The 71,172-nt window shown below is 36.1% G+C and overlaps 6 protein-coding genes across 10 annotated transcripts in view; 3 read left to right on the top strand and 3 right to left on the bottom strand.

The window, feature by feature from the left end:
- The window catches only part of LOC132143402 (arginine and glutamate-rich protein 1-B), a 5,428-nt gene extending 65 nt beyond the window's left edge, over window positions 1-5,363 (top strand). The window contains exons 1-4 of the mRNA XM_059553582.1: window positions 1-532; window positions 2,372-2,597; window positions 3,524-3,607; window positions 4,466-5,363. The exon at window positions 1-532 is cut by the window's left edge and continues 65 nt beyond it. Coding sequence (XP_059409565.1) covers window positions 204-532; window positions 2,372-2,597; window positions 3,524-3,607; window positions 4,466-4,630 — 804 coding nt within the window. The 5' untranslated portion in view covers window positions 1-203 and the 3' untranslated portion in view covers window positions 4,631-5,363. The remainder of the gene's footprint in view (window positions 533-2,371; window positions 2,598-3,523; window positions 3,608-4,465) is intronic.
- A 1,185-nt stretch (window positions 5,364-6,548) lies between these two features.
- LOC132143401 (ephrin-B2a-like) lies at window positions 6,549-16,184 on the top strand. Of its 2 annotated transcripts, none has more exons than XM_059553580.1 (5): window positions 6,549-7,102; window positions 10,111-10,400; window positions 14,416-14,508; window positions 14,879-14,992; window positions 15,736-16,184. In XM_059553580.1, the coding sequence occupies exons 1-5, from the start codon at window positions 6,990-6,992 to the stop codon at window positions 16,131-16,133; spliced, it is 1,008 nt and encodes a 335-aa protein (XP_059409563.1). In that variant the 5' UTR covers window positions 6,549-6,989; the 3' UTR covers window positions 16,134-16,184. The 2 variants fall into 2 exon arrangements, with proteins under 2 accessions (XP_059409563.1, XP_059409564.1); XM_059553581.1 differs by lacking the exon at window positions 6,549-7,102 and adding an exon at window positions 8,141-8,599.
- A 33,815-nt stretch (window positions 16,185-49,999) lies between these two features.
- Window positions 50,000-56,133, top strand: mxa (myxovirus (influenza) resistance A). The gene is made up of 12 exons (XM_059553579.1): window positions 50,000-50,325; window positions 50,826-50,963; window positions 51,042-51,196; window positions 51,300-51,438; window positions 52,339-52,537; window positions 52,673-52,751; window positions 52,841-52,963; window positions 53,056-53,197; window positions 53,454-53,612; window positions 53,965-54,041; window positions 54,465-54,728; window positions 54,818-56,133. The coding sequence occupies exons 1-12, from the start codon at window positions 50,136-50,138 to the stop codon at window positions 55,040-55,042; spliced, it is 1,890 nt and encodes a 629-aa protein (XP_059409562.1). The 5' UTR covers window positions 50,000-50,135; the 3' UTR covers window positions 55,043-56,133.
- Window positions 56,134-57,426: 1,293 nt separating this feature from the next.
- LOC132143399 (PEST proteolytic signal-containing nuclear protein-like) lies at window positions 57,427-60,277 on the bottom strand. 4 transcript variants are annotated; one of them, XM_059553574.1, is made up of 6 exons: window positions 60,149-60,253; window positions 59,345-59,371; window positions 59,068-59,276; window positions 58,769-58,843; window positions 58,008-58,063; window positions 57,427-57,902 (listed from the first exon to the last, which is right to left on the bottom strand). In XM_059553574.1, the coding sequence occupies exons 1-6, from the start codon at window positions 60,192-60,194 to the stop codon at window positions 57,794-57,796; spliced, it is 522 nt and encodes a 173-aa protein (XP_059409557.1). In that variant the 5' UTR covers window positions 60,195-60,253; the 3' UTR covers window positions 57,427-57,793. The 4 variants fall into 4 exon arrangements, with proteins under 4 accessions (XP_059409557.1, XP_059409559.1, XP_059409560.1 ...); XM_059553576.1 differs by having other exon boundaries at window positions 59,068-59,273; window positions 60,149-60,225; XM_059553577.1 differs by lacking the exon at window positions 59,345-59,371 and having other exon boundaries at window positions 60,149-60,277.
- Window positions 60,278-61,180: 903 nt separating this feature from the next.
- LOC132143398 (myosin light chain 3, skeletal muscle isoform-like) lies at window positions 61,181-65,202 on the bottom strand. The gene is made up of 6 exons (XM_059553573.1): window positions 65,078-65,202; window positions 64,671-64,701; window positions 63,135-63,278; window positions 62,863-63,033; window positions 61,879-61,956; window positions 61,181-61,667 (listed from the first exon to the last, which is right to left on the bottom strand). The coding sequence occupies exons 1-6, from the start codon at window positions 65,078-65,080 to the stop codon at window positions 61,639-61,641; spliced, it is 456 nt and encodes a 151-aa protein (XP_059409556.1). The 5' UTR covers window positions 65,081-65,202; the 3' UTR covers window positions 61,181-61,638.
- Window positions 65,203-69,777: 4,575 nt separating this feature from the next.
- Window positions 69,778-71,172, bottom strand: part of lancl1 (LanC antibiotic synthetase component C-like 1 (bacterial)) — a 5,433-nt gene continuing 4,038 nt past the window's right edge. The window contains 5 exon segments of the mRNA XM_059555123.1: window positions 69,778-70,122; window positions 70,214-70,292; window positions 70,664-70,736; window positions 71,124-71,151; window positions 71,153-71,172. The exon segment at window positions 71,153-71,172 is cut by the window's right edge and continues 228 nt beyond it. Of these exon segments, the coding sequence (XP_059411106.1) occupies window positions 70,216-70,292; window positions 70,664-70,736; window positions 71,124-71,151; window positions 71,153-71,172 (198 nt within the window). The 3' untranslated portion in view covers window positions 69,778-70,122; window positions 70,214-70,215.

Raw genomic sequence — 71,172 nt, 5'->3', positions numbered from 1 at the left:
AAATGAACAAGTTGTTATTAAACAATTTATTTGTAAACTACAGTTTCGCCTTCAGGGTTACTGTCATGCAGTCTGGGCTGATTCCTTAAGTGTGCGTTTCGGGGCTTGTTTGACAGACGTTCAGGTGCTTGCACTCTTCTATCCGATGCTCTAGAGGTGTCCAGTCTCCCGGTTTCTGTTCCTGAACTCTACCGGTGTGTGAAATGGGTCGTTCGCGGAGCCGCAGCTCTTCCCGCACCAAGCACTCCAAAAGCAGCAAGCACAGTAAAAAGCGAAGCCGCTCTCGGTCCCGGGACAAAGAAAAGAAGAGGCGCTCGAAGTCCCGAGAGTCCAAACGGAATCGGAAGAGAAATTCTCGCTCTCGGTCCAGATCTAACACGGCCGCGTCTCGCCGGGACCGGGACAGAGCCGTCACTCCGCCGGAGAGAATCGATATATTCGGCAGGGCGTTAAGTAAGAGGAGTGCTGTAGACGAAAAGCAGAAAAAGGAGGAAGAAGAGAAGAAAGCCGAGATGGAAAGACAGAGGAGAATGTGAGTACCTGCACTTTCCACAAGCAAACGTGTCACAGATGTAAACACCACCTGAACAGTGTGAGCCACATGAGGACCCTTACTCTATCGTATTCTGGGTAGTATGTCGAAATGCCATGTATATGCATGCATTTCAGTGCAAAAGTACGTCTTTAATGTGACCCTGCTTGCACCACAAAACCTGTCAAAATGGGTAAATGTTTTGAAATTCTGAATCTGAAAGCTGAATAAATCAGCTAGGACATAGAGATACAACTATTTTCAATTCTGGAATCTGAGGTTGTAAAAAAATCTAAATGTTGGGAAAATTGCCTTTAAAGCTGACCAAATGAAGTGCTTGGCAATGCATATTACTAAGCAAAATTTAGGCTTTGATATATTTACGGTAGGAACACAACATATCTTCACGGGACATGGGCAGATTCTTTGCATAAAAGAAAAATCAATAACTTTGACCAATAGTGGTGGGCAAAATAGTTTGAACACATGGCATATTTAAGAGGTTTCAGTAGTTTTGGTTGAATTGGCCATTACAATACCCATAAAATGAACTATTGCCGGTGTCCTGATATTTTATCCTACCCGTCAGATTTTCCTACACAAGTTTACTGCGCATGCACACATCAATATTGCAGCCTTTTTCTCATGCTGAACAACGATATTTAATGTATCTGCATTACTGTAACTACCTGCAACAGAAGGAATCTGCTGGAACATTGAAAATGATGGATTGACCCCCTCAAAGGCCAGACCTCAACAAATATGGGGCAAGTTGTAAAATCAACTGGACAGATCTACTGTACATTCAAAAGAAAGCCTTTGGCTTGAGTTGCAGAAGGCATGGGATAACATTAGTGTTGATCTTCCCAGGAAATATTGACATTATGATAGAGAGATGTGCTGCTGTAAACATTAAAGTTAAAAGTGGATACAAACAGTATGACTCTCTTCATCTAATATTAGTTGTGCTCAGAGCAACCGTCTGCATGTTTCATCAACATTTTAAAATTAAAACATATTTTAGAGGCCAAAAAAGTTCAATATCTTCAGATCTGTCAGGCGATCTAACAGTTCTGGCCACCACTATGTGTGTGTGTGTGTGTGTATATATATATATAAAAAGTGAAGTGAGTGAGTGAAGTGACATTCAGCCAAGTATGTTGACCCATACTCAGAATTTGTGCTCTGCATTTAACCCATCCGAAATGCACACACACACACACACACTGTGAGCACACACCCGGAGCAGTGGGCAGCCATTTATGCTGCGGCGCCCGGGGAGCAGGATGCCTTGCTCAAGGGCACCTAAGTCGTGGTATTGAGGGTGGAGAGAGAACTGTACATGCACTCCCCCCACCCACAATTCCTGCCGGCCCGGGACTCGAACTCACAACCTTTCGATTGGGAGTCCGACTCTCTAACCATTAGGCCACGACTTCCCGTATATATAATTACTTCATCTGACTTTGGCAAATAAATAAATTATGTGTACATTTATATTGTTTTGTGTCATTTAGGGAAGTATGCAGTAACAAATAATAACTTTGAATTATCACCATCATAAAACATGCAGAAAAGTAAAACAAGAAAGTGATTTTCAATAATTCAATTAATATTCAAAATTGATGTCAGAATCAATGTTGGACTTTAAAAAAAACCTATACAAGTGAACCACTTCTGATAAAGTGATGCTTTGTAGTTGAGTGATTTTCTGTGCACAGTGACAGATAGCATGTGCGTTGTATTTAAAGTTGTTCATTTGTGTCATTTCATAATTGCCATTAAATGTGTTTTTATTGTTTCATACTAAATGAAACCGCTGACTTTTGTCTTCCTTAGTCGACAGCAGGAGATAGAGGAGCGTCTGATTGAGGAGGAGACTGCGCGGCGCGTAGAAGAACTTGTTGCCAAACGTGTGGAGGAGGAACTGGAAAAACGAAAGGATGAGATTGAAAGAGAAGTGTTGCGGAGGGTGGAGGAGGCCAAACGCATCATGGAGAAGCAGTTGCTAGAGGAGCTGGAAAAACAGAGACAAGCGGAGCTGACCGCTCAGAAAGCTCGAGAGGTAACTTGGATGTGAACAGGCAAAACAAAATAGAAGTTCTTATTAATGCTGATTCAGTGGGTAGGATTTCCTGTAGTTCTGTTGGAAGCAGGCCTGTTTCACACCACATACACATATATTTTGCATCCCATATTTCCAGTATAATAGAAGCAAATGAAATATTCAATAAAGAAACCCAGAAATTAAATTTTTCTCAGTTTGGAGCTGCTGCATTATTTGCTGGAACGTTACCGACATGAAAGCATAACGCAAGCCTTAGAAAAAGTATGTGGTGTTAAACAGGCTTTAGCCTATTTCCTCTCAAAATTAAAAGCAAAATAGGTTTTCTTTTTTCAAATTTTAACTCTTTTTAATTCATCATAGAATCTTTGTGTATGACATAGTGCTACCATTCTGTTATCCTGAAATTTCATATTTCACCCTTGACAGTTTTCTTAACAAAACAGCTCATGCCGTCAATTCCATGAGCCTTTGTTGCGATTCGCCTGAACTTCACTATCTCTCAGTTCCTTACGGTTAGAAGTGATGAAAGTTGTTCACACTTCTGTTCCTCCTAAACACCATTTGAGCTGACTGCTCCTCAGACGACACTTCACTGTGTGGCTTTTTTCTCAGAGTGAGATGTAAGTAGAGAAGTACCGAGAACACAGGTCAGTGGTTTGAAAGAACCTCCCTTGCTGGTTGGTGGTACATTGTGCAATTAAAAAAAAAAAAAGAACACATTCCAAATTTGACCCTGACTCCTTTAGGAACGGTTTATTCGTGAGTGAAGGACAAGTTTACTGTAGGTTTATCCATGTCTGGTGAGCTGAATGTATCTTCATTATCTACTCATGCGTGTTGTTTGTTAAACTTGTGCCACTCATTTTTGGGAATAATTATGATTTGTGTCACTATGATTCCACTGAGGCACTTTACCTTTACAGGAGGAGGAGAAATCAAAGCGTGAAGAACTGGAGAAGATTCTGGTGGAGAACAATCGCAAGATAGCCGACGCTCAAGCTAAACTGGTATGTGTCGTTTCAAAATGGTTAATTAGGTGTGCTAGTAATGTGTAATTGAGAAAAAGCTAACTGATTATTGAAATTCATTCCCATTGGTGAACATAAGAGACTTCTTTAAAAAAAGAAGTTCTTAGCAATGCATATTACTAATCAAAAATTAAGTTTTGATATATTTACAGTAAGGAATTTACAAAATATCTCCATGGAACATGATCTTTACTTAATATCCTAATGATTTTTGGCATAAAAGAAAAATGTATAATTTTGACCAGTACATTTTTTTTTTTTTTTTTTTGCTAAAAATATACCCCAGCGACTTAAGACTGGTTTTGTTTGGGTGGGGGGGTGTTTTAGGGGGGGGGGTTTAGAAGACACACTTAAAGCGCTGCTTGCTGGAATGGCTTCTCTAATCCTATTTTAATATTTTTTGACAGAAATGGTTAAAAATGTATAAATAAAAAGAAAGTAAACACCGTAAACAACAGTGTACTTGGTGATCTTGTAAGCATTGAAATGGAACGGAGAATGGGGACTCAGGAACTGGCATTCTAAGTGTTGTCAAAATAAAAGTCTGAAACATCAGCCAAACAGAAAAACTTATCAGCCAATGTTAATAAAATGTTTTTATTTTTTTTAAATCTCAAATTGACTGATATATCAGTCAACTACTAATGAATAATCTTAAATTGTATGTACTTTATATTTATATAATTTATTTGTTTGGCTACAAACAATTTATTGCATGCATCATAACCCAAAAGATGACCATTCCAAGATTGCGATGCTGTGGACGCATCGGGATCACAGTTCTGTTCACATGTTGATATTTAGCTCCTACTTAATTAAATTTTTTCTGTCCTACAGGCAGAGGAACAACTACGAATAGTTGAAGAGCAGAGGAAAATACACGAGGAGCGTATGAAGCTGGAGCAAGAGCGACAGAAACAGCAGAAAGAAGAACAGAAGATCATTTTGGGGAAAGGGAAGTCGAGGCCTAAACTTTCTTTCTCTTTAAAGGCCGCTGAGTGATGAAAACAATGTGGCCAGGATTTGTCCAGACTTTCTCCAGACCACCTCTTCGTGTGAGACATTGTGCTGCAGCACAAGGTCCTCTTCGTAGGTTTCATGTGGTGTGTTTCAAATTCTCAGAACAACAGGAACAATCAGATTTGTCAGATACCCTTCATATTTTTCCTGTTTTACCTGTTTTGTATAACTGACTCTTGTATAGATAACCTCCACTTGTCCTCCATGTAATCTCTGCAAACACATTCGGTGCATTGTACGTGTAGGGACCTTGCTCGTTCATCCAAATGGTTTCCGGTTTCACAAATTCAAGGCCTCGGCAGATTTTCCTGGCTGATTTGATTGAATTGTTTTTATTTTTTTAATAGTTTATTCATAGTATAAAATAATTAGAAGGAAAGATTGACAGGGAAATAGCTTGAACTGGAATTACATCACTCTATTTTGAATAGCACAGATCATTATCAGTTAACCAGTCCAACCAAGAAGCATTATAAAACGAGAATGACCTCCTTTTATCATTTTTACTTGCAGCTAAATAATTGGCCATTCAAGAGGTAAAGTGATGCTGTTATAAATGGTACCTGGTCGTTGCATGTCAGTGAACTGCGTGTATGTTAGCGATGAGATGCTTTTAGATGTGATGGAGTGAAAGGTTGCTGATTGGCCAGAATTTGTGTTTGTGGTTGAATATTTGACCCACTTGTCAAGAATCTCCAATAAATCCATGAATGTGTCTTGTTTCTGACATTTGCTTTCATATTTGTATTAACTTGTGTAGTTATTAGGATTACATTAAACACAATTATACATAAAAAAAATCAAGTATTTTAAAATTAAATAGGAATAATGTGCATTTGAGATGTTTTGTCTGTGACAAAAGCTAGTTGTAAGAAAGCATGGGGCAAACAATTCAAAGTGTGTTAAAGTTTTGAGGTCAGGATGTCATCATCACCAAATGCTTTAAATCCGCAGCATAATTAATAGTTCACTTGACACCTCTGTTAGGTCGACACAAGCCAGAGCGCAAATACACAAAGGACTCGGGGCAGACCAAACGTTTGAAGTGCACACACATCACACCTTAACACCGATCGACATTCAATTATCTCTTACCTGTTAGTTTACCCTTTTGATTATTGTCCAAACACGCCAAGGACAATACACAAAAGTTGCCTGGGCCACCGAGCAAATGTTTCAATGGCTTATTTTCTAAATGTTTATCTATATGTATTCTGTAAGGTAATAGCTATAATTCTGAGAAAGCAGTTTTTGTCAAAGTCATTAAACGTTTGAGACACAACCCACACCCGCGGGAGCAAAACTGACCTTTAGGACTTTTTGATCTTTAACGTTACGTGAGTAAGCGGATTAATCTCGTGGAGAATGCCTTTACTACAATGAAAGATTAGTTATTTAATTTCAAACGCATGTAAGTTACCGATTATCTGGCCTGTATATAGGCTACATAGCGATATTTAGGCTAAGTACAAAATGTATTCAGAAATGAAAATATCGCCGTGGCTACCAGTAGTTTTCAGTCTTTGTCTCAATCTTTTTTTAGATTTAAACTCTCTCTCTCTCTCTCTCTCTCTCTCTCTCTCTCTCTATATATATATATATATATATATATATGTATGTATGTATGTATGTATGTATGTATATGTATATATATAAGTGTTTTTTTTTTTTTACATAACGTAATAAGTTCACTAAGGCGCTCTAGTTGGTTGCGGCCTCCCGGTTGAAAACGCCGCTTTGCGCCTCAGGTAAACTCAGGTGGTTGTTTAGTCTCCTTCCATTCGACTAGGTGTCACTCATCCAGCGTCATCCAATCGAGAGTAATGTGGGCGGGGTTTAACGGCAACGCTGGGTTGTCCTCTTTGGTTGTCCTCAGAAGTCTCTCTGAGCACGTCTTGAGGGCTCTCCGAGGCTGGCAGAGTTGAATGCAAAGACGAAGAACAGGAGAAGCTCTGATACTGCCTTCAGATTAGACCTCAGCAACATCCGAATTTCACAGCTATGCTGCCGTTCCGCGGAACCCGCACTAATTAACTGGTTTATCTGCGTTCGAAAGAATGTTCATAGCCACTGTTTCCCAAAGGATGCGCACTTAAAAAAATTATGTCTAAAGAACCTGATGGATTATCAAACACCGTTTTGTTTAATTTGTCATTGAGAGTGCCAGTTGAGAAAAGCTCTTTTTAGGAGGTCTTGGCAAATAGATGTTTTTTTTTTCGTTTCGAAATCAAACGCGTTTTCAGCAGAGAACGACCCGCAACATCGGATCTGCTCGTATTAGTGCCTGTGGATCTCTCACTGTCATAATTACATTTGCACTGGTGAACTGTTTTGCATCGCAATGGATACAACTATGTGGAGTTATATATTAGGTCTTTTCATGGTTGCTTGTCGAGTAAAACTAGCTCGATCAACAGTTTTAGAATCAATATACTGGAATACTTCGAACACCAAGTAAGTAGGACTTAACCAAAAATCTATCTATCTCTTAACCTATCTATCTATCTATCTATCTATCTATCTATCTATCTATCTATCTATCTATCTATCTATCTATTTTTTAACTATTGGTTCTTTTTAATTATTAGTAAGTAGTCTAACAGTGACTAGTTTCTACCTCAATACATTGAATATTTATTCCAAAAATGACTGATTTATAAATCAATCACTTGTAATTCTTCAATAGCCTGCTTTATTCGCCTTTACAGTCCCAGTAGTGACACGGAACTGTTCCATTGTAACTTATAACAAATTGCAAAATGTTTTCCCATTGAATTACGTGGAGATCTATGGTTCATTGTAACTGTATTAGTTATTGTTCCAGTTGTACTTTACTAATACCCTTTTCTGACACTAGTGTATTCCAGTTAGTCCACTAGTTTCCAGTAGTGTTTTTTCTTGTCATATGAAATGACTAGTTGGAATGGCTTAATTATTGTTCATGCTAGAGAGATTTAAATGTTAGTAGTAGCCTACAAGTTGGAATATGCATTATTGTTTAATAAACAAGCGCTAGTATAACTATAATAAAACTGAGAAATAATTTATTGTGTACAAAATAGTCGTAAGTTGATATCTAAACCAGAGATCCAAGTCAAAAAATATGCACTAGGACTTTAAGCAAACCAATATGCTGATAGGTAGGAATAACCCTATAATGTAACTTGATTTTTCTAATCTTTAAAGTACCATACAGACACCTTAAAAACCAAAAACAGTCTACTCGAGTGTTATGAAGTTCCCGGAAGAATTGATTTAAATGTATCTGTAATTTCACTTTCTTTTACAGTTTTAATTTACTGATTTCTCTATTGGTTTTATTACCGTCATAGTCATTTAAACAAAAGACAGACCACAAAACATTTGTAATCCATGGCACTTGGAGGACCACCCACCTTTCCAGACTGCAGGGTATTAGTTACAATGATGCTTTATTGGCAGCAACATTGAGATGCAAGTACTTTCATTTGAACAATGAAGCTGAATGGCGACCACTGTATAAACCTTCCCCAAAATGAACTTCCACCTCATAGCCATTTCCACTATTTGTTAATGTTAATTTACATAATTTAAGCAATTACCCTGTGTGTGCCCTGTCAGAAACTGTGGGTAAATGCGATGTTTTGTAGAAATTATATGGTGAGGTTGACATGTCTTGGTATTTACTGAGGAAAAGCTGCAGAATGAATCTGCACTTAGAGCAATCAAACTTGTGGAGACCTTACATCATGGTTAATATCGTGTAAGAGTGCTGAGCCACAACCTAAATGTAGGACTGATTATAAGCTGAGAAATGTTAAATTGAAGAGTGGATCACAGCCTCTCGCTGATTGCCATAGAGAAATCAGTTGCCTGAGCTCCTGTTTTCCACTGTGAAGTATGTCTCCGAGGTCTGTACATCTTTTCCCCACCACACCTTTCTGTGTCGGGACAAATAGTTACTAAACTAGGGTAAGTGCCTCTTTTTGAGATCGAAACACCCAGCCTGGTGTTTTTTCAGCTGCCAAAGTAGCACGCACTCTCTTCTTGCCTTAGTGTGGTCTTGCCATTTGGTCAACATACCTGAATTTTTTTTAATTAATATTTATATTCACCAAAAAAAATTCACTTTAATTTCCATTTTTTTAAAATGATATATGTTTTCCCCTACAATGTGGCCACTCAATAGAAACTGGTTGATTTGTTGGCTTCACAGCGGTGAACCTGTATTTTAATAGATCAGATTTGTTTAGATTCAGGATAACGTTTCTTTAAGATGCTAAACTGTAGTGTAGTGGGGCTTTGCCTCAGGTTTTTATCGGTTTTCATGAGTTCCAGTAGCTTTCTTTGTCCCAGAGCTTTGGAGACAAAAGGTGCGCCGGGATGAAGGCACAGTTCAACCCCCATCCCGGTTTGAGCCACACAGAAGTTGGTACTGCAGGGGGCGGAGGAGGGGCACTAAAGCTTCCTGTCTTAGGACCCTCAGCAGAAGCTTGAGGGTCCCTTTCTTTCTAGCTCTTAATGACTTTATGAGGATGGAAGCTAGTCTTAGAAAGTGACTCTTATTCTGACTTATGGTGTTTAGGGAAGCATAGGAGAGAATGAGACCATGTCAAACTTTGTCATGGCAGATTTAGAAAATAAAGGACAAATCCAGTGCACACAAAGGCCTGCTTACAATGGGATTTGTGTGTTTAATGAGAAATCCGATTAATCTGAGAATCTGCAAATAACTGAAAGGTCAATATCAGAACACTTTTACAAGAAGAGAACATTGTAATAGGTGATATAGTGAGGTTGTAATAAACATCAAGGGCAGGAAAGGACTGCCAGCAAGCGGTCAGTAGTGAGCGATTGTTAATTGTGCAAATGCATTACAGAGTAGAGAAGTATGTAATGGGGAAAAACATAAGCCTGTAAAGTTGCATACATTAGTCAAAAAATGTGCAAGTAAGCCAAGGTCCCAAAAGCTTTAGATGCATTTGCATTCTGCTTCAAGACAGAACTCTGAAAATTAGCCAAAGGAAATTGCTTGTCTCAATCCATTGCGTTGAGTTGCTTGTTTTAGAATAAATGGAGGGTGGCAACCATGGGTCAAATGTATTTGGAAAAATGTCTCATTTTTTATAATGAAAGTCAATCTTTTACAACATTCAAAATTTCATCTTTTCTTTTACTCAGGAGAAAACTAAATCATACAGGACTGAATCTAGAATTGACTCTTAAAAGACATTAATGAAGCCAATGACCAATTGGTTAATTCAGTTACCTGAAGAAACAACAAGCTACAAATATTTAATTGTTTTGCTGTGTGGATAAATTTATTATATACCAAAACATAATACATTTTACATCAACTTAAAGGTTCTCATGCCTAATTAATATACTGTAGAGAATTGATTCATTATTATGCATGCTAATCAGTATGTTCTTCCCATTTCTGTAACTTTATACTATGTTTAACATTGCCGTGTTCCCTACAGGTTTGTCCCAGGAAGGGGTGTAGTACTATACCCTCAGATCGGAGACAAAATGGACATTGTGTGTCCAAGATTCAAGCCAGGCTCGACTGAGCAGACGAACATTGAATACTTCCGGGTCTATCATGTTCCCAAAGAACAACTTGAGACCTGTCGAGTCACTAAAGGTGACATGTTACTGCTCAACTGTGACAAGCCAGACCAGGACGTGAAGTTCACCTTCAAGTTTCAAGAGTTCAGCCCCAACCTGTGGGGCCTGGAGTTCTACAAAGAAAAGGACTATCACATTATCTGTAAGTTTATTGCCATGCTTACTCAAGAATTTACCTCAGGTGCTGATTCATGATCGTTTGTCACCTCCCTTGCCGGCTATAACAATGTGCAGAAGGAGCCAAATGCAGAACTGATCCCACCCGTGGGAATTTCAGCCTCCGGCATTGTCTCCCAAGATATCTTCTCTGTGTTTTCATCCGGGAAGGCGACTGACTAGTGTAGCCCTCCAAAAATAGAGCACAAATCAAGTTTATAGTTCATGGAAATGTGTTAAATCCATTAGAAAGTGTGTTTACCACACAAGATGTCTTTGTTATAGACTTAAAGATAACATTAATCATTATATTGTTTAGCTTGCATATATCTTTTTTTTTATGTTTTTAAAAATGTAGTTTTTCCCAAGCCTATTTTTGTCCTCTTGCCCTCCGGGGATGGAAACGTCACAAGTGTTCAGTGTTCTCTGGGAAGAAGACTTGTTGATGGCCCTTTACATGAATGTCATTAGTATCAATCGACCACTTTGAAAAAGGGGTTATCGTTCAGTTTAGCGTGTGTTGATTTCAACCCCTATTCACTTGGCACATTCCTTAATGGCCGTTTATGTGATTTTAAGATTTACACGCTCCAAATCCCTCAATCCTTTTCCAGTATGAGATGGATCAGAGTGATGTGATTTTTCAAGGCAGCTTGGCCTGCTGCCCGAGGGACATTGATATCTGAGCTAAATGATTCTAAAGAGACTTACCTCTGTGTCTGCGTGTGTGTGCATGCAAATGTCAGAACGTGTGCATGTAACTGTGATGTGTGTGAGAGTTGACTAAATAAGAGGAAGAGAACTTTTTTTTAGGGGTGTTGGAAAGACTTGACGTGCAATACTGTTTAAAAGTTTATTTTTATTTATAATTTTATTCAGCAAGGGTGCATTTCATTGATTGAAGTCATTAGATGTTGATTAGAAGACATTTTTCTAATGTTACAGAAGATTTCTATTTCAAATAAATGCTGTTCATATGAACTACCTATTCTATTCTAACCTCTATTTTTTTTTAGAATCAAAAAAAGATCACAGTTTATATAGCCTTAGCAATCTTTCAACACTGATAATAATAAATATTTCTTGAGCAACAAATCAGCATATTAGAATGATTTCTGAAGGATCATGACACTGACGACTAGAATAATGATGCTAAAAATTCAGATTTGCTTCACAGGAATAAAATAAATTGTAAAATATTAAATTAAATTTTTTTTTTTTTTAAATATTACTGTTTTTATTGTATTTTTGATTAAACAAATGCAGCTTCGGTGAGCAAATTTATTTTTGCTCATTAACAAGGTAATAGATTTTCAGTTTATATAGAGACACAATGTATATTCACATTAACAATGAATATTTCTTTATTGATTTTTGATACAGTAAGTTAAGAAAACTAGTAACAAAGGTTATAATAATTACAAGTAATAATGTTTATTTTGAACATATTTTAATGTATAGATTTGACTAGAGGAAAGTAGACAGAGTATATTAAAAATAGAAGGTTTTATTGCATTTTATGTTTGTGTCAGATAAACACGTCGAGTGTGTGTGTGTTTCCGATAAACACATTGAGTGTGTGTTTGTGTGTTTCCGATAAACACATTGAGTTTGTGTATGTATCAGCCAATAAAAATGACAAAATTAGGAACAACCTTTAAATACCTGCGCAATCAGTACAAAACATCATCATGTCCTGCTGCAACTGCAACTTCCAACAAAAAATTAGCATTTCTTCCAGACATACAGACAGGATATGCATCTGTGTGGATGTGTGGTTGAAATATTATCGCTAGGATAGTTAGGTCTCTTAATGTCTGCAAAAATCTAAAAAATAACCTGCAAAAACCATAACATCTGCTTGGATACACTTGCTTTATTGTATGTGCGCAACTTCAATTTTCCACCTCCACTTTGTTGCTCGTCGCTGGTTTCGTGACTGGCTGAGCTGCGCTGGCCTGAGGCACTGAATGTGCTTGTTGTGGTTAGGAAATGAGCAGGCTTCATTCAAGCCGAAGAGTCGGGTCACATCTATAGCGGCCGCTGTAGATGAATATGGGAATGGTTGTAGGGAACTGGGACATGAGTGCTCTCTTCTCCCCCTCTGTTTTTCTCTCCTTAGCTCTTTGGTTGGCTTTCTCTGCCCACCCCCCATTCTCTTGCCCTTTCACTCTCTGGTCACTTGGTACTTTCTGTGCCCTAAGCAGTTTGTAGGGGAAGTCCATTTGTTCATGTGGGATTGGTCTTAATCCTCGCAGTGAAAGAAAGATTATGGCCCAGTAGAATTCTTTAGCTCTGCTATCAGAGGACACAGCATGGGTGTGCAGGCACAATGGCATTTAAATCGTTCGACCAAGCCACTCCACTAGCCGTGGGTTGGTGACTAAAGCAAATCCTTGATATTCTGTGATAATGATGTGAAAAGGCTTTGGTGATGTGCTTAGTTTCTATAAAGTTCAAACCTGTGTGATTACCCTGAGCTTATTACTCACAGTATGAGGGGTTTCTAAATTAGCGTGCACGTGAGTGCATGCGTGCCCTTCGTAAGGATTTACAAATCCTGGCAAACAAACAGAAGCTTTTAAGATGCTTTGGCACGCTGCAAAAGTGAGTTTTTCTTGTTGTACCAGCAAGCTGGACTTTCACCTTCTGCATACGCATGCATAGTGACTGATGAACACATGACTCAAATGTCCACAAGGAACAGTTGAAAGGTTTTAGAGCACCTGTGGGGACACATGTGGAAAGCTAACCCGTTCATAAATTAGCTCACTTAGTGCTGCTAAACCTTATATGGCCAAATACATACACAGGACTGGAAGAGGAATGGGCCTCGGGAGGAAAGAATAATTCGGTGGCATGCTGTAGGTTTTAAGATGGATGATGGGCTTTAAATATTCAACATCAGAGATGTAGACTTCTAAATGTTGGCTGGGTGAAGCTCACAAAAAAGAATCCCAGAAAACTGAACTGAAATCTTCCTATTTTTATTTGATTTTTTTTTTTTTTATTATTATTATTTTTTTTTAAATATTGCTTTGATTGTGGATGTTTCACTATTAACATGTAGTTCTCATTATTCTCGAAGTTTATTCTTATTAGATTCACATTATTATGTAATAATCAGCATAATGCTGATGCTAAATTAAAATGATTAAAAACATTTTATTACTGCAATTTTTACTGTATTACAGCAGCAAATGATGTTTTAAGACCTTTATAATTACCAAATTCTAATGAATTATAATATGTAACTACTACAATTAAATACTGAATATAGTTTTTGTTGCATTCTAGAAATGAAAATGAATTTTTGAATGATTATTTTAGTGAGAATTGATAGAAAACTGATTGATAGATAGAATTGTTTTGCTTAATTATCTTATTATTGTGTGGAAGCCTGTTTTTGCCACTGAATAAAAAATAAAAAAAGGTAATTGATTTCTCAATTCTGAGAAAAAAAAGGTCAGAATAAAGTCAAAATTGCGAGATACAAACTCGCATTTGCAAGAAAAAAGTCAGAATTGTGAGTTTTTATCTTGCAATTTTGACTTTATGCAATTCTAAAAAAAAATTCGGAATTGCGAGATACAAACTCACATTTGAAAAAAAGTCGGAATTGTGAGTTTTTATCTCAGAATCTTGACTTAATATCTATATCCCACTATGCTGACTTTATAACTTTAGAATTGTGAGTTTATATATTGCAATTCTGAGAAAATTCTGAATTCCGATTAAATTCTCGCAATTGCAAGAAAAAATCTGAATTGCGAGATTAAACTTGCAATTATCTTTCTCAGTGGCAGAAATGGGCTTCCATACATAATAATGTCACATTGCTTTCATTAGGAAAAAAGTGGTCCAGACATGTTCTGTGTGATGTTATCTCATATCTCATATATATATATATATATATATATATATATATATATATATATATATATATATATATTTAACAAAATGATGAAAACGGTTAACACATTTTTTCTCCCCTCTTTCAGCCACATCGAACAGCACTTTTGAAGGTTTGGACAACCACGAAGGTGGTGTTTGTAAGACCAAATCTATGAAGCTGGTTCTGCGAGTTGGACAGAGTGAGTAGCATCCATACCTACACCTGCATCGATGACGATCACTGCTTCCAGAACAGTCTTTCATGTCACTGGTCTTGTAGTGGTTGTCCATGCTAGTGTGCCTCAGCGTGTAATTGAAATGTCATGTGAGCTTGTTTCCTGTGGCGATGCCAGCTGTCCCTTCTTTGGGCTTGTGGGGAGATATTTGCAGCTTTCTGCCAATTCATTAAATTCTCTCTCAAAAGCTGAGGCATAATGCCTAGAAGCCAAAAATATGTAATGGTGGTCCGATATTATGATCAGTTTTTCAATTCGCTGAACATTTTGTACTGCTTTGCTCCACTAGTCATTTTAGTTGCTATCTGTTAATATTTTATTCTCTGTCCTTAAGGTCCTACAGATTCATTCTCAGCTAAAAACTATCCAACTAGAAATCCTCCAAAATACCCTGACAGTAAGGAACAAAACACCTTCAGCAAAGAAAACGATGCTGTCAACAGAGTTGGTAAGTATTGATGTATACAAAGGTTAATCTCAATAAATGTCATAAATGATCAAATAATTATTAAAATTAATTATTATTAAACATTTAATACAGTAAACTATATTTTAGATGATAATATATAATATATTAGAGCATAAAATGCAATAATAATTAATAAATTACTAAAATAATAAAATCTAATATTAAAAGTCATACATCATAAAAATCCAAATTCACCCCAAAACTAAAATCTAAATAAATTGAATAATAAATAATTAAATGTGATATAAAGTACAATATGTAGTATGTTATATTATAATATCAAATACTTTAATAATTAATTATTCAATTAAATATGCTTGATATATCTCAGATGTCAAAATGTAAAAAATCTTTACACCACAGATTTGGATTTATTATATATTAGTTAGGTTAAATATAGTTTTGAAAACTTGAAAAGTTTGAATTCTTTTTGTTTTAATATAGATGAGATTTTTTAAGGATTTTTTTTATGTATGTGTGTGTGTGTGTGTGTGTGTGTGTGTGTGTGTGTGTGAGAGAGAGAGAGAGAAATGTAAAATAACTATACATTTTTTGGATATGTATCACACTTTCAGATTTATATACAAAATAAATAAAAATAATTCATTATTGCCAGTTTAACATTAAAGGCAGATATTTTACTTTCACAATCATTATGTTTTATTCCATCAAATAATAAACTGTATCTGATCATGAACTCCCCATTGTTTCTCGTTCCCCAGACCCCATGCAGAATGGTGAGTCCGGGGGCAATAGCGGAGAGTCTGTAGGATCCGCTGGATCAGAAGTAGCCCTGTTTGCTGGTGTTGCATCTGGTGCGGTCATCTTCATCATCATCATCATCGCTCTGGTAGCACTGCTGCATCGGCGTCATCAGAAACACTCTGCGCAGTGCTCCGCCCAGCTGCCCTTAAACACGCTGCCCAAACGCGGAAGTGCTGCCACTGGAGGCAGCAACAATAACGGCTCCGAGCCGAGTGACATCATCTTTCCGCTGCATACTTCAGGAAGCATGTACTGCCCGCACTACGAGAAGGTCAGCGGTGACTACGGCCACCCTGTCTATATCGTCCAAGAAATGCCACCACAAAATCCTGCAAACATTTACTACAAAGTTTGACAGAGAACGGACAACAAGCCATGGCAACCCTCTACATTGCGAGTAAATCACTCGCATGCATGCGCGTAATTTGCACGGGGGTTACGGGGGTCATGACCCCCCCAAAAATCAGATCCAGCTAATATAACCCCCCCAATATCATCACATCATTCAGATTAAAATAGATATGAAATATTCAGAATGAATACTTTTGTTCATTTTCTTTATTAATTTCATTTGCCAGCAAGGAAGATAGTATCATATTTTAAATAATCTGTAATGTACCCCCCGCCCACCGCACCGATTTGGTATTACCAAAGTCTCTGGTATTACCCAACCCGCTTTCTGTACCAAGTTTGTTCACTATTTTGCGCAGTCGATGGGATGACTGGTTGGAGAAAGCTGACGGAAAGATGAAAAGGACACTGAAAGGCAGCCAGACAACGATTTTTCATTGTTTGTCGACACCAGCCAAAAAAAAAGAAAAAAAAAAGAAACGAAAAATCCTGACCAAACGGAGGTACCCTTAAGTTAGCTGTTAAGTTAGCTCAGCGTTTCTCAAAGTGTGGGGAATAGAAACATGACAAACAGGTTTTGTGCCCATCTTTTTAATTCCTTTATTTATTGACCATACACTCAAAACAAAGACACATTTAAATGTAAGCCTTGACGTTACTTAACCTCTTCACACGTAAGTTTAAAAGTATTTCAAGGCTACCGTTATTGATCGTAGTATGGCTTTATGGTTCCCATGGAGACGCGCCATTCATTGCTTGTCACACCGTAGCCACAATAGTGCTGAATGACTGATGATCTGCTTTTATTTCCTTTTTTATTCAAAATTTCACAAATGTGTTAGCTATAGCAGGATATATCTGATATTCCGATTGTGAAATATGTGCAAGTGGATGTGTTTTGTTGTTCAAACACCTTTATAACGATCGCATTACTTGAGCTGTATGCGCAACGTATTTTAGGTATCTATCTTATTAAAATACCTAAAAAAAATACGTACATTATTAGGAATTTACCACCTCTGGTTCAATTTGAGATTATTTTTATTTTTGTTTGTTTGTTTGTTTTTTTGTTGTTCTTTTTGCATGGATTTTGCAAAGTGTCAAAATGAATCAAAGCACAACTAGGTTAATGTTAGTCCACACTTGTATTGATGTTATCAGAGGCTAAATGCAAACACAATTATTATTATTTTTTAATCTAATTTTGAGTCTTATTTCATCACACTTTCATTTTCTTTATTTGAAAATTTTTAATGCTGTTATTTGATGTTAAGTTTTTAAAATGTGATGTTAATAAAATACATTTTAACAGTTAAACTTAAAGCCTAGTTTATTAACATTTTGTTGGGGTGATTGGGGACAGGTGGGGCTCGGAACCCTTTCCTACCTCTGAAGTGGGGAATGGCAGAAAAGTTTGAGAAACACTGAGTTAGCTGATGATTTGTTTTGTTGACTGGAGTTGGCTGGCTAGATGTTCGTTTGCCAGTGTCCTATGAGGTAAAGCCAGAGGGTGCCAGGGACTGTGTAGAACCAATGTCACTGAATTGTAACTGCTGTTTGCTCCAATACAGTCACCCGTTTTGGGGGGGATTGCATAATTAAATTATGCAAATTAGCATGTTACCTTTTACACAAGAAAATAATACAATAAATTAATAAATAAATAAATATGCCGCGAGTTTAACCCCCCCAATGGTAGACCCAAAGTTACGCCCTTGCTCGCATGTGCGACTAAATCTTCCTTCTGGCGACTAAATGATGTCTAATATTAGCCAATGGCATAAATTCTCCGATTTTACTCGCCAGTGTGTTAGTTGGAGGCTAAGTATAAGTTAACACAGATATTTTCACGATCACTCTCTGACTGAGAGGGCTTCAGAGTTTCACTCTCCATCAAGCGATCTGTGATATTTCTCAGTTCATCTCAATGGATATGCAGCGCACCTGTATTTGATGTACCATAAACTCTAGTGTGAAGGCGCACAAATCGCTGTCTCGCACACATGCAGTGACAGAGAGAGAGAGAGAGAGAGAATTGATGCAATACATTTAGACAATATTATTTGTTGGATTTTCCTGTCAAAATAACAGCGATCCTATGGAGGTCTTCAGCTTTTAAGAACAGCCGGGTTTTCCGGTAGTGGGCGGAGTTAATGTGCAAACGGCAATCTCGTTGGCTGGCGCTCACCTATTATCGCCCCTGTTTTGATTTCAACAAATCAGTTTGAGCGAATGCAGCTCATTAATCCTTAGTATGTTTTATAGTTCTTATTATTAGAATTCTTATCATTATTTTGTTAGTTTTTTCCCCAAAGTTATTATATTTTTTTCTTTACATAAACACTGAATGATCAAAAAAGCACCACCACGAGTCCAGTTAGAATGACTAATAAGGACTAATATGCATTCAAATTCAGTCTGGCGAGTAAACTAAAATATTTACTAGCCAATGGCGATTCAGTTGCCAAGGTGTCAATAGAGGGTTGCATGGACACAGAAAAGCTGACTAGCTCTGTTTCAAATGATGGACATCAGTATTTTGAAGTGTCTCTGACGTTCAGATGCTTGTGGCAGATGTTTTAGCTCTATTAGCTGGATGCTAGAAAGGGCTGAAGTGTTGTCTAATTCAGAAGAACTTGGCTTTGAGACTTGATTCTGGATTAGATGCTGGTGCACATGGGAATTTGCTCTTCTGTTTATACCTTAAAACTGGATGTCTTTCAAAGCCTAGAACAATCTTACAGATAAACATGAAAGTCATGATGAAAAAACATCTCATGTGGAGGATCTGAGAATACCAACTGATTTTGTTACAAAAATACAATACCTTTTTTATTTTTTATTTATTGTTTATGTTTCTTAACACCCACTCATGCACGAGAAGAGGCCTTTATTCCTGTACTTTGCAATTCTTCAAATGTATTTGAATCCATCCAATAGGATTTAAGCTGATATTAACTGTCTGCATCCCAAAGCTGGCCTGATGGATGCATATTACATGTCAGTTCAGACATTTGTAGCCCTTATGCTGTTGACGTGCAAGCCGGTGTGGTCCAAAACACATGTGGTTCTTTTATCCCCATTTGCTTATAACTTTTCAAACATTTGTTCAAACAGCAAACAAACAAAACTAAAGATCAACATACAGAAATATCCTTTGTTGACTTGGTAATGTAAATACAATAGCCAAGCATTTAAATTATGCTTTTTGTGTGAATCTGGACATTGCTCATCCATTACGTTTCTTCATTGAATGTTCGGTTGATTTTGTTCAGATACTTCAGGAGTTTACTTCAGCAAACTTAAAGTGACTTGTTGGCTCTAATTGACTTTTTTTTTTAATCTTGCATTTCTTAAACTTGTTTGTTGATTCTAGCCCATAGTGTTGAGGGAATTTCACATTCCAGATGGCTGGCAAGGTTGAATGAAATGATTCACCATAGTCGCTTGTGCTGTTCTCTTAATCTTTATTTTTATTTTTTTATTTAGTTTTGTTTGAATGAATGAATGAAATGTTCAAAAAATTGTTTTCTATTGTTCAAATAAAATAAGAGGCCTCAAAGTTAAAACACAAATCTTGACTCAATATCTAAAAGCACTACTGTTAAAAAAAATCAGAGAAAGAAAGAGAAAGAAAGAAAGAAAGAAAGAAAGAAAGAAAGAAAGAAAGAAAGAAAGAAAGAAAGAAGAGAAAGAAAGAAAGAAAAAGATATGTGAATAATGTGTCTGGGTCATATTTTGTAGACAAAATAAAGGTCTATTTTTTTAGAAGCAAATTGTATTTGCATTGCGAAAAACCTTTTTATTACATTTATTTATATTTTATTATTAAAAATTTTAAAGCATTTTAATTATTATTCACATTTTCTGCAAACTGTTTTTGGGTGATATGCAATTGTTTTAATTTCTGACATTTAGTGAGATTTAGCCTCATTTGCATCAATACCTATAGCAACTTTCAACGAGCTTTGGACCAATAATCAAAAACAAGCCTGTCCACTCGTTAGGTTTTCCATTTCCCTGGCGACTACATAGGAAGCACATATCATTTGGTTTCATTTCCAAATGACGCATTGGGTCACAGGCCGATCATCCCTCTCCCACGGTGGGGAGTGTAGTGTGATGCATTTCAAAAGAAGCACTCACACCTCATGACCTCAGACACACTTAACCGTCTCACACAACCCTGGCTTCGCACACACGTTCTCACACCGCGTTTGCACTTTTTCTTACAGACTCAGATTAGGACCTCTAACCTTCCACAATACATTATCTGTGACCCTTCCTCTACCCTCTGATGTTACAAACAATATTCCACCTTGAGTACTAAGCATGTGTAGAGCAGGACAGGAAACGGTGTGTTTTGTTATTGAGGGACAGAACAATGGTGTGGTAAATCTACAAGTCAAGCCAGCTGCCTGTCACATTCGGCCAAAAGAAACACTTCTGTCATTTTACAAAAATCCTGCATCCTGGAATGTACTATGTAGTTTCTGATGTTTTTTTGCAAATGCAAAATGTATTTTTCTCATCTCCTCAATCATTGAAACACGAATGGCAGTTTCTTGCACTCAGGATTATATGAATATGCTACCAATGTCTGGAAGTTGGTCAGAAGGTCTCTGTTTGTTTGTCGGATATGGTTTCTATTACCGACCAGCCAAAATGTCAACCAAGATGATTAAGCAGCTCATATAGTCCAATTTGACAGAAACAGCTGATAAAGCCTTGTGTGTAAGGTTCTTCTTTGCGTCATTTGAGATTTTAAATACCCGGGTAAAATATGGTGTAACAAAACATACATATAATTTACCATCTCTGAATTGTCTTATTTGGCATTTAATGGGTTACTTCACCCAAAAATGAAAATTCAGTCATCAGTTACTCACCTTTATGTCATTCAAAACCTATGAGTTTCATTCATTTTCGAGAAACAAATGAAGTTATTTTTAACAAAACCCGACGGATCTCTGTCCCTCATCCAAAACATTGGCACTTCAAAGAGCTTGTAAATGAAAAAAAAAAAATATATATGAATCAAGTCTTTTGAAGAGGCACTGAAGATCACCTTAAATAATGATCATATTTGATGTAAGCTTTTATTCACATATTAAACACTGATCAATGCGCATACATAGTGCATAAATTAAAAATGTGTTTAGCAGATGAATAAAAGACAACATGAGGGTGAATAAATTTGACAATATTCATTTTTGGGTAACTATGCCTTAAGTAACCCATATCAATCAAGCTCAACTTTGTAGCAATGCTTCCTGACTTGAACCTGTGAGGAAATTAAAACTAGCAGCCCAATATTCTGCCATCTGCTCCTACACCAAAGTATGGATATCTTGAGAGTTTTTGTTCCACACTCTTTACCTAAAAACTACTTACAATGAGTGAAATACATCATCCGCAACACACAATGCATCATTAAATCAAAGAGAGCACAGCTGAACTCGCATTTCTGGAAGAAAGCACACATCTGGACTAGAAATGACAATAGACCTTTTCTAGTCGCCGCCCACATTGACAGCTGGTTAAAAATCAGGAACAATTGCTCACAATGCCTTATGCCATATTTGAATAACTTTTGGAGACGTGGTCGATTGTGCACTTTCTGTTAATGTCTGTGAGTCAGAACTCACAGGAAATGGGAAACTTTTTGGGAAAAATCAAGATATCATCATGTGGCAGGCACATTTCCTCCCACCAATGTGTGTAGGATGAATTAAAGGGCCAGTGAGGAAAAATGGGGGTGCTGGAGGGGAGGTAGTGGGGGAAGGGAGACACATCTGTCATGCAGGGTGAGAAAAGAAAAGGGAGGAAAAGGCCTCAAGTATGTTTTTATTCCAAAGGAGAGCTATAGATCATTACGGACCTGTCACTAAAGGTCTGTTTGAATACACTACTGTACACAAGTTTGAATTCCTTAAACGACATGAAGTCGCTCGACCTGTATTAGACTAAATCGAGGTGCTCACTTTGACTCCACAAGATGTCTAGTAGACCTGATCTAACAATGGGCTACGAAAGCATGTCTGTATAGTATTTTCATTATAAGACGCTATTGCTAATCTATAAATGTATCATTATTCTCTTGAAAGATCCAAACCTGTAAGAATTTCTTTCTTCTCACAAAGACTGACATTTTGAAAAGTGTCATACAGGTTTGGAAAAACATGAGATGCACACTTTCAGTATAATTTTATATAAGATGTCACATTACAAAAATCACTGTAATTCCACATTTGCTTCCACAATTGGAATTATCCAGTTTATTATGAATTTGGTTAAACCGACTTTCACTTTTTAATGTTAGGAAATTATAACAGAATTAAATTTAGTTATTGTGAAATTTAATGAGTTCAAATATTGGTCAATAAATAAAATGTGACCCTGGACCACAAAACCTTAAGTCTTAAGTCACTGAGGTATATTTTTAACAATAGACAAAAAAAAAAAAATTGTATGGGTCAAATTTATACATTTTTCTTTTATGCCAAAAATAATTATGATATTAAGTAAAGGTCATATTTTGACAGATATTTTGTACATTTCCTTACGTATAACTTAATTTTTGATTAGTAATATGCATTGCCAAGAACTTAATTTGGACAACTTTAAAGGCAATTTTCTCAATATTTTAAATTATTCGCACCCTCAGATTCCAGATTTTCAAATAGTTGTATTTCTGCCAAGCATTGTCAGATCCTAATAAACAATACATAAATGGAAAGGTTGTTTAGTCAGCTCAATAAAAAAAATAAATACTCTTATGATGTTTTGTGGTCCAGGGTCACATACTGATTAAGTGCACAAAGTACTCAACCTAACCATTTTCCCGGGCTAATTTGGATAATACATTAATACATGAGTTGGAGGGAGGAAGAAAATAAGATATCGAGGTCACAAATTATAAATGAATTCCATGGCCATGTTAGGATCATGGAACAAATTAGTACAAAGTGATCACAGGCAGCTGACCTAAAACGACAGAACAAATTAGTAAAATGTAGCCACAATTTAAGTGCATTTATATAGGGAACATTAAATATATATATGTATGAAGCCATTCCTAAAAGCAATATTCCAATATTAAATTGGAAGGAATAAGTTGCGAGTAAATGCAGAGCACCAAAGAAAAAATGCAATCACTCAGACCTGCAGACAAACTGCCTGCGGATGAAGCCTTCAAAGTTACCCGAAATTTCAGTCTGTCTCTCAACTTCATATATCACCCTCCTAACGTTCAAGTGACAGGGAAAGTGGAGGAAAGATTAAGGGCTTGTGCACCAAGGAATGTTAAGTGTGGTTGAAGCATGTGTGCTGAGTATAGACTAACGCACGTTCAAGGCCAAATGGTTTGGAAACAATTAAAGTAATGGAGAAGGAGAAGGCGTTCTGCCTCCTCTCACCCCAACCATCCTCACCCAAGCAGATGACTAACAGTCCCACCGAGCCCAGTGTCACCTTTTTGATTGTGCCTTTATCTCATTTCTCACTTTCTAGAGCCTAGTGTCACTGCTGGCAACGGCTTGGTGCATCCCGCAACTTCAAGGTTTAATAAAGGGTGTGAAAACATTTTAAAAACACGTCCATTCTCTAGCTCGACTACACTTAATGCACAGGGCACAGGGTTAAAAGCTCGATTAAATCTGGCCGCCTTTCCAGCACTTCATACCAATGGACTCAAGGTCAAAAAAATCAGTCTTCCTTTAAGAAATCTTGTGCATACAGCAGCATCACAACCAGTGTTAAAATGGCAAATGCTTCTACATTTGTTCCACCACCCAGTAAAAGCAAACCCACATTCAGCTGAAATGAATGCACACTGACAGCCAGATGTGCTGTCTGTCGTTTATTTGGCTCTAGAAAGACTTTGGCCCAAGGGTGTGGAGTTCCCCTTCTGTTAAAGCTGTGATGTGACATCCTTGTCTGGAGGCCTTTTTTTTCACTTTAAGTATCTGCCGCTTCATTCACGGTGTCAGCAATTTAGTCTTTGTAAAGTTAGTCAAAGCACCGAATTTAAAACATGACTCAATGAAAGCAGTTTGAAAGAGATGTAGACATCATTCTAGGGAAACAATTAGTGGAGTTCAACCCCTCGAAGCTGAACCTTGACCTCGTAAACTGCGAGGACCATTCACAAAACAGGGATTGGAAAGCCATCTGATTGCATTTTGTTACAGATCATTATGGAGACTGTACGGTGGGAGGGGATGAATATCTAATCAGATCGCCAAAGAAACAATCTAACGTATGTTCATCTATCTATCTATCTATCTATCTATCTATCTATCTATCTATCTATCTATCTATCTATCTATCTATCTATCTATCTATCTATCTATCTATCTATCTATCTATCTATCTATCTATCTATCTATCTATCTATCTGTCCGTCCGTCCGTCCGTCCGTCCGTCTGTCTGTCTCTGTCTGTCTGTCTGTCTGTCTGTCTGTCTGTTGATACATCGTTTGTGCAACAGATATGAATGACATCTCAAGTTTTATAACGTATTGGAGGATGTGAGACTTATGGTGAAATAAGAGGAAATAAATCTCAGCCTATAGCCTCACTGGAAAAAAATACCAACAAAAAATACCTACAAAACTCAAAAAACCTACTTACGAGTATAGTTGTCTGCAGTTTTTGACTAAAACGAACAGCAGAAGAAGTAAAACACCAACGAACTTTATTCTGTTTCAAGGTAAATTATGAATACAGAAACAGATTATCAATGAATTAATACTTGTTTCTGTGTGGTTTCTTGCACAACACTATGTTATGACCTCAAAACATAATGCACGATGTGTAAACAAATACATTTTGATGTTTGTATCACATAAGCAGTTCCATATGTATGGCTTTTCTGATGTAAACTTGCTCAGTAGCTCACCTGGTACAGCACTACTAGCCCCATGAAATACAACTTATGATAAAAATACATACATACAATAGATACATACAAAAACCTGCATAATAAAACTGCCAGATTTACATTCACCACTGTTAAAGCACCATTAACCTGACATTTCACTTTATAAAGTGGTGAAATGTGCAAGAAGCAACATAGTATCATTTTGCATGTAATATCCTTTTCCTCAATGAGCCTAAGTTGAAAAATCGCTTAGAAGTGCAATGAAAGAGGGGTCCAAATAGCTATTTTGACTTTGGGTTGTAAGCTAGGGAGACATCTTTAAAAGAGCTTAGCAACAACATAGCAACCACCAGAATGTTCTGGAAACCATGTAGAACACCTTGGCAAGAGAATAGAAAACACTGGGAAAGATGTCAAGCCAACTTCAACAGCATGGTAGATGGGTTTTGTACAAGAAAGCACTTCTCAGCTCTTCAGAAAAAATAAATAAATAAATAAATAACTTATTTTAACATAACAGCTAAGACAGAGGGAACAAAGCCCCCAGATCAAACCTCTGTAGAGAGATTAGCTTTGTGTGAAATGTTTGCAGACAGGTGAGAGCCAAACACGCTGTGAGAGCCTTACGGCACAGCACAAACAGTCCGCCTGCCACCTTCATTTCTACCCTCGCTGCCAACTGGTTTGTCTGCTGTTGCTTGCTCGGTAAATCGCTCTTGCTATTAGATTTCACACCCAGATAGAAGCAGCTCTAATTGGTAGTGTGTGGACCACAAAAGATGACACCTTTGAACATTTGCTCTTACAACTCTGCAAACCTTTTGTTAGCCACATTATAATTGAATTAGAGCCTGCTAAGGTTACGTCTCGATGATAAAAGCTAGCATGTGGAATCCGAAATAAAAACATCTGTTGCAAATTATCACCATTTTTCCAAGTGAGTATATTACCAGGTTCCATTTAGAGTTGATGTTTCTTTGTTGTGACAGGTAAAAAGGAATAGAATGGACAGGTTTGCTGGTCAAGCTCACCTCTACTTTCATTGCAAAGCACTGGCACTGTTGCATGTGCATTTAGCCCACAGGTTACATGTCACATCCAATATTCAGAGTCCAAAAATGTCACCATATAAGTACAGAATTGCCAAAAGAATAAGTAAAATGAAGCTTGGGTAATTTGCACGCAATTTTAAAATGTTAAATGTGATCTGTTTAAAGGAAAAAGGAACTGTAATGGAGAAGCAATAATAAGGGTGAGTTTTTTTAATGTTGTTCTCTTGCGAAAAGCCAAAACCGATCATCACTGAAGCACTTTGATACAAAAGTGGCCTCTTGAGTGAAATATAAATCATGACAGCATTCTTCCTGAAAATTTGAATCGGATCAAGGATTTATGACTATGAAGATAACAAGCATTTGGGGAGATTTTGATTCTAATAACTTTCTACTGCTGAGAAACAGATCCCATGCTGAACATCTGTGTGACATTGACTCTAAACAGGCATAAATGGCTTCCACCGTGCCTTTCACATGCTCATGAATTCCCTCATCTCGAACGTCTTCGATTTATGATTGAATACACAATACAACCTATCACTCTCCATTGTGAGCGATTCTTTGCCTGAGAATAATGTTCAATCACGGCCTTTTCAATCTTGCGGAACTGCCGCTGGCAATTCAGGAAGATCCGTGGAACGTGCCAGCAGGATTTTAGATGTTTTTGCCTATTCGATAGAATCGAGAAACGCAACTCGGTTCACCAGCAACCTCCCCATTCTCAAGCAAATGTGCGATTTGACACAAAAGTGCCACTCCAGTGAGCTTGAGGCCATATGGGCGCCCTGTTGTAACAAGCATGCAATTAATCCTGAATTAGTCCACCCAATCTGCCACACACTACAGTCTAATGAAGTCTCTGTGTGCACCCTGGGAAGCGGGCTAGAGAAGAGAGGAGAGCGTGTTAACGCTACGGTACACACGCGGCTTCCAGGAAACATCAGAGCATCCGTTCCACATTTGCTTGACACCTGAGTGATCATTCCAGCTCCTACCATCTCCAGAGATTCAACACAGCAAGACACGACGATGAATCATTTAAACAAACAATAAAATCCACGGAGCTGGTGCACGGAGGGACTGCAAGGTTTCAGTGGAATATGGTGGATCTGCACCGCTGCAGGATTTAGATAGTCCTGATAACAGTTTTAATATTTAGCTTTATAATCATGAAAGTAAATTAAATAAATGAAAGAAGCTTTGGCATTCAAAAGAAGACTAATTCTATTGTAGGTTGTTACTGTAAGTCTCGTATGAATATCTCAGGCAATGACTTTTGACATTCTACTGTATAAGGATCAATTGAAAGTAAGAATGTCTGAAATAATGAAAAGAGGGGATTTTACAAATCTAGATCATTAATTTTGATTTCACACATTTTTTTAACATAAATGTTGATTTAATGACTTTAAAATTGTCTTGTGATGTAATCATATATATATATATTGAACCAATTTTTGAACCATTCATTTTCAAGCTGACCTATCATTAAAAAGTAACAAAAATCTAATACATATATATATATATATATATATATATATATATATATATATATATATATAAAAGTAGACTACATACCTTGACACACATATAGATTTCATGTCATTATAAAATGAAGAAAAAGTCATAATAAAAGATGTTATACTACACTGTTTTAGTTCATTTAATTATTTATTTATTAAACATCATTACAAACTACTCCCCACCCCCCAAGATTTTCTACTTTTTATTTTTTGTTTATTTTTTCTTATCATCCATAAAAATAAATAAATAAACAAATAAAAATTTTCATTAATTGAGGCTTTTAATTTGGTTAATTTACTTTACCTTGTATTTGTATTTGAACCAGTATACCTGCAAAATGATTAGAAGTGCTAAAAACTTGAAATGAACAGGCCAATTTAATTAACTCAGATCAGTATGCACTAACACAGACTTGCAAGCTATTAAAATCTGTCATATGTAAATATGAAGAAACTGTGCTGTGAACTACAATGCTACATTACACACATTAAAATTTCAAAGTCATTATTAAAGTCACCAAATGTCATTAGCAGACAATTTTTATTGCTTCATGACATATTTCTGAGTGAAAGAGGAAATTCAAAAAAAAAAAAAAAAAAAGGCAGAACATGGTTTGCACTTTTTCCCACAGGGAATTGATTAATTGCAAAAAGTTGACTCTATATGACAGGTGGTTGGAGGATGAAGGATCACGAAGACAAACATTTTTTTTTCTTTGGAATCGCATGCGCTGATTAATCATTCCCAATAAGACCAGTAATGTGTACTAAAAAAGTAAATAGAGTCCATTTTGATTTCATGCAGAAAAGTAAATCAAAAATGTTGGCCGCTACATCAGGCAGTAAATCAAACTGAGTAAAGGCTTTTTAAAAGCCGTTTTAGTTATTTGTCTAACAATCATTATTTAATCATGTTGAAATAAGCAATAAATTGCTATTGGCCATGTCAATACTGCTCTTCACTTTCGATCCATCCCCATTTAAAACATTTAAAGCCACAGTATTTTTCCAGCTTAGCCACAAGCACCATCTTTACTTTGTTTAAACTCTGCAGCTTCTGTGTTTGTTTTGAAAAAGAGACCACTACTGTTGTGTCTATGGAACCCATGAATCACAGAAAACCACAGCCATGCCACATACTGCCCAATGTACATGCACATCCTGCTTTGCCTCTTGAGGTTCAGATTCTTATCTATCTAATTACTTATTATCACAACTGTATTTTGGTTAACTAGAACAAATCCGTGAATCGATTATGCAATGTTTCTTCCTCCTCCTTCAATTCTCAGTAGCCTAATTATGTTGCATGCTTCTTTTAGGATTTAATTATATCTTATCTCGCTTAAAGGTAGTTTACCCAAAAAATGAACATCTTTTTATTTCCATCATTTATTCATCCTGTTCCAAACCCAAATGAGTTTCTTTCTTGTGTTGAACACAAAAGAAGATATTCTGAAGAATGTTGATTACTGAACAGTTGACTGTAGCCATTGACTATCATAGTATTGTTTTCAATACATGTATCGGTATCAACTGATTGGTTATTAAAGGTCACGTTTTTCGTGTTTTTTTGAAGCTTTGATTGTTTACAGTGTGCAATATAACATGTGTTCATGTTTCGCGTGTAAAAAGAAACAGTATTTTTCACACAATTCACTCATCTGTATACCGCTGTTTTCACTGTCATAAAAACGGGCTGATGACTTCCTTGTTCTATGAAGGCCCTCCTTCAGAAATACGTAACGAGTTCTGATTGTGCCAGCGGTTCCTGTGTTGTGATTCGACAGCAGCTGAGCGCACGTTTACCTCCTGGAAACGCGATTGGGCTAGTTTTGGAAAAGTTTTGAGAAGCAAGTAGGCAAAATTTGTTTTGAAAACCTGGCAATCCTGATCTGAACGCACGTCCTGGAGATGTACTTCTAATCACAGAACGCCTTTACTGACGAGATGCAAAAATCGCATTCTATTTTTTGCACAGCCCTACCATCTAGTTAACAAAGCTAAACAGCATTGCCCTTTGTGTAATAAGTTACAGAAACTGTTAAACGCACCAACTTAAATAATAAAATACACTTATCGGTTGTGGTCCATAAACAACGCCTCCAGCTTTCAATAATAATCTTTGTGCGAATCCGGCATTAAACTGATTGAGATTGAGGAAGCTGTCCTCAGCAAAATGTGCTGCACATAGTTTTACATGTGGATTATAATTTTCGGGAACCGAGTTAAACATAAATTGTAACCATTGATCTCTAAGTACAGCGTCCCTAGGAAGTCCAGACAAAGGTGATTGGACTAAGAGATGAAAATAACAGCGTTTCAACCACATGGCGACAAACACACTCTACAAACGCAACTCTTCATCTTCTCCGTGCGAGCGCAACAAGACCACGCCCCCTTTTTTATGTATTCCTGTGGGGGGGGAAGTTAGTCAAAAAACTGTTTTAGTGACGTCATTACTGCAGGAACTAGAGGGATGTAGTCCGAACTGGTCATTCGATGCAGGCGAATTCTGTTAAATAAAATATCTCGCTTGGCATTGAACTTTGAGCTTTAGAATTTTACAGATATTATTTATACTCTAACAACAACATTACACACTAACTGAAGTTTGAAACATGGGATCACGAAGAACGGGACCTTTAACATTCTTCAAAATTGTGTTGTTTTTTCAGAAAACGTGTGTGCTCCCATAGCTTTTGTTTTCTTAGAATTACCCAGAAGGCAGTGGGGCAAAGGTTGATTGCTGGCAGGGTGTGTCCGCGCAACACTGGACTTGCATGGGCGCATTTCTAGGGCCCACTGCTGCTCCAAGATCCCCTGTTAGGTTTGCCTGAGGCTGCAAAACACACAGCTATTATGTGAAGACCCAGCAGTAGTTCTGGTACTAGAGAGGTTTTATATTAATAGAGATGGCAAAGCTAGCAAGGAGCAGAAGTATTATGCAGCAGCCTAGCATTTAGTTCATAAGGTGCAACACATGCACCCTGCAAATGCATGCAAATATGCAAGTTACAGCAAAAGACAAGTCACTGTGAAAGAGAGAGTGAAATTAGAGAAGTGAAAGAAAAAAGATAAAGGGGGAAATAACACAGAGAGAGAAAAAGACAGAAAGAGTAGGCCTGGAAAATATTCTGTGTAAAAAAAACATAATTTCCTCTGACTGGCTTCTGCAGTGAGGGGGAAGGGAAGAGAGCAGTTGTAGCAAGGCTGACATCATGCCATGGCAGTGCTACTATAACTATAACTATAATATAAGCACTAATATAAGACACACACACACACACACACACATACATATATATATATGTATATGTTCTAGGGTTACTATTATGTATAAAAACCCTTATACAACACTGATAATGATAATAATGCACTGGAATCCCACCGGTCACTGTTGTTGCCATCAACATGTTTAATCATCAAAACGAAATAACTGTGAATTCATATATCAATGCTAGACACCTCTGAGATTAAATTTACAAAAAGTCTTTGTCATATCTTTGTAAACATTCTTTACTAGCCTTTTGTCTCAGAGCTTTGATGCAGCCATCATCTTCTCATGGGCCAGCAGGAAGTAAACTATTCTGGTCATGTGACAATTTACACTAACAATGTGACACTCTACATATTTAATTGAGAACCTTTATTTTTTCCAAATTTGCAGGAAATATACTAACACATCATTCAGTAACATTTTCAGACCTTTATAAATGAAAGTTAGGGACATGCGCAAGTATTATGATAATAAATCAGCAAACTGTAAAATCTACACTATGTTGTAAAGAAGCTGAACTACTTAGTCCCAACACTAATGCACAGTTTGTTAATCATATATATGTTTAAATAAAAACAAACATTTTATTAAAATATTTGAATTTCTTTCCTTGAAGTATTTTTTATAGGCTTTATACAAAAATGCATAGCACATTAGTGCTCTTTTTGCACTCTGAAACATGTAAATTGCAGAATAATGTAAATGCAAAATGTAAAGAATTTAACAGAATATACTGAGTGAAATATTGCATCCCATGATGCAATGGGCTTGACTAGTGTGGAATGTTCTGGAAGTTTTATCAGCTTTTTCTTTAATTAATTAATACAACGACATTTTACATTAAACTGGAACTTATTGACTGCACTAGAAGCTGTTCACAGAATTAAAGAGGTCACGTGGCAATAATGCAGCATCCGACTTCTTGAAATCTTTAACATTGCATTCATGTGGTTTTTTTTAAAGGCAACACTAGTGAGTAGTGAGCTAATTTTGCATTCCGGACAGACTTTAGTTTGTCGTTTTTGTCTTATTTTTCTTTCTTTCTGTCTCTTTTCCTCTCAAAGTCTCTCTGTGCATTACACTTGCACCTAAATACCTTTTTTCCACTTGTGTGGTAATTGTATAGCGAGCTGTGTATGTGAATGGATTTCCAGGCCTGCCGTGAGGGGATCGTTTCATAGTCCAGAAGTTTCCAATTTAATCACACGGAATGTATATTTTGTATGGGGGACATTCTCAACATGTCAGAGAAAAATGGCTGGTGTATATCTGTAAAAATATATAATTATAAGTCACAAAAATCGTTTTAGACTGTTTCGTTTGCAAAAAGGGGTTAACAAAACATTTCACTGTCACAAGTGCAGGCTCCGAGCGTCTAGGGAGTGAAAGTTAATAAATGCTTTTCACAGCTTGTGTTTTGCCTTCCCGCTATACTTTGACTAGGCAGTCAGCATTCACCTCAGCAGCCATAAATTACAGTGCGGTGTGTTTGCCTCGGGTCCTGATGGTTTATTTCAACCCTGTTCCTTCATGACAGATTTGACAATGTGGCTGTGAGATCCTCTCCATTTCTGCTTTTTAGCCTTTTGGATTATGTGTGATTCTGTGTCAGAACATCTGTGAAGCCATGGAGGAGATACTGTCAGTTTCAGCACCTGGCGGAGGATCTGGCACAATCACACTCGCTACAGTTTGAGTTTGCCCACTGAAAAATGCAGAAGTCTGTAAGGCATTGAGGTGTGCATGTGTGTGAACGAGGGAGCAGGAAAAATGATTTCGCCCCAGAGGAGACTCGCTGTATTATTTCAAGCCTGCATTATCCAGATTCTGCTAATGGAGCAGGACTATAACTCAGCAGATTGAAAGAGCTGTTGCCCTGAAGCACAAGTGTCCCTTTGACCCTAAATCTGAATATGAATTGCTATGCTGATGTGCAGTGACTGTACATAAATAGTGTTCACATGCAAACAAATATAGAGTGCATTCAGGGGCAGAAACACAGATTTGCGCTCTCTTTCACTTAGGTATGATGTAATTCATTGCATTATGGTAAAAAACACAAAATCATGAAGCAGGATTGAAAGTTAATGTTTCTTGTGTAGCAAATCAGCAAATGTTGAATAATTTCTGAAGGAATCACAGGAATAAATGACATTCGAAAATAAATTCAAATTCAAAAACAGTTATTTGTAATTGTAATATTTCACAGTATTACTTTATTTATTGTGCTGTGTGTGTGTGTGTGTTTGTGTATATGTATGAGCCTATCTAATGATTAAGGGAAAGATAAAATTAGCTTTCAGTCAAAATTTAAAATATATTTACTCACCCTCATGTCATTTCAAACTCGTTCGTTGATTTTTTTTTTTTTCATGAAGCATGAAAGAGGAATTTTTGAAAAATATTCATGCATGCTATTTTTCATTCATTGACTGGAAAATCTGTAAAGATGAGAAAAAATATATAAGTAGTCCATATTAATCATGTTACCAATTATTTTGAAACCATATAATAGCCTTATGCGAGGAACACAGAAAATGTAATAATTATTCACAAAAAATGTTGCCCTCTTCACAAACAGACAAACAAAACTATCGTATCTGTACTGTAAAATTTTGGAAAGTTTTGTGTTTAGTGATATTGTGGCTGAGATATTTCCAGTGAGCTTCACTTTTCCTGTGTTTAAAGAGACTGTTGCTAAGCAAATATCTAAGCTTGATCCAGCCACCAGTTTCATCCTGGTTTCATCTGCTTTTCAGTTTGAGTTCTTTAATTAACTCCACAACAAATATTGTCCAAGATAAGAAGGGACCAGAACTCTCTTTCTGCTGCTTCTCAAGGCAGAGAGGCAAGAGAGGAAAGGAAAGGAGGCACAATGTGGCGACAGAGTGCTCTGGTCCACACCCGGACTCAGACAATAGGGGAAGTCCTGCCTCATAATGCATTGTGTTTCATACAGAGCCAGGACGGAGAGAGGGAATTTGTAAATCTAGCTGTGGGCTGTAACACGGTACAAAAATCAAACTGCCGGCATCGTGCCAAACCTTTGGAGGGTTCTTATGTGAGAGAAAACAAGCAATTTTTTTTCATTGTGTTGGACAGAGGTCTCAAAAGCACAAGATACTGCTTTAATGGGCTCTGTAAACAGGTGATTGCCATATGCACCCATACCCATGGCATGGCAGCCATTTATGATTTAGTACTATTTACAAACTTTGGTGGGGAAATGAATGTGGTGTAAACATGTAGACCATTGTACACATTAAATACGGAAAAGCCTTGTCTTCATTATTTAGCCTAATGTGGCATGAGCACACTGTTTGGATTGCTTACTGCTTAATGTAAAGTTACTTTACTGAAAGCGAACTAAAACAATTTCTGTTTATTTGGGAAAAAGTTAAAACATTATTATTATTATTATTTTATTATTATGCTGTTGGTTGGTCTTGTTAGTACATAATGAATTAATCATATATCTAAAAATAAAAATTTCTGCATGTACTGCATTTTTGTGTAATTAAAAAAGTAATAATAATAAAAACAACAACAACAACTTGAAATTAGTGAAACTGAGTTCTCAGTTAGAATTAGTTATGAATTTACTGTACACTGTAAATACTTAATCTCATGTGTAATTCAACAAATTAAAGATTAAATAATTTTTCTGTTTTTACAAGTTTCAATTCTAATTACTAAATAAAAACAAGTTTTCCAAATTAAACTTCTCTTAAAATGTTTACAAATTTTGGGAAACAAACTGCAATTTCAACATTCCTCAACTTCTTTGGTTTAAAAAAAATACATTTTTTAGCGCAAAAATCCAATAAGATCAGTAATATTGTGGAATATTATTACAATTTCGACAATTAAACTGCTTTCTATTTGAATATATTTTAAAATGTAATCTATTCCTTTGATTCAAAGCTGAATTTTTATCATCATTACTCCAGTCTTCAGGTGTCACATGATCCTTCAGAAATCATTATCATTTGCTGATTTGCTGCTCAAGAAATATTTCATATTATTATCAGTGTTGAAAACAGTTGTTCTGCTTAATATTTTTGTGAAAACCATGATACATTTTTTTTTTAACTTTGATGAATAGAAAGTTCATTTTTTATATATGTATGTATGTCACTTCTGATAAATTCATCCCTGCAAAGCAAAAGAGAACAAAAGAAAAAAAAAGTTTCCTTAGAAAAGCAGATTAGGTAAATTTGATTACAGAAGTGCTTTTAACAAGTATGTTTATAAAGGCATTTGTTCTGTATGGCTTTTTCTCTCAGTAAGGCCAACTAATTAGAGCACAATATACATTCTTTAGACCCTAAAAGTTCATTTGCATTCAATTTCCATTAAGGTTAAAGCACGGTTATTTGAAAAACATTCAAAACATATAATCAAGTACCATACTCAAGTTTCATGATGAATCGCTTACAAAATACTAAAAGGTAATTTTTCCAGAGAGATTTGGAAGTTTATAACAAATTATTTCTTAAAAGACGGTCAATGTTTGCAGTGACTCTTTCAGACATGATTTGAAAGAAGTCGTTGTATAACGTTTTTCAGCGAAGGGGAACACATCTGTTCATTGCCAAGCAATATGAGACCATTCTATATTACAGCACAGACAGCAACATAAGCAAACTGGCAGTTGTTATTGCAAATGACTTATGACAGTATTACAGTGATTAATCAGGAGAGAATTCTTTTAATGCATGGCTTTACATATTCATCGCATAAATCACAAAAAAATAGACGAGTAACGAATCCAAAGAATGAGGTGTTTCATGTTCTAATAAAAAGAAATAACAGCTTGTGGTTAACAAATGCATAAAAATACAGCCTGTCCAAACGCACAGAAATCACTAAGCCAAAAGTGGTGATCTCACTCACGAGATTTTGACAAAGTGACCAAACGAAGGCACAAATAGAGGAAGACGTTTCAGCTTAGAGGTAGCTACAAATCTCAATATGAAGGACAACATGGTCTCCGTGGGCTACATCAGGCAGGAGCGCGTGGGTGAGACAGTTTCATGCTTCTTGGACTATGTCATGCCTCCCATTTTCAGCCTGCCAGCATCTATGATTCCAGGCAACTGAGGGACCTTCACTCAGTGTGTGGTGGGCGACAGCAGTGTAAAGAAGTACGATATGCAACAATGAACTGTTGCAGTGTTTATTCTTATGACAGATAGTTGGAAAGGATGCATAACCATTATCATGCATTAACTTTAGTTAGATCTAAAATCAAGTAGAATAAAGCTAAAGCTACAATGGAAATGGAAACATGCACAGGCAGGATTACGTAGCCTGTTGTTTTTAAAAGCTGAACTTTTGCATCAAGTATACAGAAAGACAAAATTGATGCTGTTTCTTAAATATGTTGTTGATGGTGACAGAGGTTATAAAAATAATGTCATTATGTATTTCTTTTAGGCTGTGGTAAAAGAAAAGGAAAAAACGAAGAAAAAACAACACTCCTGGTGTTTGTCAAATTCAGCTCTGATTAAGCTCTGACATGCTTGAGGATAAAAATGTCCCTTGGGGAGGGCCATATGCTTAGACTAGTCTTCTTTCCATTGTCAAAGTTGATTTGACCTTTTTACATAATAACTTTGAACTAGACGTCTTTGCGAGTAGTTTTTAATTCCTGTTATTTCTTTTCTTTTTTTTTCCCCTCCAGATTTGTGTGCAAATGCCCAAACATGCAGCATACAACACGTGATGTTAGCATGTTGAACTCTAGGCCTGTTTTTTGTTATTTTTAATCTCAGGCTCTCTAAACAAGTGCCTGATGGACTTTTTAAATAACTGGGTGGCTCTCCATACAAAAGCATCTGGGAAAAGGAAGGAAGCATTTCTCAATGAGGGGAAGATGTGTGTTTGTGTGTGCGTTTCATTTGCATGGGAAAGATTCAAGTCATAACAGACTGGACATTGTAGGTTATTCAAGCACATATGGTTCAGAGTGTCAAAAATAACATCTGTGAACAAAAAGTGTGGCATTGCAAACTTTACAGAAAAAAAGCCAGGTTCTGAAAAAAAAAAAAATAATCAAAATAAACTCAAAATAAATAAATACATAAAAAACCTGCATTCTCTCTCACTAATGGGTCTTCTGTAGTGAATGGGTGCCATCAGAGAATACAAACAGCTGATAAGAAAATTGAAATAATCCACAATTAACTCACATGACTTCAGTCCATCAATTAACAGAACCCTCTTGTGAAGCAATGTTCATAGTAAACAAATCCATCAAAATGTTTTATTTCTCCGAATTAGGATAGAAATATGCACAGATGAAGCACAGTTTTGAGGCAACAGGAGATGGACATTAATTAAGTGTTATTATAGTGTTTGTTTTTTTGAAAGCAGCAATGATTTAAATATAAATGCCTTGTTGGATTTGTTTAGAAACACAGCTTTTTTTACTTTACAAGATGTTAACTCATGGACTGGAGTCATGTGGAGTACTCATGGATTATTGTGATGTTTATATTAGCTCTCATTCTGATTAAAAAAAAGCACTTTTCCTGATTGGACTCTAAAAGTACTGAATGAGGATAAGTAGCTGCTAAAATTGGAAGATAGCACATCCAATAAAGGCAATGCACAACACAGTATATAATGTAATTCTGTGGTTACGCACCATAGTTTTTAACATTTGTTAAGAAATATAGCAAAAGTTTATGTCCTATAGATCAACCTGTGGAAAGTTGTGCTACTAATGAAAAGGTCCATCAGTTCAATTCCTAACGTAATGCATGAATTGAAAAAAAAAAAAAGGATCTTAAGTGCAATGCAAATCACTTTGGATAAAAACATCTATCAATTGTGTAAATGTAAATTAAGTTGAAAATTTTTGTTGTGAATTGAAAATATCATCAATATGAGTGTCCATGCCACTCGAACAAAAACTTCAGGATGGCTTGTATTCAGACTTTCAAGACACATAAAACCACAGTACAGCATGCAAGGCCTGATATTGAGTCTTGGATGTGCTTTGAGAACTAGCTAATGTAAAAAGTCACACTATTTTCTCTAATACATTAGAAGCTGTTGCCCCCATCAAATTGAAAAAGGTTAGAGAAAAACGTACTGTGCCATGGTATAACAGTAATTCTCACTCTCTCAAGAAAGTAACTCGTAGTCTTGAACGCAAATGGAGAAAAACTAACTTGGAAGTTTTTAAAATTGCATGGAAAAACAGTATGTCCAGCTATAGACAGGCTCTAAAAACTGCTAGGGCAGAGCATATACACAAACTCATAGAAAATAACCAAAACAATCCAAGGTTTTTTATTTAGCACAGTGGCTAAATTAACAAATTACCAGACGCCACCTGATTCAAATATTCCACCACCGTTAAATAGTAATAACTTTATGAATTTCTTCACTGATAAATTAGATAACATTAGAAATACAATAGCGAATGTAGATTCTACAGCATCTAACACTTCAGTTTCATCCATCGCACCCAAAGATAAACTGCAGTGCTTTACAACTATAGGACAGGAAGAGCTAAATAAACTTATCACTGTATCTAAACCAACAACATGTTTATTAGATCCTGTACCCACTAAATTACTGAAAGAGTTGTTACCTGTAGACGAAGAACCGCTTCTCAATATCATTAACTCGTCGTTATCTTTAGGTCACGTCCCAAATCCATTCAAGCTGGCGGTTATTAAGCCTCTTATTAAGAAACCAAAACTAGATCCTAGTGAACTGGCAAATTATAGGCCTATTTCAAATCTTCCATTTACGTCTAAAATTTTAGAAAAAGTTGTGTCTGCTCAATTGAGCACCTTCCTGCACAAAAATGATCTGTATGAAGAATTTCAGTCAGGTTTCAGGCCCCACCATAGCACAGAAACTGCACTTGTTAAAATTACAAATGACTTGCTTTTTGCGTCAGATCAAGGCTGCATCTCATTTCTAGTTTTACTTGATCTTAGTGCTGCGTTCAACACCATAGATCATGACATACTCATAGATCGATTACAAAACTATACAGGTATTCAAGGGCAGGCTCTAAGATGGTTTAGATCCTACCTGTCCGATCGCTACCATTTTGTTTACTTAAATGGGGTGTCATCTCATTTATCATCAGTAAAATATGGAGTGCCACAAGGATCCGTCCTAGGTCCCCTTTTATTTTCAATATACATGTTGCCCCTTGGTAATATTATTAGAAAATATGAAATTAGCTTTCACTGTTATGCTGATGATACTCAGCTATATATCTCAACGAGAACAGATGAAACCTCTAAATTATCTAAGCTAACAGAGTGTGTTAAAAATGTAAAAGATTGGATGACCAATAATTTTCTCCAATTAAATTCGGATAAGACAGAGATATTAATTATTGGACCAAAAAACACTACACCGAATCTTATAGATTACAATCTGCAACTAGACGGATGTTCTGTTACTTCTTCTACAGTCAAAAATCTGGGTGTTATATTAGACAGCAACTTGTCCTTTGAAAATCATATTTCCCATGTTACAAAAACTGCATTCTTCAATCTTAGAAACATTGCCAAGCTACGAAACATGTTGTCTGTTTCTGATGCAGAAAAGCTAGTTCATGCATTCATGACCTCTAGACTGGACTGTTGTATTGCACTTCTAGGTGGTTGTCCTGCTTCTTCAATAAACAAGCTACAGGTAGTCCAAAATGCAGCAGCTAGAGTCCTTACCAGGTCAAGAAAATAGGATCATATTACCCCAATTTTACAGTCTCTGCACTGGCTACCTATTAAGTTCCGTATCAGTTACAAATTATCATTACTTGCCTATAAGGCCCTAAATGGTTTAGCTCCTGCGTACCTAACTAGCCTTATACCACGCTACAATCCATCACGCTCCCTAAGGTCACAAAACGCTGGACTTTTGGTAGTTCCTAGGATAGCAATGTCCACTAAAGGAGGTAGAGCTTTTTCCCATTTGGCTCCCAAACTCTGGAATAGCCTTCCTGATAATGTTCGGGGTTCAGACACACTCTCTCTGTTTAAATCTAGATTAAAAACGCATCTCTTTCGCCAAGCATTTGAATAATGTATCTCTTAAATTGTGAGTGTAGTTGTATCTGATCAAATGTGCATTCTTATTCTTTAGCTTGGGTTAAACTAATTAATTTTACTTTGTTGGAACAGCAGCTATGCTAATGATGTCTCTATTTGTTTTTATGTTTTTTGTAACTAGGATTTACACAAGCTCCAGTCTGGATCCAGAACACCTGAGAAGAGATGATGCTGACCATCAGAGGACCTCAGATGACGCTAACCCTGAATCAACAACAGAACCAACTAATATTGCTACAAGTGTGACTGCATCATATAATAATTATTAATTAATAATATCAATAATGTTAATCATCTGGCTGACTACGTCTTGTATTAATTTTTCTACAAATCCTGTCATACGTGCACAAACTGAGTCACCACTTATAAGCTATTACTAAATATTGTAGAAACATAATTTTCTGTAAAGTTGTTTTGTAACGATTTGTATTGTAAAAAGCGCTATACAAATAAAAGAAAAGAAAAAAAAATGTGGTCGATAAATCTTCTTCAACACTCTAGATGTAATGGGAAATATCTTACACAGAATAAATAAAGCAATTTACAACAATATTTACAACTTCTTTCAATGTCCCTGAAAATGTGTTCTGGTCAATAAACTCCGGTCAAACAGCTGGCGATACTAACAGTTCTCAAAGGCATTGAGCTGAGCTCGGTGCATTACTTTGAACTTGTTCCTTGTTGGTTTTGGGAAGTAAAATGGTCCAAATGAAAGAACAGAATGAATGAAAACACTTCTTTGAAGCAGTTTTGGCAAACAAACAGCATAAACAACTGCTGTAATTTTTTTTCTGTAACAATTTATGAAAACTTCATAGTTGAAACTATGCAGGGCACAATATATTGACAGTTTACAGTGCTAAAAATTATGTGATGACTTGTAGAATAAAAGAATTTGCATTTGCCAAGAGTGAGCTCAAATGGAATTAATTTCAGCTGTTCTAGGACAAATTGGTTTAACTTTGAAATGCCTTTACTTAAGTCATGATACATACATAATACAGCACATATGTTACTTAACCTCAAATCACTTACTCCTGGTGCTTGAATGGTCATGGTCAAAAGACCTGCTAGTCAGACAGTGCAACTCTGTTCACATATCTGATTACAGATAAACACCCCCCTCTAGAGGATATTTCAGATATTACAGAAAACTGTTTGAACAGGAACTATTAGGTTACCACAGCCTAATAATACTAATTTAGCATAAACATTCATACAGCAAATTTACAATAAATAAATATTTTCTTTAAATTACCAATGTATTTAAATAACAACACATTATTGTTGTTTATTAGTATCTCATCTAGGCTTGTAAAACTATAACCATTAATTTCAAATATGGCTATAACTTAATGTAGGGGATTAATATGCTAAATAAGATAACTAATTAATATTCTTAAGGCCTCAGCATTGTGCCTGTATTGCTCTCGTGGTCTTTATTGGTTTGTTTGTCCACCCGTACGTTTGGTGAGTTCGACGGTTTTCTTTTTTTTTTTGGTAACTTCTAAGTCAGTCGGTTGATGCTATGTGCGAACAATGATTTATTTGGGTGGTTAAGTACCAGACATGGGGACTTGTGACTTGGACTCGAGTCGACTCGAGTCGCTATTTTTAGGACTTGTGACTTGACTTGACAAAAAATAAAATACTTGAGACTTGACTCGGACTTGGAAGTTAAAGACTCGGGACTTGACTTGACTTGAGACAGGATGACTTGCATGACTTGAGTGTTAATCACATTATGTTTTCAGTTTGAATATAAAATATATAAATTATTTTTAAAAAATAAAATTGATTATTATTAAAGCAACAATTTTCACCCCATATTCTAGCGTCGACGTGCAGATAAATCCACAAATAAGTGGACTCCACCCACCGTTTACTCAAGCCAATCAAATAACGGCCACATTGAGCTGACCAATCGTAGCACGTTATCGCTTCAACCAATCACGTTTTGGCTTAAATCCAGGGGGGGGGGGCGTCTTGCCTGATCGGCCATGTTGTGCGTACTTGTCTGTAACGTTACTTGTGGACTTGTGAAATGTCATCAGTCGCTGCCCAAGTACTGTTTCCCTTTTCAAAGTTCACATCTAGCCAAGTCCAGTTCAAATCCCCGGATGTGTTCTTGCTCCGCTCCTTTTACCGAGGATGCATGGAGAGGTGACTTGTGCGGACTTGATACGGGCCATAACCCAGAATTCAGCTCGAACCAGGTTAGCATCAATGGCGGAGGAGAAAACTCACAACTGTAAGTTATACATTTCGAAATACTATTGTTGTTTTATCACAAAATGTAACGTAGTTCTAAGAGTTTTGATGCCAGAATGTTGTTTAAACTTCAAAGCTACCGTCGAATTTTGAAAATTTGCTCAGACTATTTCGTTACGAGTTGAAAAGTAGCCTAACCCTCGGCAAGTCCTCCTAAAAAGTAGCTAGGCCCTGTAACATTTTGTAAAATATGGGGCTGCCTGTGTTGATTCTGTAGTGGATAAACATTTGATATATTTTGCTTTGGGTATATCTAATGGGCAATTGTTTTGCCTGAGGGAAAAGTTTCCTAACTAACGTTTGCCTAACGATACTTATATCAAATGCAAACCTTATTTTAGAGTGCTCTTGTCATTTTAACCAAATAGTTTGCTTGTCTTTATTTAAATTTTTTTTACAAATTCTTTTATAATTGTATTATTTTTCATCAACTTAAATTAAGCATTATTTTTTATCAAGGGACTGCTGAGGAAACTCGGGCCTTGATAGAGTGGCGGGCGGCCAACGAAAGGCTTTTCACCGGGAGGCGCAATTCCTCCAAAAGTTGATGGGAGTGAGTATTCATTTTGAGTGCTTGTATAATTCCCTGCATGTCTGAAGGTTTGGAGCTAGATTTGGACAGTCTTCATCCATAAAAATGAATACGTTATTGAAGTGGAATCATGTAAATCTTTATGGTTTTGTTTTGCCTATAGGCATTTTGTTCCACTTCTGGTTTGGCCATAACTGCCAAACAGGCAAAGAAAAAATTGAATAACCTAAAAGATAAATACAAGGTAATCTGCCTGTTTCTCTACTTTCTGTTACTGAAAGAGGCTTACCAAGATGTGTGTAAAGACTTTCCGGTCATATTTGAAACCTAACATAGATGCATTGGCCCTTACATTTTATTTTGTAAAATGTAGTTTACTCCGTTTACATTGTTTACTCTGAGACTGTAAAAAGAATAGTTCACCCCAAAATGAACATTCTGCCATTCACCTACAATTTTAAGTTGTTTCACACCTGTATACACTATTTATTTATTCTTTTTTTTTTTTTTTTTGCTTTACACAAAGGAAGAATATTTGTAACCTAAGAGTTCTGGGGCACCACTGACATGTGTAATTTTTTGGTGCCTCAAACTGTTAGGTTACAAAAATTCTTAAGAATATCTTCCTCTGTGTAGAGCAAAAATAAAAAATGTCTAAAAGTGTGGAACACCGTGAGGTGAGAACATGACAGCATTTTGCTTTATTTCAGGAGCTTAGGGACCCACCCACAGGAAAAGGGGTAGAGGCCGGTAGTGTGACTGCTGCAACCTGGCAGTGGTACACTGCAATGGATGCTGCACTCCAGGGGCAGCACTCAGTTACTATGCCCGTAGTTGTTGCATCAAACCCACTGCCACTACAGGTGGCTCAGTCAGCACACCAGGTTCAGCCCCTTCTGTGGAAGCCAGGAGTAGCCAGCAGTCAAGAAAGAGGCGACGGGACAGCCAGGCTCTTCTTTAGTTTCTAAAAGAACAGGCAGAGAGGGAAGAGGAGAGGGAGAGAGAAGCATTGGCGAGAGAAGAGGAGAGAGAGAGGGCAGCAACAGCCAGAGCAGAGACATATGTCTCTTTTTGAAAAACTTAATAAATTCTAAATTAATGTTGTATTTAATGATAAATGATTTTATATAGATTATTTGAATAAAAAAAATAAAAATGAATGTTTCAATTTCAACCCTGGCAAATCATTGTTATAGAAACAGTGTATTCTTTATATTTACAACAAAAACACAAATAATATAAAATAATGTAATATCCAATGTCTATAGTGGTATACAATTATTTACAATCATGCAGTTAAATCTCAAGAAGAACATACCAACATTAAGAAAACGTATAAATGTATCTATACCCATCTACTTGCACATTTATTCATACCTATCTTTCTAATCAATGTCATAGCTATTTCAACTGTTTATGTTGCTCTTTTAATGAACATGACAACATCTGGAAAGGTTTACTGTCTAGATGTAGTACTGTTCAGTTAGACACCCAGGCAGTTCCACGGGAGAAGAAAGCTGAGCAGCCAGACGTCCTCTGAGATGGTTCCCTGATAGGTCCCTCTCACCCACTGCTGCATTCTCACCATCCTCGCTGTCTTCTTGTCCTTGGCTTTCCTCCTCCTCCTCCAAGAGATCACCTCCCATCACACAGATGTTGTGGAGGATACAACAGGCACCAATCACCTTTGGGGCGAACAGTGGCCTGATCTCTAGGGCCCGCAAGAAAATTGCACGCCAGTGAGTTTTTAACATCCCAAAAGTGCGCTCGATGATGTTCCGTGCTTGTGCATAATGCCTGTTGTATCGGGCTTCAACTTGGCCTGTTAATCAAAAATCGTGTAGAAAATGTGTAGTGTATTGCAAATTCATAACAGTAAAAATTTGGTTTATCGTGTGTGTGTGTCTGTCTGTCTGACATAAAAAAAGTGTTCTTACTTGCGACAGGCTGGCGGTATGGGGTCATGATTGCAATAGGATGCTGCAAGCAAGGGTATCCCCCATCTCCCAAAAGATAGTATCCAGCTGGTGAATACAAAGCCTGCTGGTACATTGGTGATCTGCGCAGCACAAGGGCATCCTGTACAGAGCCTGGATTGCCAATATACACATCTATAAATATGCCTTTAGCATCACAGGTGCCCTGTAGAATGATGGAAGGGAAGATCTTTCTATTTATGTAGCATCTTTTTTGTGGCATTGCAGGAGGAACAATCCTGATGTGGCACCAGCAGCACAGCGGAATGCCTCATGGCCAGCAAGGCCCCCCACCTCATCCATTTCCTCTGCTTTTGGAAAATGAATAATTTTGTGGAGGATGGTCATCATCTCCTCCACAACATTGTGAACAGTCCTACAAACTGTTGAAAGTGGCATGCTGAAGTCATCTGATGTGACCCTGTAGGATGCTCAACAGGCAAGCCAATAAACCGTAACAAGTACTTCAATTTCACGGCTCCATCCATGGGCTTTTTGACGGGGCAGCATCTGTACCAGCATGTTGATGCTGTTCCTGGAGAGCCTGAAAGCTGGCTTTAAATCCTCTCCAGAAAAAAACTTGACCAGGATTGGTACCTGGTCATTGATCTGTGAATACCTGCGAGTGGGACTTTGTTTCTGTTAAAATATATAGATAATATATTAAGAATGTTTTTACTTTTGTTGTATTATGTATTTGTTATATGTATTGCTTTTAAAAAGTTGTTACTATATGTACTGTCGTTGCATTGTATTTATTATATTTTTGGATTTAATATAAGCTATATACTCAGTTGTTTTAAGGATTTTGTCTAAAATTTCCCTCTAACATTTGCTCTTTTCGTGAAGTATTTCTTTATACTCTATTTCGGTTTCATTCATTTATTGATAAGCTCTAGCACAACTTGTCAGTTTATTTGGTATACTGAAAAATCTAATGTTGTCTCATTACATCCCTGCAATAGTTTACATAACTTTTTGTGAGATAGTACTTTGTAGTCTGTTGATAGGGTGCCTATATGATACATTATAATAAATTTTTATTATGACTTTTCATTTGGATATACCTAACTAAGTCCACATAAGTATATGGGCAGTTTATGAAGAAAGAATAATTAGAAAAACGTACAATGCTAGAGAGACATGCTAATATGGCACGTCTCTTCGCCATCCTCCGCTGCATCCTGGCTTTTCTTTGAAGGATTTGTCTCCTCCGTTCGGCAGCCTCCTCTTCAGCATCTTGATAAATAGCAATTGCAATGGCAATCCTAAGCTGTTCCATTTTGATTTACACTTATTTACAATTGATTTACACTTTTCAACCGTATTATTTAAATTGTAGCTGAGTGGGTTTATTGCTAGATTGTTCTTAATGAAAAGAGGCAGTTGTTTCCACATATTTTATTTATTTTGAACGACGTAAATATAATCACAGTATTAATGTTACCTGAACCACATATTAATGTTTAATAGTTTTTAAAATAAAAAAGAGACTTTATATTGAAATATTGAAATATTATATTCAATTTCATTATAAATATAAAGTGAAAATAATCAGAGTAGGTAAATATTAGTTTTTTAATACTAATATATTTAATATATTGAAAATAAAAAAGAAGTTAATTCAAGTAAAACATGCATGCTGAGTGAAGCTATCAAGTACGCTGCCGTTCCATTTGTAGAATGACTGGACTCGCGTCCTCCCGTCCTCGAGAGTTCGTTCTTCTGAGTCCAACTTGGCATGTCCAAACTCGGAAGGACGGAAGTCCAGACTCTGCGAACTTGGTATTGAGAAATGCCCTGACTGTCTGTTGTTGGTCTCAAGTTCGGTGTCTATTCCCGCAGTTCCCCTGGCTGTAAGCCAAAACGTGATTGGTTGAAGCGATAACGTGCTACGATTGGTCAGCTCAATGTGGCCGTTATTTGATTGGCTTGAGTAAACGGTGGGTGGAGTCCACTTATTTGTGGATTTATCTGCACGTCGACGCTAGAAGTGTTTCAAATCCACAAATGCACAGGAACCGATCCACAAATGCGTGCAGTGATTTACAAATGCACAGACAGCGGTTCACAAATAAATACCAGGTAGAGTTGTGTTTGTGACATTAAACACATTTGTAAATATATATATTTTTATTTGCAAATCTCATTTTATTTATTTGTGAGTTTTATATTTTTTTGTGAAACTCTGTACATTTATTTGTGAATTTGATATATTTTTGTGAATCTTGTTACATTTATTTGTGGATCATAATCTATTTATTTGGAATAAAGCAACAATTCTCACCCCATACTAGAAGTGTTTCAAATCCACAAATGCACAGGAACCGATCCACAAATGTGCAGTGCAGTGATTTACGTGCAGTGATTTACAAATGCACAGACAGCGGTTCACAAATAAATACCAGGTAGAGTTGTGTTTGTGACATTAAACACATTTGTAAATATATATATTTTTATTTGCAAATCTCATTTTATTTATTTGTGAGTTTTATATTTTTTTGTGAAACTCTGTACATTTATTTGTGAATTTGATATATTTTTGTGAATCTTGTTACATTTATTTGTGGATCATAATCTATTTATTTGGAATAAAGCAACAATTTTCACCCCATATGAGACAGGATGACTTGAATGACTTGAGTGTTAATCACATCATGTTTTCAGTTTGAATATAAAATATATAAATTATTTTTAAAAATAAATTTGATTACTCAGCTGGAGCGCAGGCTGAGAATCGCGTTGTCATGACTGGATCAGGACACTATCATCAGTCATGCCCTCTCTACCTTACGCACACCACGCCCACTTAGATCAGATATCACATCACAGCAACATCTCAGCTTGAGGGGTACCGAGGGTCATCGCTTTTGTCGTCAATAATTCGCGCCTAAAAACGCGTGGAAATCGCTAGGCGCGCCGCTTTCTCCTTGTTTCCAAAGCGCTCGGGCAGTTGCGCCCCTGAGGCGTCTGCCGTTGCTAAGCAACCATGACGCGCTCTCTCCATGACAAGCAAAGGATAAATGGATTTGCAGCACTAAAAATCGCTTGCAGTAGCTCTGCTACTAAATTTATTTAAAAATGGCAATCCATATACAACTATGATCAGCTGTTCCTTCATCTTGGCTGAGCTTTCAACGTTGTTACGGGAAAGGATGAAGCTGCTTGATTGGTTCTTGTCACATGACCAGCGGTGCCCTTGCGGCTCTCTGAAAAGTTGAGATGTTTTTAACTCGATGCGATGCGGACGCGATTGGAAAAAACGAGCGCGTCGCACCGCGGGTGCATCGCGACCGCGTTGCTTCCATTATGAGCGCGCATACCGGTGGCGCATAAATGGTGGGATAGGCCACATCGTGCTCAGCTTGCAGACAAGACTCTCTCGAATCTTATATTTTGCAAGTGCAATACCTTGTAATAGAGGTAATGACTTACGGATATACTCTGAGAGAGAGATTGTGTGTGTGTGTGTGTGTGTGTGTGTGTGTGTGTGTGTGAGAGAGAGAGAGAGAGAAACACACTCGTGCTTTACCTGATGAAGGAAACCCAAACTGAGTCTGACTCCAATCACAACCCCAACATTCAGAAACTAATTGACAAAAATCTGAAGTATAATTAAGATGAAAAATGAAAAAATGAATTTGAGCTCCAAACCAAACTCCAGTGTTATTCGGCCCTAAACAGAACCACAAAACTGGCAAATTACTTATCACTAAAGCCATTAAAAGAAAGACAAATCCTTTCAAAATATCGACTCAGTGATCATGATTTGGAAATAGAGATTTGTAGACGTAAAAGATCCTGGCTACCGAGAGAAGAGAGACTGTGCAAACACTGTGAGCTGAATCAAACAGAGGATGAGAAACACTTCCTTCTTGTCTGTCCCAAATACAGCACTACAAGAGAAAACATTCTTCCCACAGTTTGAAGCTTTGAATCGTTCATTCTTGTCTCTAAATGACTCAGAGAAACTACTCTATATACTTGGAGAGAATGAGACGGCAGTCACAATAGCTGCTAAATATTTATATACCATACACACCATACGAAAGGGATAATTTATTTGATATTCTTAATTGTATATAATTACTATTATTAATATTAGAAATATTATCTGCTGCTGCTATTTTGATTGTATTGTATTTTATTGTAATCATATTTTATATTTTATTCTGTATCTAAATGCTTTGGCAATACTGTAACTCAAATGTCATGCCAATAAAGCAACTTGAACTTGAACTTGAGAGAGAGAGAGAGAGAGAGAGAGAGAGAGAGAGAGAGAGAGGAGAAATGTAAGAAAGTTTAATGTTGTATGTAAACTGTGTTTGAGGGGAAGTTGTGGCCTAATGGTTAGAGAGTCAGACTTGCAATCGAAGGATTGTGAGTTCGAGTCTCGGGCTGGCAGGAATTGTGGGTGGGGGGAGTGCATGTACAGTTCTCTCTCCCTCAATACCACGACTGAGGAGCCCTTGAGCAAGGCATCGAACCCCCAACTGCTCCCCGGGCGCCGCAGCATAAATGGCTGCCCACTGCTCCGGGTGTGTGTGTGTGTGTGTGTGTGTTCACTGCTCTGTGTGTGTGCATTTTGGATGGGTTAAATGCAGAGCACAAATTCTGAGTATGGGTCACCATACTTGGCTGAATGTCATGTCAGTCGTGTTACAGAGAGAGAGAGAAAGAGAGAGAGGTGTTCAGAGAGGAGTCTGTTGGATGTTTAGTTGTTATTTGTTTTATGGACTCAATGTTGAAAATGTAAAACATTTCAAACACTGTTGGCAGAAGTGAAAAAAATAATTTTATGAAGTTACAATTTTGTTTTATTCCATGTTTACTGAACATGAGTATTTACAATGCAAATCCAAATTATTTTAATTTACTGACAGTTACTTATATCTTGTCTTTTAACTTTATTAAGATCAGATTCTGCAGGTAAAATTACAATAATAAGGTGACTTGACTTGGACTTGACTTGACATAACTTGTGACTTGACTTGACTTGACTTGCCCAAGAAAAAAATACTTGGGACTTACTTGAGACTTGAAGGTTAAGACTTGAGACTAACTTGAGACTTGCACATGTGTGCCTTGGTCCCATCTCTGTTAAGTACTCTTATGTTAGGTAGGTATAAATTAATCGGTTTTTTTTTTCATTTCCTTGTAATTGTATATTTGCTTTGATCTGCATTCCTTTAACCAGCGCTGAGTTTTATTTTTGGAATTTGTTGAAACGAAACTATTAGACTACTGTATCTAGGAAATGAAACTTAGCAGCGCACACAACCGGTCTAAGATTCAGCTTACAGCCAGGATACATCATCACTCTGTTCAAAACGAGTGCACCTTGTCGTGTTGTGGAAAGAAGGATTTCTGTCATTTTGATATTTCGAAGTTATTTTACAGATGGAGAAAATGAGCTACACGTTCAGTCAGCAATATGAGGAAAAAATCCGTCCTTGCATCGACACTATCGACAGTTTACGGTCTCTGGGAGTCGAGAAGGACCTGGCGCTGCCTGCCATCGCCGTCATTGGAGACCAAAGCTCGGGAAAGAGTTCAGTTCTGTCTGGAGTAGCGTTACCCAGGGGTAGTGGTAAGGACAACACATGATAAATTAATATATACTATATAACATAAATTATATTACTTTTACGTAATACAGACAATCCAGCCAATGCTGTGGATGTTCAATGGCAGAGTAAAGCTGGATTACTCTTGGAGTTTACCCTGTTGAAAAAACATTAGGAACCATCACAGAATATTTTATGTTTTTTTTTTTTCTTTTCTTTTTTTAATGGATACTGTAATGGTCCCTGTGGGTCTCTACCGGTAACTTGTCGCCGTCTATTGGTGGCTTGTTAAAACTGCTAAATGCTAATGGAATATTTTCCAAAACAAACAGGTAATTTAAGGTAAAAGTTTTTAATGGTGTTAATGGTTAATAGTTGATTGATTCTAATGATATTTGTTGTGGAAACCATTAAAATTTCTGTGATGGATTCCGTTTTTTTTTAGCAGGATAAATAGTACTGTTAGACACTTCAAAGAACAGCATTGTGAAACAATGTCTGCACCCTTTCATGTTTTGTATAGGAATTGTTACAAGATGCCCTCTTGAACTCAAGATGATAAGAACTAAAGATGAAGCTAAGTGGCATGGAAGAATCAGCTACGATGAAACAGAGGAAGATATTTATGACCCAGCAGAAGTGGAAAAAAAGATTTGTGAAGGTAGAGTGACTGCTTAGAATGCATCTGGAGATCTTACAAAAGAGTGTATATAATTTAAGACTTGTATCTAATTTGTAGCTCAGGATAAGATGGCTGGAAAAGGTGTTGGTATTAGTGATGAACTTATCAGTCTGCAGATCACCTCTGCCAGTGTTCCTGACCTCACTCTCATTGACCTCCCTGGTATCGCACGAGTGGCAGTCAAGGGGCAACCTGAGAATATTGGAGATCAGGTAAACATTTTATATTTACTATATTCTTCATATTACATTTTATTGAAAAAAAAGACCTTAGTGAGAGATATACTGATACATCAATCAAATGCATTTCTTCTAGATAAAGAGACTGATCAAGAAGTTTGTTACAAAGCAAGAAACGATTAACCTGGTTGTGGTGCCATGCAACGTTGACATTGCAACCACAGAAGCATTACAGATGGCTCAGAAGGAGGATCCTGAGGGTGAAAGAACATTAGGTATGCATTACTGATTGCATTTCAATGATATCAACCTTATTTTTGAAATGCGGAAGTAAGCTATTTTCTTTGAATGTACAAGACTTACAATTAACCGGCTGCTATAGGTGAATAACTAGATTAACAAAGTGATGTAAAAGGTACTATTACTAATTCCACTACAATTAAGTGTGTCCTATGATTATGATAATGAATTAAAATAATATGATAATAAATACCAGTTTGCAATATCAAGCAGCATAATGGACTTTTTTTGTACATGCACTGGTATCTATTAAAATGATGATCTAAATCTGGCACAGTCAAGTTAACAATGGCCACGTCTACTCTTATATAAAAAATAAGGTGTATAAATCAAACAGAGTAAGTAAAACCAAAGGTTGCCATGCATATTCTGATTATATATATTGAATATAAACCTAACAGAGCACTCAGATCACTAGGATCGAGTCAGTTAGAAATACCAAGGGTTCACACAAAACAAGGAGAGTCCGCCTTTAGTTACTATGCCGCCCGCAGTTGGAATCAGCTTCCAGAAGAGATCAGATGTGCTAAAACACTAGTCACATTAAATCTAGACTTAAAACTCATCTGTTAAGCTGTGCATTTATTGAATGAGCACTGTGCAATGTCCGAACTGATTGCACTATATTTTCACCGTTTTTAAAAAAAAAAAAAATTTTTATGTAAAATCATTTTCTAACTGTTTTTAAATTCATTTTAAGTAATTTTTTAAAATCATTTTAAAAGGTTTAAAATTGCTTGTTTTATTTTTGTTATTTTTCTTCATGATTATTTTACTTTCTTTTATGTAAAGCACTTTGAATTACCATTGTGTACGAAATGTGCTATATAAATAAACTTGCCTTGCCTATATTCTGATCATTTGTCTATCTACAGGGATCTTAACAAAGCCGGATCTGGTGGATAAGGGCACTGAACAGACAGTTGTAGACATTGTGCACAATGAGGTCATTCATCTTACTAAAGGCTACATGATTGTAAGGTGCAGAGGACAAAAAGAGATTATAGATCAAGTCACTCTCCATGAGGCCACAGCAACAGAAGATGTCTTCTTCAAAGATCATCCTCATTTTAGGTTCTTTGCTTTTGTAAATCAACTGTAGTATGCCCACATGGTGCACACACAGATTACTACCTGTTATTTGGGATTTAGTTAATCTAACTCAAAAAAATTGGTTAAATTATGTATTTATGGAATTTTTTCCCCCAGCAAACTTTATGATGAAGGTTTTGCCACTATTCCAAAGTTGGCTGAGAAACTAACAATTGAGTTGGTGCATCACATTCAGGTGAAATTATTGTTCTTTTTAACAAAAGTAAACTATGGCTTTTTTTTGACTCGTAATAACATAGCTCATATTGATAATATGTTATGTAGAAATCCCTGCCTCGTTTAGAAGAACAAATCGAGACAAAACTTGCTGAAACACAGAAGGAACTGGAGGCATATGGCACTGGACCCCCATCAGACCCTGCAGAAAGACTGAGCTTTCTCATTGATGTGAGCATGAAATCTACACAGCTGCTATATCAAAGTATTAATATTTAAGTAAAAAGTCATTGAAATGTTTCATATCTCATCACTACATTTAGAAAGTTACAGCTTTCACTCATGATATGTTCAACCTGACCACTGGGGAGGAAGTTAAATGTGCTTCAGATCTACTAGTTTTCCCAGAACTCCGGAACGAATTTGCAGAATGGAATGTCGTCTTGTATCGTTCAGGAGTTTCCTGTGAGTGAGGCATTTACTTGGTATCCCCTGATTGCACTGCTGCTTTTGGCCATTGTGCTATGTTATGATTTTGCTTAAAGGGTTTAACATTTTAACATCAGAAGCATCCCCTTTTAGCAGAATAGCAAACAATGAATTACCAAACTAAACTTCTAACTTAATCTAAGTTGCTTAATTTCACCAAAACACACTTTTAGAAGCTGAACTCAGCTGTTCGATTGAATGTGTTTTTTTGTATTCAAAAACTCCTTTGCAGTCAGCAGGAAGATTGAGAAAGAAGTGGATAACTATGAAGCCAAGTATCGTGGAAGAGAGCTGCCAGGATTCATCAATTACAAGACCTTTGAGGGGCTTGTTAGGGAACAGATCAAGCTGTTGGAGAAACCTGCATTGAAGACACTGAAGACTGTCTCTGGTTAGTGTTGTATGCTATTTGAAATACATTTTTAGGTTGTTGCTACAGTGCATGTTGTAAAGCTATTCTGACAGTACTTTTCTACTTGATTATACTCCATACATGACTAATTTGTCGAAACTTCAAAAATCTAAATCTCAAACCACTGAATAATGAGTATCAAAGAACACCTTGTAAGATGACCTATGAACTCAACATTCTGTTCTTGAATAATTCATGTAACACAAGATGGCTCCCGGTGCATTTGTTTAAAAAAAAAATTCAGATAAATTCTTCAGATAAAGGTAGCTATTTAGTCATTAGTGAAGTTTCTTATGACAAAAATGAATGAAAATTCGGTTTGCATTCACAGATGTGGTTAAAAGGAAGTTCATCCAGCTGGCCCAGTACAGTTTCATTGGGTTCCCTAATCTTCTGAAAATAGCAAAGGTAGGTTTTTGTGTGTTTATGGCAAAGTTTCTGGCAGCCATAACTCATCAGTTGGGCCAGTAAACAGAGCTCTATATAAACTGAATCGGTAATAAATTAACTTGTAAATGTGTTCAGCAGTTTCTAGACTACTGTTGTAAAGCGTGCTGGATATATTGAAATGTAGCGCATGGGTTTGAAAGACAGGCTATGTAATGATCGTACGAAAGGGTGCTGCTGCCCTCCCATCTCAATAGTGACCCACAATTTTCCAATATAAATCTATGGTGCTAAATAGAAATGCAATTTATGGTCTTTTATAAATGCTCTAAATGATAAGTCACATTACCTTTCAGTGTTCAATAATGCCATTGAATTGTAATAGAAATTTAAAGAAAGTCTCACTAGAGCTTACCAAAACATATCTTTTATATACTTTCTTAGACTAAGATCGAAGCCATCAAGCAGGATAAAGAATGCCAGGCAGAATCCATGCTGCGGACCCAATTCAAGATGGAGCTCATTGTTTACAGTCAAGATGGCACATACAGCCAGAGCCTGAAACATGCAAAGGACAAGCAGGAAGAGGAAGAAAATTTCAAGCTTCAATCTAAACCGAAAAAGAGTAGTATCGTGAGTGTAGACGTTGGCACAGATAATCATGCCACTTTGCGTGAGATGCAGTTGCATCTTGAGTCCTATTACATGGTAAGTGTGCTAACTAAAACTTTCAGTTCTGTCAGAGGTAGCTCGAATTTAAATGTATATCTGAAACATTGTCTTATCTACTTTACTAGATTGCAAGCAAGCGTCTGGCTGACCAGATCCCAATGGTGATCCGCTATCTGCTGCTCCAGGAAGCAGCTTTGGAGCTGCAAAGGAACATGCTGCAGTTACTGCATGATAAAGATGGCATAGACAACCTGCTTAAAGAAGACTGTGATATTGGCCAAAAGCGGGAGAACTTACTGAAACGCCAGAAACGTCTGATGAAGGCGCGCAGCCTTTTGGTTACCTTTTAGAATTCACTTCAAATACTCGACTGCAACAATTTTATTGCAAAATAAATTATATACGCTAAGAGCAGCAAAGAATGCAGGGCTTCAAACAAAAAAAATCAAGTAAGGAGCCATTGGCTCCAATAAAACAAAATTATTTTTTGGGTGCCACAGAATAAATGCGTTTTATTTATTTTATTATTATTTTTATACTTCAATCATACTGCCATTTCTTTAGGTCTCATCTTTTCTTGACTTTATCAGCATTTTAATCCATCTGGTAGATTACCTAGGAGCTAAGGTTCACTTAAAGTGGGAAAATGTCTTTTCAAACTTGAAATATACAGTTACACATTGTTTATTACACAGAATCTGTACCAATATCATAGACCATAAGCATCATCACTTGGCCACAGAGTGCCATAGAAGAACCTTTTTTGTCTAAATGGTTTCGTAAAGAACCTTTAACATCTGAAGAACCTTTACGTTTCACAAGAGGTTCTGTGTGGCGAAAGAGGGTTCTTCAGATTACAAAAAGTTGAAAAAGAGATGGTTCTTTAAAAAACCTTTGACAGAATTGTTCTTTATGGAACCAGAAATGATTCTTTGTAGAAGAGTGTATAATTTTTCACACTTTCAGTCTGTTTTTCTTAATTGGTTAACTTTAATTTTATAGGAAGAGTTGAATCATGTAGACTGAAACATGTTAAGTGAAAAATGCAATAGCGCATAAATATAGCAAAATGCTGCTCTTTATAGTTACTTTTCTAGCTGACTGAGCTTATGGACACCAAATGTTTATTCTGAGGTAAATGTAGACTATTTTTATGTTGCAATAAGTTCGTTGTACTGTAGGCCCTCATAAAATAACCTACCTTTTGATGTTAATTCATGTTCATTATGTACTACAGCAATAAAGAGAAAGATTAAATGGGTTCCTTGCTGCTTGAACTGAGACGCTTAAGCTATAGCGTCTGCCGCATTAAAGAGCTCCAAAACTGTATTTATTGTTTGTATTTCGTTATGAATTTTAAAGCATTGTCTCAGTTTTATACTTGAACTGTAATGCAATCGCAAAACAATCAATAAAAAAGGCATTACATGGAAATTTTTAAGTTATAACATGTAAATACATAGGCCATAGACCTCAGCAAAAACTTCACTCGCATGTAAACATTATATATATATATATATATATATATATATATATATATATATATATATATAATGTATAATAAAAGCAATTGCCCACTTTATGAAACAGCTTTATTTTTTTAACATCCTTTTTAAATACTTTAATACTATTTGTGAGGTGACTTTTTAGGTTCTGAAGTTCCTCTTAAGGCAATATTAATGCACTTTTTATTGTTCAGTGTCAAATTCTGTACTGCTTTTGGGTCTAGTGCTGGACATTTTTGTATCTTAGAGTATCTAAGTGTAGTGTCAAAACTTTTATATATATAAATAAATATTATATATATATAAACCCTTCATTGCACCTAAAATGTATAATAATAATGGATTAAGTGGAGTTTAATATGATTTAATTTGCACAAAACTTTTACCAAAGTTTCAGAAATAAAGTTCTAGTAGTTTATCAATAGATACATATTTAAATAGGAATACTGCAACAGATATTCTTTTAAATACTACATTCTTCCATTAAATGCAAGTAATTTCTTTTCAAGTCAATGTCCTCAAAAACGCCAAGCTGTGCTGAAAACAGTTACTTGTAGTAGTTTTGGGCCTTAAGCAATTGATTGTAGTATCTTTTCATAATATCAGTGATGTAGCAAATCTTGTTTTTCAACAAATTATGATTTAACATTGTACTTAATGGAATGACAGAAATCCATAATTGTAATAATAACTATTATGAGTTTTTTTTTAATGCAATTGTTGACCAACATTTCAGGAATGGTATAAAGTCATTGTAGTCTCTACATTAATACAAAATATTATTAGATACTAGTAGTTTTATTTGCAAGTCTTATAACTGATCTTGCCATTTCTCTGAAACTTGGTTACCAAAAAAAAAAAAACCTTTTGCTTTCTTAAGGTTGGTATGAAATTCTGTCTTTCCCAATCTACAGTCAAAATGCATGTTGAAATGACAGACTTTCTTCAGGTTACATTTGCCAAACCTTTCCAACCATCAGTTCATTTAGTCTTAAACCTGTCTCTTTGTTACAATCATCTCCAAGCTCAAATCTGTCCAATCAATTACCTTACCTACATTCTTTCTGCTTAATAACCAAACAATTAACTTTGATGTACAATAAAAGGAAAAATTAATGTGTTATATATGAATTTAGAATAATATATAAAATTACAAATATATAATTAACTTACCTTCATGTTGTTTAACTGTCTACCACATTGATTAAAACATAAAAAAGCTATTCAAAGTGATTCAACATCTCTCATTTATTAATGACTTTATAAACTACAATGTCTTTATCATGGGACACTACATTCCTTCTCTGGAGAACAATTCAACTAAAAGAGAATGATAACAGAGGTTGGTGTGGCACAAACCATATTGTACAGCGAGAAAGAGTATTCTAATTTTCTCTGTTGTGGTTTGGATCTTACACAGGAAGGCATTATTTAACCATGTGGTAAAAAAAAAAAAATCAAAGTAGCTACAATAAAAAGATGCTTTATAGTGTAAACATTCATTACATAAATACATTTGTACATTGTTCATCAAACAAAGAGACAAAAAGGGCAAATATTTCACTACCAAAAAGCAAACTAGAAAGCAGCCAGACACTATTGATCTGGCTGGGTTTTAAACTTCCTCTCCCAGAGTTTCTGACAGTCTGAGAATCCCTGCTTTCCTTTGTTAAAGGAATTGGGTCCAGCAGATGTGGGCGTTTCTCTGCAAATCAAAATAACACATGAAGATGTAGTAAACAGATCTGTATTATACTTTGACTTTCAATGAAATCTAAATTTGAAAGTTTTAAAAATGTATAAATCCAACCTGCCAATATTCTTCATTCTCATCTTTGCCTCGGGTGGCATTTCTTCAGGCTCGCTCTGAAACGGAAAATAAAAAGCTTAGGACACTGGGTCCACATTCACAAAAAATCTTAAGGCTAAAAGTAGCTTGTAACTCACTGATTTAGCAGAAAATCTTAAAAATAAGTCCTAAATTATTGCTCTAAAAGTAATTCATAAATCATTAAAGCTCTAAAACTAGCTCCTAAATCTGTGTAACATTAGGAGTAGGGAAGAGAGGAATCCTAAGAAAGACCAAACAACATACTATCCCTAAAATGGCTGTTGTCTCAGAACGTAAACATTTTAGAAATATTTGACGATAATGAGCTTTTATGAAAGTAATCGCCTTCGGTTTTAAAGGTTATCCCAACTCCAAATTTTTTCTCCAATCTTTATTTGAATGTGGCAACATTTTAATTTTTAAACCTTTTATAGTATAAACATTCATTACATAAATACATTTGTACATTGTTCATCAAACAGAGAGACAAAAAGGGCAAATATTTCGCTGCCAAAAAGCAAACTGGAAAGCAGCCCAGACACTATTGATCTTGCTGGGTTTTAAGTTTCCTCTCCTCTTCCCTCCCCTCCCTTCAGTACCAGTCTGTACTGAAATTTTAAAAACATCCATTTCAGCTCAAATTTGAGCGCTGCTGAGCCAATTCTTAAAATAATGGTTTTTAAAATTTCAGTACCAGCTGGTACCGAAGTAGGTCCTGTTGAATACAGAATAATACGTACATCATCATCCTCATTAAAAACTGATGCAAGTCCAGCTTTCTTGGCAGGTAAGGCAGGTGTGGGTTCTTTAGGTTTCTAAAAGAGAAGAAGCAATAAAACGCAATTTTTATATGTTCAAAATTAAAAATGGTCAAGAAAGCATTATTTTTAGTTCTTTTAAAAGAGATTAGTAGTAGATATACACACATACACACACACATATATATATATATATATATATATATATATATATATATATATATGCTAAATAACACTGTATCTATCTATAACACACAGGCTGTATAATAAAATGTACATACACTTGCTCCCAGCTTGATAGAGATTGGTGTAGGCTTCTTCGCAGTCATGCTAAACCCAAGTTTAGATATTTTAGATGGTGCTGGCTTGCTTTTAGACTCATCTTCAAAGCCGATCTCATCAGCAGACCGCTTGCGCAGACTGTCTCCTGATGCCGTGCTGGAAGAGACAGTCTTAGTTTTCACACTGCCTCCCTTCTCTTCCGGTCCTGCTGGAGGCGAAACAACTTACCAAGGTGAGCGACTGTTGGCTTGGAGACCAAAGATGAGCTACAGTTACCTGAAAGACGAGGGATGCCAGGAGGACCTGCTCAGAGAGACGCTGTTGAGCTTAAAATCTAATTGATTAGTCTGATTAATTTGATTAACACTAATAATCTTCAAGTCTTCAGTCTTCAAATAGCCTCAACTGACACATCAATAAAGCTGAGATGTGCCACTGTCTATAATTACAAACATTAATACGGCAGTACCATGATATCAGATGGTAATACAATAGTACTTTACCATGATACTGAATTATCACCATAACACCTATTTAATTTACTTGGTACACCATGGTAGGTTCACTATACCATAGTACTTTTTAAAAGTATTATTGAAAGAGAATGTATGTATTTCCAAGTAAACCACAATGATAGCATAAAACGGTAATTTTATATATACCATGGTATTAATTCATGTGCAATAGTATTTGCATGGTACACCAGCGCACTTGAAAAAATGACTAATGTGTTTATTACTAGTGGTACTATTAGTGGTGCGTTACTATGGTACGTTTTTATATTAGTTAATAGATCAAAGCCTTACCAAGTAAAACTTTGTTGAACTTATAATATGCAACAAACTTATATATTTTGTCTTGGCGTTAAATACTACACATCTACATTAGAAAACACAGAATAGAGAAAACAGCTCGTTACCGGCTAACGTAGCTAGCTTGCTAAACTTAGCTAGAAAAGTCCCAATCTATAGCTATAACTTTACTTTAAACCTGCATTTACAAATACAAGCATTGCAGTTATTCTCGAAGAATTTCGATTGTAAATTAACTGTAAAACAAAAACAGTTTTGACAGTTTCACCTCCTTGTTTTGAAGTGCCTTCGCTGCAGCACTTCGCACTCGCCATCGTCAGAATCTGTTTTCAGAACGGTTTCTTCTTCTTTTAGTTTAATGGCGGATTACAATCATAATTTGTCAGGTGCATACCGCCACCTACTGTACCGGAGTGTGCAGCATGGAGTATTATATAGCCTTACGTAATCTTAAAAAAACATGTACCTCCTGTTTTTAGGAACACCATTCGACGAGCGCAAAAACAGCGCTCTTTAGCGTACAGACTGAGTAAACCACCCTAAACAATTAGAAAAAAATAAATTATCTATCTATCTATCTATCTATCTATCTATCTATCTATCTATCTATCTATCTATCTATCTATCTATCTATCCATCCATCCATCCATCCATCCATCCATCCATCCATCTATCTATCTATCTATCTATCTATCTATCTATCTATCTATCTATCTATCTATCTATCTATCTATCTGCTTTTTGATTACACTTTACAATGAGATCCTATTAATTAGCATAAGTTAATGCACTAACCTAAATCAACTGCACTGAGCAATATTTATTTTCTTGTTTGTTTGTTGGCTTATAATTATCTTTACTAACATAAGTTAACACAACTTTTTGCTAGTTCATGTATTAAAAATGACCTTTTGACTTGAATAATCTATTAGTAAATGCTGAAATTAACATATAAAACTAAGATCCTCTATATTAATATCCAGCTGTATTCTAAAAAAACATTTCCTTATACTTCCTCAGACAGACTTCACCCTGTATGGGGGGAATTTACCTCTGACATAAGATAAGCAAAATCTTTTTAAAGATGCACTTTCTTAGCATTTTTATGTTTATTTTTTACTTTTGTCAGTGACCTGCAAATGATGTAAGCTGATTTTAAACTTGCATCACCCACATAGTTGTCTCTTAAGTGAAAAAGTGAAAAAATATATTTAAACAGATACAGTTGTGTATTTAAACAGATACAGTTGTGTTTCATGTTGCAACCAAATTCATTAGCGTACAAAAGAACAACTCTGTGTACTTTTGGAAAAAAGTTTATTGTGAAATGACTGTGTGAAAATCGGGATGGGGGAAACTGGCAGCCTGGCCACAGCAATGTCATGTGCCTTTAACACACAGCTAGCGGTGCTGTTGTAACCCTGGATGGGTGGAGAAAGAAGAAACCAACCCTCACTTCATGAGTGGCCTTTTCTTTCTTCCCCGGTCTCCATCCCACTGTGGAAGGCCGCCCCGGGCGGAACAGAAGGCAAGGAGGGTCAACTGCATGAAAGGACGATGCAACTTCCAAAAAAAAAAAAAAAAAAAAAAGTGGGCGAGAGGGCAGAAAACAAATAAAGGGGAACAACTGAATGGTTTAGAAGTGACATCCCATAGTCCTTTTATTTATTGGTCTTCAAAACAGAATGGATGTCCTGACACCATGGGGTCTGCAGATATAGTTCAGCCTTCTTCACCACTCTCTCAGCGGACGGCCTCTTACACGGACATGATGTGCTTGACGAAATCTGTAAGATGAGAAGCAGACATGCATAAGGAATGATCATGCCTACTGACTCGCCATACAAGGCCTGAGGTGGCTGCTAAAAATAATGGACGGGATGATTCTATGACAGGTGAGCTTATTATATCATTTTAATTAGTGCCGAAAAGACTCAGTACAGTCACTGTTAAGCAATGTGTCTTAAAAGAAGCTAGAAGGGTTCAATCTGAACATACCCTCATAGTGGACACTGCCGTTCTCGTCCTCCTGTCCCTGCATGAGAGAGTCGATCTCGGGCTCGGTCATCTTCTCACCTGTTGGTGCCATGAAACATATTGGTTAGGAATAATTTATTTTGGATACTGTTTTGCTAAATAAAAAGTATCACAGTATTAGATGCTATTTTGGACATGCACCATGTTCATGTTTATTTCACATTTATTTCATTCATAGATAGATAGATAGATAGATAGATAGATAGATAGATAGATAGATAGATAGATAGATAGATAGATAGATAGGTAGGTAGGTAGGCAGGTAGGTAGGTAGATAGATAGATAGATAGATAGATAGATAGATAGATAGATAGATAGATAGATAGATAGATAGATAGATAGATAGATAAAAATAGAATGAAATATTAGGAAGTCATGGCCTAGTGGTTCGTGAGTTTTACTCCTAACCCTAAGGTTGTGGGTTCGAGTCTCGGTCCGGCAATACCACGACTTAGGTGCCCTTGAGCAAGGCACCGAACCCCCAACTGCTCCCCGGGCACCACAGCATAAATGGCTGCCCATTGCTCCGGGTGTGTGTTCACGGTGTGTGTGTGTGTTCACAGTGTGTGTGCACTTTGGATGGGTTAAATGCAGAGCACGAATTCTGAGTATGGGTCATCATACTTGGCTGTATGTCACATCAAATTCTTTTTTTTTATTATATAAAAAAATATATAATTATATAATTACATAATTTAAAAAAATATATATTTCAACATTTCATAATTTAAATTGTATTTTTAATTAAATAAATGTAGCCTTTATGAGCATAAGTGACTTCTATAAAAAAAACAATAAAACATTAGATTTTTTTTTAACAGTAAATCAAAATACTGACACTACCATTTGAAAACTGTGCCAAGATGCAATAGTTTGTTGAATAGTTGTTGCAAATTACTTTCCCATGCATGGTGTGAACAACAACATAATTTCATCTTCACTCACCCAGTGTTGAGAGCACAATGCGCAGCTCAGCGCCCATCACTGTGCCGTTGCCCTCTTTGTCGAAGACGCGCAGACCCTCAACGTAGTCATCATAGGTACCCTTCTGGACGACGTCAACGGTCTTCAGCATAGGCAGGAAAGCATCAAAGTCAATTCTTTTGTTGGCCATATCTGTGTGCATATAGTTCCACATACACATAATAAATCAGTAAGGGTTTGTAAAGCATTTAGAATTATGCCCATTCCTTTTTAATATAAAGTACATATCTTACCGTCAGCAGATGGGTCACCCAGGATTTTCTTAACGTCCTTGTTGGTGGGGTTCTGTCCCAGGGCACGCATGATGTCAGCAACCTGGTTGTAGGCAACCTTGTTGTCACCAACTCTGTCGAAGAGACCAAAGGCCTCTTTGAAGTCTGTAACAGAAGGACAGCAGAAGGTTATCTGGGAGTAGATTTTAAGGGTGGACCATAATGTCGTAATTTGAACTAATGCACAAAATAGGAATGCATAAAACAGCATTTTACGTCACAACATAGCCAGACAAAAAAAAAATATATATATATATAAAAAAAAAAAAAATATATATATATATATATATATATTAATTTAATTTAATTTAATTTAATTTAATTTAATTTAATTTAATTTAATTTAATTTAATTTAATTTAATTTAATTTTATTTTATTTTATTGAATTTTATTTTACAACAGTTTAGGGACATCATTGCTTTAAAATGAGTTAAAGTCGTGGAAACATGGTATCTTAGCAGTGCCTCCTCTCCCACATTTCTCCTTTGCCAACTGTACGTGCAGCAGAGGAGGAAGGAAGCCAGTTTAAAAAGAGCATAGCAACTGCATTTCCAAGGGCCGTGAGGGAGACTAAGTTGAAAGTGATCTGCTGACAGAAAAATAGCATCCTATGACAGGTGATACCCTCACAGAAAGTAGCTTTTGCCTTACATGGTTACAGTGCTTTACGACTGACCAAAGTCAAATACAAGAATGCTGACAGCAACGTAACCTACACCTACAACCAACCACATACTTTCTGCTTTCTGCACCTAAATGAGCAACACCGTGCCGTGATGTTTGGTACTCATAAATTCTTTCTGTAGAGAAATATATGGATGAAATGTTTTTGAATATCTACTACATCACAAAATTCATTCGACAGGCACACTGAACCAACTCACAAAGTACTCAATTTATCAGTTAACTAAAACGAATATGTATTAAAATTAATCTTGCTTCATGGTTTGCAATCAAGGTCTCAAATATTCAGATTTATCATTAATCTGTTAATAATAATAATACAAAACTATTATTATACCATTATTATATTATTAACTATTATTGAGCAGTCTGCACTTCAAATTACAATATATATGAATTTAAATAAATTATATATTATTTATAATTCATAAACAAACTAACATTAATAATAATGATAATTATAATCCAAAAAAGTATTTTCCTAATTTGTAATATTTTGGTTTCTACTCTCCAATACAAATAATTTTCTAACATCTTATTCATCCAGTTATAAAAATGTCTGTATATATTTAAAAGTGCTCCAAGTTATTATTTAGTACATTTAGGACCAATTTCAACTTCATTTGATCTTCATTATATATAATCTATAGTCTGTTGCTATGTTTTTTTTTTTTTAGAGGAAGAACTGCCCTTCATAAATACATGACATCATACAGTACATTTCCATCATCCCCATTACATTGATAACAATAAATACTACAGTCATAAAACAATTTCCAAATCATATTTTGCTCTGATATGCAAAGACTCACCCTCAATCTGGTCAGCAGAGAATTCTCCAGCCTGCCAGAAAGACAACAATGAATCAATCCCACTGGCAAACCTGCCAACATCTCACAACACACATTATAGTCTGATATAAGGGATTATTTTAAAAGACAGCAGGTAACATACGCCCTTTTTGGACATGAGCAAAACAACAGCTTGGAAAGTGCACGTATATCCAGCAGGGGAACAGACCAGCTGCATGATTTTCTCTTTAACAGTGACAAACAGACTGGGGTTCTTTATATGACACCGTTGTGTCTTGCCCCACCAAAGTCAATTTGAAAATCGAAGAAGGTATCCTACTTCATTTGTGTGGGCTTATTGCCAGTTTTTGAGCCAGATGAACATGAAAAAGGAACGATAAAACAGCAAGAGTAATCCAAGTACACACCATGATGGAGTTTTGGGGTGCAAGAGCGGACGGGCAGAAGTCAAGAAGCCGGAGTCCAAGGAGAGTGGTCCTGAGCCATGGAGCAGCTCCTTCTTATTTATGCTATGATAATGATGTCACGGGGCGGATCTTGCTATGCTGTGGAACTTCTTTAACTTTCTTAGGTCAAGCTGGAATTAAGGCTGCTGCTTCTTCCAATGTGCATGTGTGGCGGTATTTTTAGACTATGCTCCAGGCTGCTTGTAAGAGCCCTTGGCCTCGGTCAGCACTTTAATTTGATGTATTGTATCTTTATTTACATAATTTCTGAATATTTTTTATCCTTAGTCAGGGATGATTGTATGTAAATCCTTATGCCACTTGTTATGCCGACACAACATCTCAGGAAGTCTTTTGATTACAATGTTGATATTTTTAACTTGCATATGGAGGTCTCGGCCACTTATGGTTATATGGGAAGCCAGGAAATACAGTCCTTAAAGCTTATTTTTCACAACATGAATGCACTTACATTTCTCTCTTAAAATAGGACATTTTCCATGTTAAAATGTGTGTTTTGTTACACTCAGATCAGTGATGAGGCCTATGAAACGGAAAGAAAACAAGTTGACAAAAAGATTGAATCCAAGATTTGGTAATAATATAGAACAATAATGAGAGATTTTCTTTGTAAAAAGTGGGAATAATCCTCAAAAAGTACAAAAATTATCTCTCTTTTTTTGCAAAGTTGTTATACCTTGTGTGCAAATCAGGAACGTTTAGGCCAGTGCGACAACATTAACTAGCATTTTCAGGAAAAGAAAATAATCTCACACAACATGAGGGTTAAATGTCACATTAAAAATACGAGGTCTGCTATTCACTATGAAAATGTCCTGGTGAAACATCTAGAACTAACCCGCGCAGTTAGCAGATCAGCCATTACAGTATTGCTCTGTGTTTTACATTAGAGTTATGTTGTTAACACATTTTACGCTGGGATTGTAGCACCACAGTGCACGCATTAAGTCTTTCATGTGACAAGCTCTTTAACATTTTTGCTAATCCTTATTTTCATCTCATTCTACTTTTGCGTTAGATATGCTGTGTTTATGCTGTCATATTTCCTCAGAAGACACATAACACACTACAGAGCGATCTTATGGCTTTGGAAGATTTGTAGTTCTGTGCATCATTTGGGCTGTACATAGACTACATTTAGTTAACTAAATGAACATCTAAATAAATAAATAATTACCCACACACCAGTTTATGCAACACAAAGCACTGATGAGGCTGCCTTGGTTTATCAGCAAAACATCATCAATGTTTGCCCCAAGGCAATAATTTTTTACTTTAAAAATAAATAAATAAATAAATAAATAAATAAAAAAAAGAAAATACAAAAATAAAACTTTTTTAATGTAAAAAACAAGCTAAAAATATAAAGGTCAGCTACATGCTTTATATATATATATATATATATATATATATATATATATATATATATATATATATATATATATTAAGAAAAAATAAAATGACACACAAAAAAAAATAATGTTAATGGTTTTGCAATGCAAGCGCTTTAAAAAGTGGAATTAAAAGTACAAATTGGAATATTTCATTCACAAAACATGCATAATGCTCAAAAGTTTAGAATCTATAAGACTATTTATTTATTTAAGAAGTCCCATATGCACACCAAGCTGCATTTATTCTCATATTCTCACATCCCAGACTGTAAGCCTTTTGCACTGGCTCCTCGCTGCACATTGTGCACAAAGTTAAGGAATATATAATTTAAGTTTCAACTGTGAACATTTGCACTACTCACTTTACATATCCTGCACAAATGTATTTAGTATTTAATATTTTTATCTTTTATAGACAAATTCCTCGTACACAGTACTTGGCAATAATCATGATTCTGATTTATTTGCATATGGTGATCTTGTTCTTGTTGGGGATGTTTGTATTTATGCGTCAAGTGTTTGTGATTCGGGGTATGCATGGAGATTGGCATTGTATATATATATCATGGAATGAAGAAAAGATTATCTGACATGTCATTATAATTTTGTCGAACTATGAGCCGAGAGGCCATGTATTCCTGAAATAATTTTGATTTGCTCTGATTTGCACATTCTTCTTCTAATTATTAAAAATGTTTAAAACAGCTGTGCTACTTAATATTTTTGTGAAACCCTATTTTATTCCTTCAGGATTCTTTGAAAAATTTGACTTTTGCATTAATTTAAAATATAACTTTCTGTAACAACATAAAAGCATTACTGTCACTTTTGATCAGTATAATGTAAATCTTAATGACCTCACAATTTTTAACAATCACTATCATTTTTGCAGTCTGGTCCATATCATAATATTGCATTTTTTTTTTTTTCATGCTGTGTAACTGCCCTTCAGTTACTTAGATGTGTTACTGCAAGCTAACAGTGCAGCCAATGCAGAGACATTCCAGTCCTCTGAATGCTGCAGAAGTCATGGAGCTGAAGACCTCGCCCCTGGGCAGATGAGCTCTATATTTAGCCATTCTTTTAGGAGGTGTAGAGTTTCTCTAGAGCTTCTCTGAGAGAGTCGGTAGCACCTCAAGGGTGGTTGACACGTCTAAGCCCTTTACACCCCCACATCTAACCAAGCGAGCTAACTCCAGATCGTAAAGCGGCTGCTCAGGTTACACTGCTCTTTTCTGACATGGGATCAGTTCCTCAGATCTCTGGGACTGCCGGCGCAATTAAACCCCACACACAGCGAGACTGACCTCAGATCAGCTGGAAGCATCACTGAGGAGACCAGCGTTTAAAAAAAGCCATCGTATGGGCCAAGCATTGTCCATCAGCCCTTGAGAAAGTATGAGCCTTATTTGGATTTGCAAGATGGTTTCAAGTGAGAGTAAATGACTCCTTAACTCACTCATCTTTATGTGAAATATAGTGGGCTCAAAAATAGAGAGCACTGCTGAAAGTTTCTAATTCACATTTTTGAATCCAATGCTTAAAATTTCACATTTTTAGCAATTTTAGTAAAAACACAACTATATTAACATTAAAATGAAAATATACACTTTTTGGTTTTTAAGCTTGAGTTGCATTGAACAAAAGCTGATAATTGGACATGAAGTTCCAACCAGTAGGAAAATACAGAATATAAATCAAATGTATGAAGGTTTAAGATTTCTTGAAAATCGGCAAATAAAGGTAAAGCAATTCTTTAATCAATTCCAACAAACAAACGAGGCATTTCTGCATCACTCTGGTGGGATGCTCCATTTGTAACCAGTGGTTTTATTTCCTCCTTGACTTTTTTATTTAGATGTCAGTGACATCGATAAAAGGCAAAACGGGACTTAGGAATACTTTCTTTGAATGTGTTGAAGGCTTTTTGCTCGTCATACACTACTGTTCAAAGGTTTGGGCTCAGTATGCTCACCAAGACTGCATTTATTTGTTCAAACATCCAATATAACATTGATTATTGTGAAACATAATTAAAAATGAAACAATTAAAAAAACTTTCTTTTTTAAAATGGTATTTATTCCTGCGATAGCAAAGGTACATTTTTAGCAGGCAGAACTCAATTCAGCATCACATGATCCTTCAGAAATCAGAAGAGATCATCATGCAGCTTATTATTTTTGTGGAAAACAAACATTTCAATTTCAATTTTATATATATATATATATTCTTTGATTTTAGTAGATTTAATTTTCTATAACAAACAATATGTTTTTACTGTCATTTTTTTTTATTAATTTAACAAATCTAAATACTATTTCTTTTTCTTTCTTTAAAAAACTAAACAAAACATGCTGACCCTAAAATTTTAATGATATGTAATTAAATGTAAAGTAATATCCAGTTACAAGTATCATTGAACTTCATACAGAAAACTGGAAGCTTAACTCTAATTATTATGAAAAACACTTCTTCATTTTCTTGTGTGTACAGCATGCTTTAGTGCTTACATAATACTATACCATAAAACTATGACAAAAACCAGCACTGGTACACAAATGTTATCCAGAGTCAAGTCCTTTTGAGGTTAGACTTCTGGAAAATGGAACATTTTAAGTTGCTACACACTGAATTTGTCCAAATTTGCAACCCTCTCTCTCTCTCTCTCTCTCTCTCTCTCTCTTTCTCACCATATAAATAAAATACACAAAGTGACACACTGAATTGTGCTAGTCTACATTTTGGTCTGTGGATTTGATCTCCTTTCATTCAGTATGAAATAAAATAAAGCTCACGTACATCTACAGAAAGTGTAGCTAAATTAAAAGATCACAACTTCCCAAAGATATGTACGAAATGGTTTAAACGAGTTGGAGTTTTAAGCTCCATCTAGTGGAAGAAAGTTGTGGTAGTCACTGTAAGACAAGACACTGTAAACAAACCACCTATCAGATATAACATCTGGTTTGTGATTTCCATTTAATTTTTATTGCTGGTAAAAAATATTCCACCAGCTAATAAAACCTAAAATCATGTTGGCAGCGCATCCTCTGATATAACAAGAGAGAAAAAAGGGGGAAATACATTACTAATACAGAAAGCAAAGCATTAATTAATTTTTAGCATTACCTTGAAGCTGCTGTTTTTGAGTAATTAACGCCACTTAAAAGTTCAAAAAGATTGAAATTTACCTTGCCGTCATATCAGAATATATCCTCACAAATACATCAAAATAGTTCATTTTCAATGAGTCATTTTAATTAAAGTAATACTAACAACATGAAAAATTCAAAAACAAAATCAGTGCAATCTGTTAAGCCTACTGAACTATTTAAAGCTTAATAGTTCTAAAGTGACCCTAATCTATACATCCTAGATTCCCATCCACCTTCCAGTAATGGCAAAAATAACATCTCCTGCGTACTGTTCTCCACATGTACAGCACCTCTCAAAAGACTTAGCGTGAATTGTGACAGAACAGCGGCATACAGACGCACATGCAGAGTGAGACAGTACTTTTCCACCATTAGAGGACGAGTTCTTCTGGCTCTAGGAAGCTTAAGTGAAAAAGCTCAGTCATCTGGAACAGTCTGGAATGAGGAACTTCCAGACGTTAACAAGGGTTTAATTTGCATAATAATGTCTAGACAGTTAAACATTCAAAAGCAGACGTATATTTACCTTTACACCTCAAAAGCAGGGAACTTGGCTTTAGTCGGTTGCAGCAAGTCAGCCAGGAAATAAATTGTGCCTGCCATCACTTCATGAGGAAATATGATAGACAGGGAGGTATTTTAATATTATTCAAGAGCCAAACCTGTTCATCTATCAGATAGATCAGACAGACAGACAGATAGATATTTGAAATATTTATTGAGCAGTAAAACATATTAGAATGATTTCTGAAGGATCATGTGACACTGAAGAATGGAGTAATGATGCTGAGAATTCAGCTTTGCATCACAGGAATAAAAAACTGTAAAATTGTAATAATATTTCACAATCTTAGTTTTTTTTTCTTTTGATCAAATAAATGCAGCTTTGGTAAGCTTAAGAGACTTCTTGCATGAGCTTAAAAAAATACATATACAAATCGGTAGTCTAGATATACATGTGTAATATTTACTCTACCTTCAAACAGTGAGAACGGTGTATCTGGAGTCCGGCAGCCATGTTTTCCATAATTCATGCACCAGTCTGCAAACTGCAGATGAGAAGACATCAAATCCCATCATGCTTCTGCACACACAACAGGTAATGACAGGTCCCTCTTGACAGCACAATGATTTATAACGGCCTTCATGCGTTGCACAGAATATGCATAAATTAACCCGGAGACAAAGTAATTTCATTGAAGTGGTTTGAAAAATATTAGAAAGACTTTACGTGTAAACAAACACTTTGCTTCATGTAGGGATTGCAGCTTTCCCTGGAGTCCACTTATAATGTTAGTCAAGGTCTTTTGAATCAAAAATACAATGTAGTACTTCATGACCATTTATTGCTACTGTATCTTTACAAATCTTTATTCTTATTTAATCTTTATTTATAACACAACATGTATTGTCAGGTCGAGAGGGTTCAGACTCACCATGCAGGCTCTGTAGAGGTGATCCTGGGTGAAGGATCTTGTAAAGAGC

The sequence above is a fragment of the Carassius carassius genome, chromosome 7, assembly GCF_963082965.1.
Source record: "Carassius carassius chromosome 7, fCarCar2.1, whole genome shotgun sequence".
NCBI classification, from domain to species: domain Eukaryota; kingdom Metazoa; phylum Chordata; class Actinopteri; order Cypriniformes; family Cyprinidae; genus Carassius; species Carassius carassius.
The sequence above is the reverse complement of the archived record's forward strand: the minus strand, read 5'-3'. Positions and strand labels throughout refer to the sequence as shown.

What these genes read in the sequence shown, in the direction of transcription:
- LOC132143401 (XM_059553580.1), top strand. Translation starts at nt 6,990, where the DNA reads ATGGATACAACTATGTGGAGTTATATATTAGGTCTTTTCATGGTTGCT. An exon ending in TGGAATACTTCGAACACCAA is followed by an intron (nt 7,103 to 10,110) that starts GTAAGTAGGACT and finishes TGTTCCCTACAG; the next exon opens with GTTTGTCCCAGGAAGGGGTG. An exon ending in GGTTCTGCGAGTTGGACAGA is followed by an intron (nt 14,509 to 14,878) that starts GTGAGTAGCATC and finishes TCTGTCCTTAAG; the next exon opens with GTCCTACAGATTCATTCTCA.
- mxa (XM_059553579.1), top strand. Translation starts at nt 50,136, where the DNA reads ATGGAGAAAATGAGCTACACGTTCAGTCAGCAATATGAGGAAAAAATC. An exon ending in GACACTGAAGACTGTCTCTG is followed by an intron (nt 53,613 to 53,964) that starts GTTAGTGTTGTA and finishes TTGCATTCACAG; the next exon opens with ATGTGGTTAAAAGGAAGTTC. An exon ending in ATCTTGAGTCCTATTACATG is followed by an intron (nt 54,729 to 54,817) that starts GTAAGTGTGCTA and finishes CTACTTTACTAG; the next exon opens with ATTGCAAGCAAGCGTCTGGC.
- LOC132143399 (XM_059553574.1), bottom strand. Translation starts at nt 60,194, where the DNA reads ATGGCGAGTGCGAAGTGCTGCAGCGAAGGCACTTCAAAACAAGGAG. An exon ending in TGGCATCCCTCGTCTTTCAG is followed by an intron (nt 59,277 to 59,344) that starts GTAACTGTAGCT and finishes TTTCGCCTCCAG; the next exon opens with CAGGACCGGAAGAGAAGGGA. An exon ending in CTATCAAGCTGGGAGCAAGT is followed by an intron (nt 58,844 to 59,067) that starts GTATGTACATTT and finishes CTTCTCTTTTAG; the next exon opens with AAACCTAAAGAACCCACACC.
- LOC132143398 (XM_059553573.1), bottom strand. An exon ending in CTCTGCTGACCAGATTGAGG is followed by an intron (nt 63,279 to 64,670) that starts GTGAGTCTTTGC and finishes CTTCTGTTACAG; the next exon opens with ACTTCAAAGAGGCCTTTGGT. An exon ending in GGGTGACCCATCTGCTGACG is followed by an intron (nt 63,034 to 63,134) that starts GTAAGATATGTA and finishes ATATGCACACAG; the next exon opens with ATATGGCCAACAAAAGAATT.